This window comes from Protopterus annectens, chromosome 3.part1 (genome assembly GCF_019279795.1).
Source record: "Protopterus annectens isolate FY-2018-M chromosome 3.part1, PAN1.0, whole genome shotgun sequence".
Taxonomy (NCBI): Eukaryota; Metazoa; Chordata; order Ceratodontiformes; family Protopteridae; genus Protopterus; species Protopterus annectens.
Genome location: NC_056732.1, coordinates 1,660,367,351 through 1,660,439,439, shown reverse-complemented (window position 1 = coordinate 1,660,439,439; position 72,089 = coordinate 1,660,367,351). Strand labels below are relative to the sequence as shown.

At 42.9% G+C, this 72,089-nt stretch overlaps 1 protein-coding gene across 1 annotated transcript in view; it reads right to left on the bottom strand.

Annotated features, from left to right (window-relative positions):
- Positions 1–779, bottom strand: part of LOC122798605 (polyubiquitin-like) — a 1,101-nt gene extending 322 nt beyond the window's left edge. The window contains exons 1-2 of the mRNA XM_044067683.1: positions 565–779; positions 1–45 (exon numbers count right to left, since the gene is read on the bottom strand). The exon at positions 1–45 is cut by the window's left edge and continues 322 nt beyond it. Coding sequence (XP_043923618.1) covers positions 1–45; positions 565–700 — 181 coding nt within the window. The 5' untranslated portion in view covers positions 701–779. The remainder of the gene's footprint in view (positions 46–564) is intronic.
- Positions 780–72,089: the final 71,310 nt, after the last annotated feature.

Sequence of the window (72,089 nt, the reverse complement as noted above, 5' to 3'; positions counted from 1 at the left end):
CCTCCAGCTGAGTGTCAGCAAACAGAAGTCGGCATTCTGCAAATCCTGCGGAGGAAAAATAAAGTACACGTACAATTAGTTCCAGGACAGAAACAGAAACAAACAGATTATAAGGAACACCACAGTTAAGGGAGTGTACTTGGCTGTAACTTCTCCAGCAGCGTAGGTGTTACGTACCTTACATTTTCATTCCAAATAACAGAATTTAACCAGATTTTTTTGTTTAATTCCCTGCCGGTAGATAAAGTTTGAACAGGTAATTGTGCCCAGGATCTTAGTTTGCTTTTGGGCGAGAAAGGTTTTAAATACTAAACAAAGAACCTGCTTACGTCGGTATTATGAGGGATATGTCCTTCACGAATTAAACTAAGATTTATGCCACAGCTCACACTGCTGAAGTAGGAAGCGCTCTTCAATAGTTGAGCACAAGTGGTAAAAAAAAAAAAAAAGCAGCCAGCTACAGGGGTCTGGCTCTCACAGACATCGCACCTGTCATGAGTGATGCTAATCCGAGCTCTAACCCCCCACTCCCCGACCCCACCATGCGCGCGCGCACTTACTCACCTGGGATCCGATCTCGCAACTTCTTCTTCACATTTTCCACAGTTGTACTTTTGAATTGTGTTTCTGATTCGGCCACATCAAGGGTAATCTTTTCATTCTTGATTCCGATGACAAACACTTGAAATATTTTGCCCATTTTTAGTTCAGTAAGTTAACACTTGCACTAAGCAAAGCTGATCTGAACCTTCTCCCTGGAACGAAAGGGCTTAAATAAAAACATAAGTTTCGATGTACTTATACATTCGGTTTCAGTTTCCCAATCGCAGCAGCACTTCTCAGCTGTCACTAGCGTGTTTTTTTCCGAGTGTTTGTCACTGCAACATTTTATTCTTTAGATCTATGCTGCATAGCAAATCAACAAACGCATTTTCTAAGAACATAAACTGCTTCTACTAGTAGTCAAAAGAAATGTAGCAAGAAAATCTCTTCTTGTACTCGATGCCTCCCATGGGTGCACTCCTACTCCCATTTACCTCCATTTAAAGAAATTCATAAATTAACTGTTCCCACTGCAACCATTGCAACTGGTACTTAACCCTGGACCAGGCATATAACGGTTTTAGTTACAGTACAGCACAATTTACTGCTCTGAAGACTTTTAAACGTTTAGCAATGCATACAGCAAGAATAGATGGAGAAAAAACGTGTAACTCATACCTCTCAAGTGTACCTCATTACGAGGAACGTACCTCTTTTGGGGTCTTAAAAAGTTCATGTTCCTCAAAGTTCCTCAATGTTCCACATTGAAAGACTCTGTCACACATTCAGTGTTAGGATTTTTTTAAGTGAAATCCATAGTAAATAGAAATAAATCATATTAATTCATAAAAAGATTTTCCTTATAAGCAAAAACAGCATATTTTAACCATCCTATGGCCTTCCTAGTTGAAGTTAGTAAGCCATTAGTATGTGTTCCACATTTTGCCCATTTGTTCCACATTATGAGGGCTAGTGTTCCTCATTTTGGAGATGGAAGGTTTAGAGCTATGGTGTAAATTATTGTTTGCTTTTTATCTTTGTGTGTCTTTGTATATAAAATTTCAATAAAAATATTTTATGTTAGAAAAATATGTATTAATGTGTGTATGCTTAATGCTAAATTAATAATCAAAGTATTTAATACACTTTTCATTCTATTTTTCATGCACTGTGTTTTATACAAATTGAGTTTCATATGAGACTGGAAAAGATGCTTTTTGAAAACTGCAGTATGCTTTCTGAAACTTGCAAGTTGCCCTCTGACCTAGTAACTGCTAGCACAGCAATATTCTTGTTTATGCCTTGTGGAAATGTGAGAAGCAGGTGTTTAATCTGCTAGGTCAGAAGTAAATGAATGAGCAATGCCTTATGTTATAAATGTAATGATTTCAAACAAACAGCTATGTCCAGAGGATGGGAACCTCTGCAGCTGTAGTAATTTAGAGATAAAATAGACAAAGGATTATCAGAGAAATGAACTGCTAGCATTGTGCTTGATTTAGCCGTAGTATCTTGAATGTAACATAACATGTATCTAACTGAGAGTAACCAAGGCCATGTTGTTTTCCTCAGGAAGTTTCACATAAAAATTGATAAATCAGCAGAAATTCATGGAAAAGATGGTCAGCAGATGATGATGAAAAAGGTGGTAATCTGTTAAGTCAGCATGGTAGGACTTGATTAATTTGAGAATGTATAAAAATGAAAGTATTTCCTGTTTCTGGTTAGACAAACTCTGTATTAGCACATTTTTGTCTCCTTGCTGCAAGATTAAAGTGCCTTAACCTGAACCTGCCGTGTTTTGATCATTTTTAAAGTATATTTTTCCTTTGACAGATTGGTCCTTCGGACCGGAAAGTACCTCTCGCTCTAGGCCTAGGTCAGAATTGGGCCCGGTGGCATGCATCCGTACGGAGAAGATGCCAAATCGGCTCTTCTGTTTTGAAAGACCTCCGACTGAATTGTCGTTCGAAAGAGGCCAGCCACTGTTTCTGATCTGGGATTGGAGGACGAGTCAACGATCCGGTGGATCAACTCACGGAGGGTCAGCTAAGGAGGAATTACCTTATTTCTGTTTTAAGATCAGGGACTAAGTACAGAACTGTTTTTTGTCAGGAAGATTTGCATGTGCAGATCAGGGACAGAAAAAGGAGTTACTGTTTTTGTCATAGATCAGGGAAACAGAATAGGTAGGCATTTATTCTAGATAAACTGTGAAAAGGTATAGAACTGTGGCGCCATGTGATAAAAAGGGTTACGTAACAATTTACAGCTTAGCTAAGACATCAATGGGAAATCAGTGCACAAAAAGTTCCCGGGACACGCCCCTAACTGAAGACGCGAAGTATATGCAATTACAGCGTGCCGATAATGTTAAGTACTACACCAAATGGGCTGATAAGTATAAATTCAAGGGTAATTTAGATAAACTTGCACTTATGAAACTTGTAAAACAGTTAAAAATAGACGCGAAAGGTCAATTAAAAAAGCAAAGACAATTAGGAGTCCCTCAGGCGCATAGGTGGCTTGAGGAAGCAAATCGCAGGGAGCAGAGAATTAAAAATTCAAAGACAATGTTCTTAGACAAAGAAGACAATAACTTGGTAATAGCAACAGCCCCTCCTTCGCCCCCTCCGCTTCTGTTACCAGAATATGAAGCGAGTGGACGAGCTGATCCACCTCCGCTATATCCAGCTGTCCCTGCAAAAGCACAACCGTTTGTCAGGGATCCTATCGAGACCAGGTCTCGAACACGCGACTTGAGGAGGGAGATTGAATTAAATAGAAGATCACAGGCTATGAGTGAAGAGAAGATATGGCCGCTCATAGAAGTACCGAATCCTCAGGCAGGACAGGCAGGACAAGATCCAACTCTTTTAGTTTATAGACCGTGGACACCGGAAGATATCCGGAAAGCCACGGAGGGGATTCCCCACCCAAAAGTGAATTTTAGAAGACTTACAGGGTATGAGATTAAGTTACCATTTAAATGGAGAAGAAGTAGAAAAAGTAGTTAGACAGATTGTGGGTCCAGATTGGCACATGATCAGTGGCGACTAGAATCCTTGTGACGCACAACTTAGACCACTCCCACATACTAATGCAGAACTGGATGGCAGAGTGAAAGGTCTGACAGACCGAATCTCTGAAAAGTGGAAGCCTAGGGCTGATTGGACTTGCATTAATCAATGCATTCAACAGGAAGGTAAAACAGTTGATAGATGTTATGCTAGACTGTTAGAGTGTTTTAATAATCACTGCGGAATGCAGATACCAGAAAACCAGACACACGATTCCTCATATGAACAACAGTTAAAGAACGCATTCTTGAAGGGTAGTATAACTCCCATTAGTAGCTTTATTACAAAGCATATGGTAGATCATCGAACAAGTGGACTACAGCCACTACTTGAATATGCTAGACATGCAGAAAGACATTTTAATAGTAAAAAGAAAAAGAAAACTCAAGTATTTTCGGCAGAAGATGGGTCAGAAGTATTTGTAGTACAAACTGGGAAAAAGGGTAAGAAAAATACCCAAGGCAATAAACAATCTGACAAATGATCAGAAGATTTTGAAGAAAGAAAGAAAAAGGGTGAATGTTTTAAGTGCGGGAAAAAAGGACATTTAGTGAGGGATTGCAGGTTAAACAAGAAGGCGACTACAGAAGATAAGGAGGATGAGGAATGACTATATGATAGTCAGGAATCATTGGAAGAGAGTAAGCAGGGAAAAGTAAGTACAAATATGATAGGAGGAGTAGAGGATGTGACACAAGGAGTAGAGGATGTATATGAATTCACAGACATAGAAGAAAATGAAATTTTAGACCTAGCTCTTTTGAGCTTAGAGCTTTTCTTAGCAGACATGAAACCAGAAGTGACGCTTCTGGTAGAGGGGAGGGAAGTTAAATTTTTGTGTGACTCAGGGGCTTCACGAACCCTGATACACCCTTCCAAGTTACCAGAAGATACAGAATCACCAGATTATATACTAGTGAAAGCAGCTAGTGGACAGCTGTATCAGGAGCCACTCTCCCATGATATAACAATAACAGGCCCCGTTTCAGGAATGACCCAGAAAAGTAAGATTGTAGTTTCTGCAAAATGCCCAGTAAATCTTTTGGGCAGAGATTTGATGCAGATATTTGGCATAGCCGTAGTTCCAACCATGCAGGGTATGGAAGCACAGCAACAAATGGATACTTTTGTAGTGCGACCGGAGGGTGAAACATATTATTGGTACAGCCAGGACCTAGTTACAACTGGTCCAGGGGCAGTAACCGAAGAACTGATGAACGTAGCCATCAGCAAGTCCCCCTCCCTCGACATTGACAAACAGCATTTGTTGCATTGTACTCTATATTACTGTAATAGACCAGGACCTGATAAAGATTATGAACAGGAATTGTTTCAGAACCATGCAAACAGGCTGATATTGCGAAATTTGTACTGGGATACAGAGGGAAACAGTGTAGCAAGCTGTTCATTGCCCCAGGAATTTTTAGCACTTTACAAATCTAATCGACTGCCACATGTTAGTTTAACTAAAATAAATCTTTAAATTGGGCAGACTTAGGTGAAAAAATCACAAGGTGGGAAAAGCAGACAGAATTAGAGCTCTCCGAACAAGGAGTACAGAAACAGAAATTGAATTGGATTACAGACACACCCAGCTGTGCACTCACAGGCTAGTGAGAATAGCTGAGTATTACTCTTATTGGAAGAAGAGGAAAAAGCCTTGCGGGACATACCAGATATTCTCTGGTCAGCAGGGAAATCAGATGTAGGACTTATACGAACAGCAGGACCAGTTACCATAACGCCAAAGTCAGCATTTAGACCCCAAAAAGACAGTAACCCTTGAGAAAGGATGCAGAGGTAGGACTTAAGCCTATCATAGCAGCCTTACTTAAGGAAGGAGTCTTAATAGAATCTCCTGATTCACCATGTAATACACCTTTATTTCCTGTCAGGAAAGCAAACGGGGAATGGCATATGGTCCAAGACTTACAAGCTATAAATAACGCAGTTATACCTAGGGCACCAACGGTGCCAGATCCACACACCTTACTGAATGATTTAAAGCCAGAGCAAAAATATTTTTTAGTGGTAGACATTAGTAATGCATTTTTCTCGATACCGATACACCCTGACAGCCAATATTGGTTTGCATTTACATTTCATATACAAGATTACCACAGGGATAGTGTGAAAGTCCAACAATATTTGCACAGGAAATGGCAAGCAACCTGGCGGGATTTATCCCACCAAAAGGTAGTCAGATTTTACTTTATGTAGACGACATTCTGCTGGCAGCCCCCACCCAGCAAGAATGCAAAGAGGACACGATAGCTTTATTACAATTTTTAGCTACTCAAGGTCACAAAGTAAACAAAGACAAGCTACAGCTTTGGAGAAAACAAGTTAAGTACTTGGGATATATAGTATCCAAAGAAGGTAGAATATTAGATGAAGATAGAAAAACAGCAATTTTACAAGCACCTAGACCAACTACCAAGAAGGAAATGATGTCCTTCCTGGGAACTACTAATTTCTGTCGGAGTTGGATACCGAACTATGCTTTGGAATCTGCTCCACTGGCTGATTTAATATTTAAAAAGCCAATGGCAGCACAGGATTTATGACAATGGACACCTGAAGCAGAAGCAGCTTTCTGTAAGCTGAAACAACTGATAGCATCATCCTTAGTTCTAGAATTACCAAACTATCACAAGTAGTTTATTCAAACTGTAGATTGTAAGCAAGGTTATATGACATCAGTATTGACACAGCAACATGGGGACAAACAACGCCCCATAGCTTACTATTCATCACAGTTAGACCCAGTGGCGCGATCCCTGCCCCACTGTGTACAAGCAGTAGTTGCAGCTGCAATGGCAGTGCAGGCTTCGGCCTCAGTAGTGCTATTCCACCCTCTCACATTGAGAGTGCCTCATGTAGTCGCAATTATCTTACTGCAAGAAAAAGTAGCATATCTTTCTCCAGCTAGGCATCTTTCCTGTATGACCATACTGTTGAGCCAACCTCATATGACAATTGAACGATGCACAACTTTGAATCCGTCAACTTTGCTTCCAACCCCTGCAGATGGCAAACCACACTGCTGCCTGCAGGAGATTGAGCAAAAGACATTACCTAGACAAGACCTTACGTATGTTCCCTTGGATGATGCCGAGGTGACATACTACATGGACGGCTCGTGCAGGAGGGTTCCTACAGGACAGAACCTAGTGGGGTATGCAGTCGTTTCTGATACTGAAACTTTGGAGGTGAAATCTTTACCACACAACTTATCTGCACAAGCGGCAGAATTGATTGCTTTGACAAGGGCATGTACCTTAGTGAAAAGTAAGAAAGTGAACATTTATACTGACAGTATGCTTTTTCTACTGTACATGTTTTTGCGCAACAGTGGAAAAATAGAGGAATGATAACATCGACTGGTAAACCGATCAATCATGTGCAATTTATTTTAGACTTGTTAGATTCAATTCAGTTACCTAAAAAAGTAGCTATTTGCAAATGCGTAGCTCATACAAAACAACAGGACAGGATTTCAAAAGGTAATGCACGGGCTGATACAGCTGCGAAGCAGGCAGCTTCAGCCACAGAAACTTCTCTTTTGAGTGAGGAATTACAACCCTCAGAGACTTTAGATTTAGAAATGTTAAAAACAATGCAAACACTTACTACAAATATAGAAAAACAAAAGTGGATAAAATGAGGAGCAATCCTCGAAAAGGGACTGTTCATCTCCAAGGAAAAGAAACTGATTTTGCCATCTAATTTGTTTAGATATGCAGCGTTGTTGAGCCATGGGCAGAGCCATGTCTCAACAGGGGGGATGGTACAGTTAGTGAATCGAGTATTTACAACCTATGGATTTACCAATTATACAAAAAATTTTTGTGCAGCATGCCATGTTTGTAACAAGCATCATGCACAAGGGGCGTTGAAGCCTAAGCAAGGGAATTTTCCTACACCACCGTATCTGTTCCATACTATTTGTATGGATTTCATAGAATTGAATAAATGTGAAAATAAGAAGTATTGCCTTGTTATTATAGACATGTTTTCCAAATGGGTAGAAGCGTTTCCAACTAAAAATCCAGATGCAACTACTGTTGCAAAGGTCCTTGTTAAAGAAATCATACCCAGATTTGGTATACTGGAAAAGATTTATAGTGATAATGGGACACATTTTGTGAACCAAACGATTCAGCAACTTAGTCGCTATTTTGGGATTTCATTAAAGAACCACTGTGCTTATCACCCCCAGTCTGCAGGGTTAGTAGAGAGGCATAATGGGGTGTTGAAGAACAAACTTAGGAAGTTGATAGCAGAGACACAGAAAAACTGGGTGCACTGTTTGCCTTTAGCACTGTTGAGTATGAGAACTGTTCCAAATGCGAAGGGATTAACTCCTTTTGAAACTTTGTTTGGGAGGGCATATTATACACCTCAGTGGAAACCTCTCATGTCTACAGAGCAGGAGGCTGACAGTTCACTTGCAGGGTATATGAGGCGATTTTTGAATAACAAACTGTTTCAGTTAAATTCTGTTTCAGATAAAGAGCAACTGAAATCGGAAGCACCAGTAGCCCCAGGCACCTGGGTCTGGGTGAAGATTGTGAAGCGAAAGAATTGGAGTTCTCCGAAGTGGGAAGGTCCGTACCAGGTACTACTGTCGACACCCACTGCAGTCAAGATCGCAGAGCGAGCTTCCTGGATTCATTTGACGCACTGTAAACTGGTTAAAAACTTTGAACTGGACAACAACTTTGTTACTGTTGCACAACAAGAACAAAATGGCCAGGTACAGAGTGAGTAGAGACATTGAACAACCTCAGAAAACTTGTATGATCGTTTTTATTGCAATATTAATCACACTGTTCTTTTTGTTGTGGCCACTCCTTTTTCCTGCCACAAAGGTTGAACTGATTAGACGTAATGAACCAAACATAGACTGGCATCCGAACTTTAACACTTATCAGGCAATTACACGTGTGTACGCAGAGACTTTTAATGTTTCGAACTGCTGGGTCTGTACGGCCATACCAACAGCATACGGGGGTTTATTAATGACTGTTATCCCCCTAGGGGTCAATGAGACCTGGGAAAATCTGTTTTTGACACAGTTGCTATTAAAGCACATGATAAAGTAGCACTGTATTTGCCTGTGACACAAAAAGGAATTGTATGTTTCTATAAAAAATATACCATCCAAGTGGGATGGAGCAAATGTAATGCTACAGTACAGTATAAATGTTATAGAAAACCAAATTATTTCAGTGGACCTTGTAGTACAGATTATGACTCATTTTTGAAATCTATGCATAAGACTCTTGATCAGGTACAACGCAATCCTGTACTTTTTAAACAGTTATCTGTAATCAATAGGAAAATGTTTCATGCAGGGCAGTCATTTCGTAACAAAGTAATAACGGAGGTAGAAGACTGTTATTTTGTGTGTGATGGTTACCTGAGAATTGGTCTAGCAGTTGTTTTTTGGGGTACCTGGTTCCGGCCATCCGACACACTGCAGTTTTGCCTCAGGGAAGTATTTGAAATACCCGAGACGTAACCAAAAAGACTGTTAAGAAACCTGAGAATCCAGTGGGACGAATTGAAGCAGGGTGGAAAGACCATCGTGATGTGGGAACCAAACTTGTGCACATGGACTTGAGTGATGCTGTTATATCCTGGGCAGGTATATCACCTATGTATGGTGGAGTTAAATCAATATGGGAGCTGCGAAAACTGTCCAAACTTCTTGAAGTAATGAGTAATGCAACTTTTTCTGCTCTTGAACTGATAACTGATGAACTGAATGCCATGAGAACTGTAGTGCTCCAAAACCGAATGGCTCTTGACTTCACCCTAGCGGCGAGAGGTGGAACTTGCGCTTTAATAGATTCATAGATTCATAGATTAGTACCAAGCTAACTGCCCTTGTGAGCCATTTTAAGCCTAGCCAATTATCCCTTGTGAGACTCAAACCCTGCACCTTGTGTTTGTAAGGTAAACACATTAACCATTAGGCCACCCTCCCACCCTAAATCAAAGAAGAATGCTGTGCGTTTATTCCTGACCATCAGCATGAGATTAACAATCATCTCGAGGTGATTCAGCAAGTGTCGGCCATGACCAAGCCAGGCCCAAACCCTCTGACAGACTTTTTCCAGAATGCCTTTGGGGGGGTGGGGCTCCATTTTTATGAACATATTGATTGCTATTGAGGTAGGATTACTCCTAATAGGAGTTTGTATTTGTTGTGGAATCCCCTGCATGAAAAGACTAATTAAAGAATTCATAGATATATCCGTATCTGAAACTATGTATCAAAGTACTGAATTTGAAGAGCTGCTAGAATGCGAAACACTTTCATAAAAGTTTAAACTGAATGACTTTCTTAACTGCAAATCCTGAATGGAAGAGGTTATGAAAAGAAGCAAGCTGTTTATTCTTTTTTGAAAATAGAATAAAAGGTAAACAGGAGGGAAATGTTAGAAAAATATGTATTAATGTGTGTATGCTTAATGCTAAATTAATAATCAAAGTATTTTAATACACTTTTCATTCTATTTTTCATGCACTGTGTTTTATACAAATTGAGTTTCATATGAGACTGGAAAAGATGCTTTTTGAAAACTGCAGTATGCTTTCTGAAACTTGCAAGTTGCCCTCTGACCTAGTAACTGCTAGCACAGCAATATTCTTGTTTATGCCTTGTGGAAATATACTTGAGAAGCAGGTGTTTAATCTGCTAGGTCAGAAGTAAATGAATGAACAATGCCTTATGTTATAAATGTAATGATTTCAAACAAACAGCTCTGTCCAGAGGATGGGAACCTCTGCAGCTGTAGTAATATAGAGATAAAGTAGACAAAGGATTATTAGAGAAATGAACTGCTAGCATTGTGCTTGATTTAGCCGTAGTATCTTGAATGTAACATAACATGTATCTAACTGAGAGTAACCAAGGCCATGTTGTTTTCCTCAGGAAGTTTCACATAAAAATTGATAAATCAGCAGAAATTCATGGGAAAGATGGTCAGCAGATGATGATGAAAAAGGTGGTAATCTGTTACGTCAGCATGGTAGGACTTGATTAATTTGAGAATGTATAAAAATGAAAGTATTTCCTGTTTCTGGTTAGACAAACTCTGTACTAGCACATTTTTGTCTCCTTGCTGCAAGATTAAAGTGCCTTAACCTGAACCTGCCGTGTTTTGATCATTTTTAAAGTATATTTTTCCTTTGACATTTTATAAAGATGTTTTTAAATAAACAGACTGACAATGATAATGCAATTGCTTTTAAATAAGTGCATCACATGCTGCAAGTGTACATATTAGAATTGGTGTTCCTATCAGAAATTCACTGTAATGCCATTAACATGCCCCCTCCCCCCACAAGCCATACCTGCAGACTGACTTGCTGCTTGTACACACTATCTCTGAAATCGATGTATCTCAGTGTCAGTAGGGGAAATAACAAGTTGAGGTAATGGTGCTGAGTTACACTAATCATACAACTCAACTTCTTTGCTCAAGAATTCTGGACAAAACCAAAAATAATGGGGGGAGGGCAAAGGTTCTAAATCAAGGAAAAATTTTAAATATAACTCTAATTCACTTAAAAGGTTAATAGAACAAGCGATTTTTGCAGCATCATGCATTTTCTGAACAGTTAGAAATGGCTTGCGGCACACTTGCTTGCTGCCACTGACTTGAAAAGTCAAGTGTTAACTCCCACTAACTCGATCTTACTTAATTATTTAGCTCTCCCAACACCTGACCCTATCAAATTGTATAGCTCTGGTAAAGTTCTACCTGTAACCCTAAATCCCCAGAGTTCTTAACCTGATTCTTCCCTAACCCTAAAACTCTACTGCCCCTTCCAAAACCTTAATCTTCAATTACTCAAAAATTTAAATTTCCAACCACCCTCCCTAAATCTAAATTCCTTGCTCTATCCTTAATCCTAAATTCCAACTTTCCTCCTAAACCCAAAACACTCCTTCCCCTCTGTAACTTTAAAACTGATCTCCTGCTCTGTAACCCTAAAACTTATTTCCCGCTCCCTAAACCTAAAATCTCCCTCCTGCTCCCTAATCCTAAAATCCCCCCCGACTTCCTCCCTAAAGCTGCTGCACTTTTCTCACTTAAACTGTGTGTGGATAGTGTGGCAGCTACTTGCTCATATAGGGAAGGAGTTTATAATCATTAAAAGATTTGGGGGGTGATATAATGGTTAAACTGTTTACCTCATGGACACCAGGTACAGGGTTTGATTCTCGCCTTTGAAAGAAAATTGGCTAGACTTAAAATGGCTCACAAAAGCAGCTAGTCTAGCACTTACCTAAGAGTCCCTAGCTTTAAGACAATAGTCTTGACTGCTTGTAGGAAAACCTTGAAACTATGCCACCAGCTTTAGGGACAGACTGTAATTGCTAGTGATTTACACAGAAATCAACAATTTTATGAGAGGCAAGGCAAAATCAGAGGCATTCTGCAAAATCAAGAAAACTTGAAAAATATGACTCCAATGCTTACTACTACATAGGTGTGTGATGGGTTCAGTACAAATAGTCTCTATATTACTGACCATATTCAAAAAGCTATCCACAGACTACTGACTTTTTGGCTATTTTTGCTCCTCCATGTATAAAAAAAATGTTATTCTCATGAACATTTCAAGGAATGATAACTGTGGCATTTATCCATAAAGACTTCTTAGACTTTGCTACCACTGTTAAAGACCAATGAACAGACATCTTAAAAGTTAATGAAAAAAATAATTGCTGTAAATTTTAGTCACCATATTTTTAATAATGCAATATTTCTTTTATCCAGGAATGCATATTCTTTTCATTTCCAAATGACCAAAGCTATATATTTATTTTTTGACACCTTCCTATATTTGTTAGTGAGAACTGATAGCTGAATTTTAATTTTAAACTGAATGAAAGTGGGTCAAGAATCAATGACAGGTTAGTTAGAGTTAGCGATCAGTTTCTTCCTGCAGAAGAAAAGCAGGCGAAACAAAGAAGCAACTAAGGAATGTGCAGCAATAAGAGCGAAATGAACAGCAAAGAACATGAAGCACTCAGTTCATGAAAAGAGTTGAGAAGCTTCTAATGTATTTGGAAGTTGTAGTACGGTGCAGTGATAAAGCAGTGCATAAACTGGGACACAACACCTGGAATTTGTGTACTTAGTGCAAATGAAATAATATTTGATTAATTATTGAAAAAGTGCATCGGAACTGTTTAGTTGACACTTTTAAGTAAATAAACCTTGTTATAATTGTAGATCAGTGTGTGATTCACCTTTAAGAAGCTTTCCAGTGAGTCAGCACATGCATATAAGTACTGAGCACATGCAAGCAAAAGTGCCATTTTGAGTGAGCAGCCAGAGTCTGAACCTGCAAGTATGTAGTTCATAGGTTCATAAGACGGTACTAAGCTATTGGCCTGGAGGCTCTTATAAGCTTAGCCCAGAATTTCACCCATGTTCCCACAAAGTCAGCACCTGTTTTCCCTGTCCAGCAGGGACACAGGTGGGATCTCAGGGGTATATTTTCTGTTTCCCATCCAGTCGTCCAGATTTCTCTTAATGAGGGCTAGTGAAGTACTCTGCTGGACATGGAGAGGAAGTCTATCCCACTGATGGGGGAATCGTTGGGACACAAATCTATCCCGCCAACAAGTTCCATTAATGTCACAGACCAGATTGAGACCTTGCATGCAGGTTGTGCGAGTGGAGTTTGACCTATGGATATGAGCAACTCCATCAAGACTGAGTCTGAGACTGCATTGTATGCCAGATGCAGGTCACCTTTGAGCAGTCTGTACGTGACTGAGTAGAGGGACAGGGCTTTTAGCCTATCTGTATAGGATAGGTGTTTGAGACCCTGGATTTCCTTGGTCAGGAACCTCTGTGGTCTCTCCAACTTCTGCATGTGCTTGACAAGGTACATAACAAAGGAAGCATTGTACTCGATAATGGGTCCGATAAGAGTGGAGTACAGGAATGTTATGACCTTCCTGTTCCTGCATGAAATACCCTTACTTATGAAGTGGGTCATGTAGAAAGCCTTCTGTACAACGGAGGCAACATGGTGGTCAAAAGTCAGGTTGCTATCAACCTGGGTGCCCAAGTCCTTCATGACTGACTGTATGCTTAGTATGTTGTTATTAATGTGATAATTAGTGGGGACACCATTTTCCTCAAATGGGATAATGATGCATTTCTTGTCATTCAGTTTGAGGCCATGCTTCTGGCACCAGTCATTAGTTTGGTTAAGGCTGTCTTGGAGGATGTTCACATCACTAGGGGAATTTATGACAGTGCCCAGCTTGCAGTCTTCTGCAAACTGGGTCAGCCACATACCACTGGTTTGGCTTGCACCTCAGAAAAGTATATCCCAAACAGTAGAGGCCCCAAGACTGAATCTTGGGGTATGCCACTTGTTATGGGTCTACAACTAGAGGTGGTTTCTCCTATTTTGACTGAGTGGGTTCTATCAGTGAGCCATTTAGCTACCCATCTGGTAACATATGGGTTGATGCCTAGCTGGGAGAGTTTATCTATTATGCCCATGTGGGGAATAGTGTCAAAGGCTTTGGCTAGGTCAAGGTAGGTGGTGTGCACTGTCTTGCCCTCATCCATGGCTTTGATGGCTGTTTCAAAGATGGAGACCAAGTTTAACAGGCATGATCACCCTTTGACAAAACCAAACTGTGTGGGATCAAGCATTTAGAGGTTGCCAACGTCCTTGTTTATAAGGTCCATGATAATGCGTTCCATGGCCTTGCAGATCAGGCTAGTTAGGTTGATGGACCTATAATTGCCTGGGTTGGTGGATGCTCCACCTTTGTGCAGATGGATGAAAGTGGCTGGCCTCCATTCTGCTGGGATGAAGCCAGTGCACAGGCTTTGGCTGAATAGGGTTCCCAGTGCTCTTGCCTGAGTTCATGGAGGACACAGCCAGGGATGTTGCCAGGTCCCATGCAGGCTATATTTTCCATGCAGGCTGTATTTTCTGCCTTTGAGAGGGCATTAATAACCTGCTCCCTGGTGATTAGGGGAGGGGGGCAGGTGCTGTGGATGTCCTGGTTTACTGATGAGGGGATGGCTGGGGTTAAGCTTTCACTGAACTTGTCTGCCAGCAGGTTGGCTATATCTGTGGCATTTGTCTATGTGGTATTCTTGACCACCAATTCAGAGCAGATTTGGAAGTTACCTTTGAAATTGCAGACATATGCGAAGAAGGCCTTGTGATTGTCCTTAGTGGATGTGGCCAATTTGGACTCGAAGTTAGCCTTAGAGGATTTCACCAGTGACCTTACTTGATTGTTCAGACAAAGGACAGATTGCTTCTAACCTGGCACTTGCTTCTTCTTGGTCCTGGACAGCAATACTTTCCTTTTATTATAGAGTCTATTTATTGCTGCTGTTCATCAGACAGGTTTACTTTTCCTTGAGTAAGATGATTTAGTCCTGTCAGGTATTGCTGAGTCCATGCAGCTATATAGGTGCTCATATAGTTTCTTTAGTGTAAGCTTGGACATTACTGCTTGACTCAACTGAAGGGATGGTGGCTGTGAAGCTGCTTATACCTGCTCTCAGGAGGTTGTAGTCCCCTGGCGGGGGGTGTCAGGGGAGATGGTGACTTTGAAAGTGGTTGCTTTATGGTTGGGTCTCACCAAGGAGGATGACACTGTAGGGGTGCTACAGTGGCTACTCATGTTGGCTAGTACCAAGTCCAGGATATTTTCACCTCTTGTAGGGGTGTCGACCAGCTGATCAAATGCATTGGCATTGATGAAGTCAAGGAATCTCTGGACATTCGTGTTTGAACTAGAATAGGTCTTCCACTTTATGGTTGGGTAGTTAGTCACCCAGGATCAGGGTAGGAGGTTGAATCTTGATGGCTTCAAGTAAGTCCAGATAGGTAGAGAGGGCCTCCTAAGTCATGGTTGGGGGTCTGTAGCTAGCTATGATTTGAATAGGTGTTCTGTCAATAGTTAACTGCACCAGGAGTGTCTCCTGTGCATCATACTGTTTGACCAGCCTGGAAGTGTGTATGTCTTTGATAAATATTGAAACTCCACCTCCTTTGGTTTTCTAGCCCTCAGTTTGAGGTCTGAAAGTATGGTAGGGCAAGTAACCTGGTAAAGCTGGTGTGCTCTGAGCAGCTTTGAACCAGGTTTCAGTGACTGCACAAATGTCAGCATCTTCTAGGTCGAGGAATGCTTGCAATGAGTGCAGTTTCATGTTAAGACTTTTAGAATTTAGCAGCATGACCTTTAAATTTCATTTAGAAAATTTTTTCATGTTGGTAATTTTGTCCTCATGACTTTAGCTAAAAAAGGCACTATGGGGGAGCCAAGAGCTTTTGCCAGAAGCCTGAAGCCCAGGGGAGATGAAAAGATGAAAGCCATCTCTGGCAAAGCATTGTGGTCTCTCAGTTATATCCTCCCAGGCTGTCAGGTACTGGATCCCCTTGGAATGACAGCAGAAACTAAGCCAATTGTTAAAGTCAATTATTTTCTGTTTGTACTGAGGCATCATTCTGGGTAATGGTAGGATGCTGCTTAAGGCTAGGGACATACCTGTCTGGGACACATAATCAGTGAGCTCAATCATTACTCTCTTCATATAGTCCAGAGAGGTATGTCTCAAGTTATTCACACCAACATGGACTATTAGAGTCATAACAGTACCTGTTGTTGAGAGACTTGAGTGAGTGAGTGAGTGAGTGATATGGTGGATTCTAGCACCTGACAAGCAACATGACTTTCCTCTCATCTAGCCTGGTGAGGGGCATATCTGTGTGTCTCACAATAGCCTCCTATGACTAGTATGTTGGGTTTGTGGCTGGGCCTTAGAGGCTGTGAAACACAGGCATGGTACTATGAGATATGCTTGGTGCGGTGGGTTGTGATGTGCGTGTGTACCTTTGCCTTGGAGGTGTCTTTTGTTTGGGCATGTTTTTGTTGAGAACCTCCACATATGTAGGAATGTACTATACATGTGTGGGTGGTGTTAGAGGTGTGATGTTTGTGGTGTTTTTACAGACAGCCTTCTCAGTGTCAGATGTACTGGCTTTTGACTGAGACAGCAAGGATTCTAAGTTCTTACTGTAATTGCCTCTCTCACATACTGTATTCCTAGGTGGTGGAAGAAGAGGGTTGTCCGTGTACATGAGGCAGTTGCTACACTGTCTCAGGATGCCCCTATCAACAAGGCTAGCAGGAGAAACCACAGGAAATTTTCTGTCCACAGTTCTCAGAATCTGCGGAAGAAAGGTAAAGGATGGTAGAGTGGGTACTATCAGAATAGAGTACCTATACATGTGAGTAGGGCTGGATAAAATCAAAGTAGTTGCATGGGAAGGCATCAGTTACATAGGAGTGCTGGTAAGGGAAAAAATGCAACTGAGATACCTCGCAATGGGTTAAAACAGAGCAGCATCAGTGCGCAATAAGCAAACAAGCGCAACACCCTGCAAACACAGGGTATAAATACCAGAAAAGATGGAAGAATCTAGAAGCTGAAATTACTACACAATCCTGCTAGCCCCTGCTCTTTCAACTAATCAGTCATACTAGATAAGCTCAGGCAACCCTGTTACTCTCACTAACAGCGAAGACAAGACACTACCAGCAGAAGATGGTTGCCAGAAACACAGGAAACTCAACAAGCAAAACAACCAAGCCTGGATAACAGCATGCCTCTATCCAGACTATGCTACCTGACTAGAACACAGAAACCTCACAAAAAGGCACAGAAAAGCACAGATAAAGCACTCACAAACAGAAAATACAACTATCAGTATGAAAAAAGCAGTTTACAGTTAAGTAATTCAATAAAAATGCAATTACAGTAATGTAGTCAGTCAGATAGTTCATTTAAGTTTAATGTTCCTACCATCCATCCTGATGTATTTGTATTTGGTGTACTATCATTTCACCAAATTAAACAACGGCAATTTGCTGTTAATTAAAAAAAATGTGAAGTTTACAATGTTGAAGACAAAGTCGAATTCAAATTTTAAAAATGTCAAATTCAACCTTTTCGAACTGGACAGCGATAAACGTTACATCCTGCAGTTAAATAACTGGATAATTCAATATTTCTATTGCTGATGTCATTTATTGCACTGCCACTATATTTTCACAGCATAGCGACGTAAATGCGTACTCTTGTGATATTCGCTGTGTATCTAGTATGAAAACAGATGAAATTACAGCATATCCAATGCCTGCCAATCCATTTTATTAGGAGAATTCACACACCATATTCCACTGTACTGTAGGAAACACCCATGAATACTAAAGAAATCCAGTAAGTGAACAGTACACTCTGCAGCATAGATACTATAGTTTAATGCCATCTTCATATAAGTGTTGAACACCAGTAAAGCAAATATATACATATATATATATATATATATATATATATATATATATATTCCAGTTCCCATATGCTGAAAATCACCTAAAATGAACAGTGTTGGCAACAAGTTCAATAAATCCCCTGCATGTGACTGTATCCCTTTTATCCAACAGCTTTCTAAATGCCTCTTCCCTTTCTTGCAGAAGCCTATGTTTTGGTGATGCAGGTGCACACATTAAAATCCTTGAGACCAGGTCTTCAACATGATTCTGCTGTAGCTGAATGGCATGCAATATGTCTGAGATGTACAATTTTTTTTCTACCAAGAAGGCTACATAGATGTAGGTGCCACCCCTCAACAGCATTTTGAGACCTTGGAAATCCTCCATACAAGTATCATAATGATTCCAAAATGCCATCTCAAAAAGTGGTGGAATTCTTTCAGATGTACAGCCACTCATCCCATATCTCCTAGGTTTACCTAGCAAATAAATAATTTTCCATGAAAAATGTACATAATGGTTGTGCAATGTCAGGCATGTCATGTTCAGTGCTGTTGAAAGTGGGTATAACATCTTCTGGATTAAAAATGGCTAAACCAGGTATCTGCTTACACAGGGAGGAAAAAGACATAGGGCTGGATTTACGAAAGCTTGCATGGAGTTGTAGAGTAGAGTAAGACGTCAGACAGCCAATATGTCTGCCGAGCGATCCAGCAACAGCCGGGAGGGGCGTGCATGAGAGCTTCTAAAGCTACTCTTGCACGGACAGTGTCATGGCATGCAAATTACCTCATTTGCTGCTGATAGCTATGCAAATGAGGTAAGTTTGCAATCCAAGAAACACTAACCTGTCCATGGAAGAGTAGTGTTATCTGCAGAAATGTACTCCGTTGGTAACGGAGTACTGTTCTGCAAATAGCTAAACGGAGCTATGACAGCTCCAAATAAAGGATGCATCCAGTTGAGGAAGCATGCTAATGGCCAAATATAAGGCCATTGGCATTTTTAAATGTTTAAAATTATTAAAATCTAATTTTTTCCCCCTATCTCTTATGTTTAAGCATAGCGCAGCGCTGCGCAAATGTGCAGCACTTAAAAAAACAAGTAAATCATTTTAAAATAGCCAAAAATAGGCATTTTCACTAAAAAGCTTATCTTGTCATGCAGGTGAATGGCAGGCTGAAGACAACATGGCCACTGAGTACTGGTTGCTAAGGGGGGCAGCTCAGTGTGAGAGATGTAACCAAGCATTAGTAGGCAATCCTATGCAAATGAGGATAAGGATAGTGAATCCCAATTTCCCCAGCATGTGAGCCATGTCCCAAGAGTGTAAGTGTAGGAGTAGGTGAGTAGTAGAGTAGATGATTGGTGACATCATGAGGGGGTATGTCAGAAAGGCTGTAAGCTAATTGGAGCACAGTGGCTTGTGTTTGCCCTGAGTTGCTCAGGATTGCAAGAAGCATGTCTACAGTTGTCCTATTTGAAAACCAGAAACCAAAGGTGCACACCGTGAAAATATCTGAAATTTCTTGCAAGTGGGCACACAGCATGTGTGTACGTGTGAGCCTGTGTGCCCGTGTGCTTGCGCGGCGCTGCCCCGGGCAGAAACAGAAAGGGAAAAGGAAGGAAAAGAAGTAGTAGGAAGTTAACCAAGGAGAACTAGCAGAGCTGCCAGGTGAAATATATCAGAATCAGACAATTACACAGGCAGCAGACTAGCCCAGCCCAGCACTTTAAACTCTGCAAACAGCAGTTTCTCTTGGTTTTTCCCAGGAACTCTGCAACACTGTAGTATACAAAGAGTGAAAACTTAAAAAGCTTAAGTCAGACAAAATGTTAGGGGCTGCTCTTACTATCATAAACCAACATGTGCAAGGTGCTGAGGGTGGTGATGTTGTGAATGCTGCTGAGCAACCCACAGTGAGGAGACGGAGAAGAGTGTACAGACCCAGGGTAACCTACCAGGGGCTACATGAGCTGGAGATAGTGAAGTGCTGTAGGGTGGACAGAGACCTCCTGCAGCAAATTGTTGAGCTGGGCCGACCACGCCTCACACACAGAACCAACAGAGGGGAACCCATCCCAGTAGATACCAAGGTATGTGTTGGCCTAAGAATACTAGCTACAGGTAACGTCCAGAGACCAACTGGTGATATGATGGGGATTTCACAGGCATCAGCATCTAGGGTACTGCACCAGTTCCTGGATGCCATGTCAGCACATGTCGGTGAGCACGTATATTTCCCCAATGTCCATGAGGCATTGGCCAGCAATATGTGTCTTTTCCACCAAATAGCAAAATACCCTGAGGTAGTGGGTGCAATAGACTGCACGCACATACACAACAAAGCACCACCCGGTGAGCGGGGTAGGGTCTACATCAACTGCAAGGGCTTCCCGTCCATCAACTGCCAGGTCGCGTGCAATGCCCAGGGCATAATAATGAATGTGTGTGCTGGCTGCCCTGGAAGCTATCACGATTCCCACATCTGGCATCTGACACAGCTGTATGAGAGATTTGCCAATTGGGACATCCCTGACGGTCACCTAGTGGGGGATGCTGCGTATGCACTGGAGCCATGGCTGATGACACCCATCAGAAATGCACACACACCCGAACAAGAACTCCATAATGAGGCACACGCACAAACAAGAAACATTATTGAGCATGTGTTTGGGATGCTCAAGTCATGGTTCCAGTGCCTGGACACATCTGGTGGAGCCTTGCATTACTCACCAACTACATGTACCCAAATTGTCATGGTATGTGCCATGCTACACAATATGATCCTGCGAAAACAGCTGCAGCAGGAACAGCATGGGGCAGGGCCAAACAGCCCCCCATCATTGCCAAGGCCTGCACAGGCACAGCGTGACTCAGAGGAGGAACAACCTGAGCCTGCCCCAGTAGGCAGAAGGAGGCGTGCTCAGTATGCCCTGGCCTTGGCAAAGAGGCAATGCATAGCACATACACTGACTCAGTAGGAGCCCTGGAAATTACACCTCTCTCTGACTCGCACATACAGTAAAAGGGATGCCTAGGTTGACACTGTTTTCAAACATGTATAGGGAGTGTACTATGTGCATCCAACATAGGCAGCTCTGCAGCACCACCTGAAGCATGAGTGCCCTATTTTAAGCAATATAAAGCACTGCTATGCACATTTTACCAGTATTGAGCATATTTAAATACAATTGCGTGTAGCTGTGCACCGTGCTAACCAGCGCAACATTGGGCAGCGTTGGGCAATGTTGGGCAAAGTCGGGCAAGGTCGGGCAAAGTTGGGCAAACATGCTCACACCTGCTTTACTGTTCCTTAAGCAGTCTGGTCTGCCCAGCAGGAAAATAAAAAGCAGTGACAGGGCTCGAACTCAGGATACTGTGCACTATAGTCACAGTACTGAACCACTAAGCCATGACAGCATTTCATTGGCACAGACACAACTTAACTCACTCACACATACCAGTTGGGGAGGGGGGTCACATACCTAACAGTCACAGCCAGCAGGACAAATGTAGACAAATGCAAACACAAACAAATGCTGTATCATGCCCTCTGAAGAGGCATATGAGTAACCTCCCCCCAGGCCTATGCAGACAGATAACAGCAGGCCAGGCAGTGTGATGTGGGTTGGGTAGGCTATGAAGTCACAAACTAATATGCGTGTAATTAGAAGCTAAAGTCTGTATTACAGTGGTATGCCTCAAGCCAGTACGATAGGCAACAGTACAGACTGAAATGGAGTACCTGATATAGCAGTGCAGGCCTAGCAAATGTGTATAAGTGTCAGGTGAACCCCTCATCCTATGAACATCCACAGTAACAATCAGGTGTCCCCCCCCTGGGTAGAAATGTACAAATAATAGCTGTTCCCACTGTAAGTAGAGATGTTGATAAGTCTAAGCAAAGTGACTCATGGAAGCCCTGCAGTCACAGCGTGCTTTCTGTCGATGTACAACACAAAGGTGAGCCCTGAAGTAAAAACCAACTTGATTTTCACACACATATAATATATATGCTCATACTAGGCATGCTCACACACTTAAACAAATTTAGCAAATTTCAGTCAGCAACATACTGAAAGGTCATACAGGGCATGCTCACACACGTAAACAAATTTAGCAAATTTCAGTCAGCATCATACTGAAAGGTCATACTGGGCATGCTCACACACTTAGTCCCTGTCTGAGTACAGCAGTGGGCCACACATATCTGGCAGTTGCAGTTCTTACTCCAGACACTTGTCACGATTCACCAATCCTGCCTTGTGCACACACTGATATGAAAACAGACCCATGTAATATATTGGACTCCTGTCATAATCAAACTATGTACTCCAAGTACTTAAGTTGTTCAAAGAAAGTGAAAAACCAAAGAAGATCAATAAATCTCCAATCGGTATCATCAAGAAACAATGAGCACTCCTAACATTATCCAAGCCATGATCAAAGAGTCCATAGAGAACCATGAAGCTTTCTTTCGCTATGTCATAAATATCAATGTAAACCCATATATGTTCTAAGTTAGTGCAAACTGTAAATGAATACATGTACATGGCTGACATTGCCAACATCTTGTCAGACAGTTCATACATATTTATCCCCTTCTCATTGACAACAGGGCCCATTATCATACCTGGAGATTGTGAAAACCCAGACGTCACATATACAATGGGTAAACAGCTCTTTCCAAACCCAAAAACATGGCGGGTATGGGATAACATGGTTTCCCTGGCTGTGTCATATGTGAAATCCAAAACATACAGACCCTGCACCTGAACAGTCTGTTGAGACTCACTGTCTGTACAGGATATGAAACTGTTGAATGGGTTACAGCAACGTTTGGCACACTCCACGAGTGTTGGTGCACAACAGACTATGGGAACTGTTGTCTTATAAGCCTAATAAGCCTGATGTGCAAGGCCATGGAGTCCATCATTATGGAACTCATAAACAGAGCTATTGAAAGCCTACAAACACCCAACCCTACCCATTTTGGTTTGGTCAGGGGCAGATCATGGTTCCTAAACCTGCTAGACAGTTTTCAAGGCAGTCACCCACGACATACATCAATGAAATGAGCTACACACAGCCTACACAGACCTTGGAAAGCCCTTTTCCAACATCCGACACACATGTCATATCCACAAATTCAACAACCTGTGCATAAACACGTATGTCATCTGATGGATTGCCAACCGGCTCACAGATAGATCCCACAAGGTAAGAATTGTGGTCTCCTGTTCAAGCTGGTAACAACTGCTGTCCCCCATGGGTCAGTCCTTGGACCCCTCCTGTCTAGTGTATACCTTTCAGAAATACAGTCAAACACATGAGGGCTATGTTTAGCAATGTTTGTGGATGACTGCAAAAAGGTTGTCATAATCGATGTTTGGGACAACAGAGACATCTTTAAAAAGGGTCTCAGTCAGACAGATGTGGTGTCAAACTTATGGCCTCGAGCTACAGTCATACAAATACCACATAGGTGCCAACACCCTAAATATGGAGGTAATAATAAGGGATCTATAGACACATGTGGACAGTCATCACTACTTCCAGAAACACATTCAAAAACTGGTTAGAAAATCATGCTATATGTTCCCACAAACTGCCAAGGTCTTTGCATGTAGGTCAAAGGAGGTTCCCTCTACTCATCAGTCATCTGACCCATCAGAGAGTACCACAACACACTTGCGATGAATCTGACTAGGCACCTTCAGCAGCTTGAAAGCCCATTGACGTACCTCAACAAGAGCATTACTGGCCTCAAACAGTTGTCCCATGCAACAAGACTGAATTTAACTCAATCTGTACTCTGTTGCATACTGTCTACTCAGGTGATCTCTGCCCAACAGACAGGTCCATGTCCAATGCAGAACTGATGTACATGTGCTATCTGAAGTAAACCAAAGCTCACTGTACTACATGCTCTAGGGATATCATCATCACAACAATAAATAGAACATGTTGGAGGGATACATTACTAACTTACATACTTCCCTTTCTTTGGAACAGGCTCCTTCCCAACCTACATTAAGCTGAGTCCCTCACTGACACTCTTCCAGATGAGCCTTGATGAGTGTATGTGAAACTGAACTGTCACACCATGGATCACTTCATCAGCTCTGCTACACAGAGACTTAGGGAACTAACTCCATGGGTGGTGATAGCTGCACACTCTGGCCATACTAATATATGCTTTCAGGCAGATAGCCTATTACCTACCTATGTACCTATATATATATATATATATATATATATATATATATATATATATATATATATATATATATATATATGGAGCCATGCAGGACTGTCCCACCCAGCACACATCCCAATGGCACAAAAGACATGAGGTGCACATCTCACCCAGTGTACATAACAGCCACCAGTATCTGTAAGCATTACAGTTTATGTGGTCCATGTTCCTGCTGTACAATATGATGGTACAATGAAGTACACATCTACTATCTGTATACATGTACCTGTCACATAGTGTACTACATACCTATTAACCTATCTTCACAAAGGCATATGTTAACCTAGGTAGGCTGCGCAGCTTTCACCACCCCATTGGGTAGTCTCCCAAGCCCTCGTTCTAATAGTTAGTACCCTAAGCCCCTTTCTAGTGGGGCTGCTGATGTGATGCCTGGTGTGAATTGTCTGTTTCCCATCCACTCATCAAGGTTCCTATTGAAACGTGTCAGCAAGGGGCTCTGTCTGATGTACATTGGGACTCTGTTCCACAGTATGACAAGTGTCTGGGAAGGTACTCTATCCCACCAGCATGTTGTATTCATTGTTGTGATGAGGTTCATATCCCTGAAGTGTGTAGGGTGACTCAGTTTTGTTATCTGTAGATGGAGCATGCTCAGCAGTTATGTGTTGGACATGGCTCTGTATGTTAGGCAGAGTGTACCTCTGAGAAGTCGGTATGCAATGAAGAACAGATTTAGTTTTACCAGTTGTGTTGCATAATATAACTGTTTGAGGCCAATAATCCTCTTGGTGAGGTACCTCTGTGGTCTCTACAGCTGCTGGATATGCGTAGTCGAGTACATCCAAAATGGTGTATTGTACTCAATGATGGGTCTGATGACTTAATAGAGGGCCACCACTACCTCTTCGGATCCTGATGCAAACCCTTTGTTGATTAGGTGGGCCACAGGATTTCCCAATCACTTTGTCAACATGGTTGTCAAAGGAAAGATGACTATCTACTTGTGTCCTCAGATCCCTTATTACCTTGTCAGTTTTAAGGGGGTAACACCTATGTGGTAGTTTGTGTGTACTTTGTTTTCACCAAAGGGGATCACTATGCATTCCTCCACATTGAACTTGAGGCCATGATTCTGACAACACACATCTGTCTCATAGAGTCCCTTCTGGAGAATATTTGTGTCATCCGGGGAATCTGTTATGGCAAACACTTTACAGTTCCCAGCAAACTTAGTCAACCACAACCCTCCTGTGATGGCATGTACATTTGAGAAGTCTATACCAAACAGGAGGGACCCCAGGACTGAACCCTGGGGGACACCAGTTACCGGTGTAGAGTCTGACATGTAACCAGCAACTCTTAATTTGTGGGATCTGTGAGCCAGTTTGCAATCCATCTTGTGATGTATGGATTCTTGCCCAGGTTGGTGAGTTTGTCTATGATACCTGACTGGGGAATGGTGTCAAAGGCTATAGTGAGGTATAGGTAGGCTGTGTTGAGCTCATTTCAATCATCTGTAGCCTGGGTAATGGTCTCAAAGAAATCCACCCAGTTCAGGAGGCGTGATCTGCATATGATGAAGTCAAACTGGTTGTGCTCAACTGTGTGAAGGTTCACAATCCCTTTATTGTTGACTTCCATTATGATTGGCTCCATTGCCATAAAGATCAGACTCATCAGGCTCATAGAGCATGAATGACAAGAGTGTTTTGTGGCCCCATCCCTGTGGAGTGTGAAGAACATTGCTGTGCAACATTCTATGGATACATATCCTGTACAGAGCATGTAGAGAGAGGTGTAGGTATCCTTGATGAACATGGATACATCCCCACCCTATGTGCTATGATCCAGGTCCTGATGCTGGAAGGTATGGAATGAGTAGTATCCTGGTAGTGCTGGTGTGCTCTCTGGAGCCTTGCATTAGGTTTCTGTTACTACACAGATATCAATATTCTCCATACTGAGATGTTCCGTAAGTGTGTGCATCTGGAGGCTGAGACTTCTGGCAATGAGTAGCATTTAGCTAACTTTGTGGTTATTTGTGTTGGTTATGGGGTTTGGTTTGTCCTCAGTGACCGATGTTCCACATCTGAAGTCAACGCCTCATTGGTCCCATCTGACCATAAGCTAATTACCCTACATATCCACATTCTGGACCCACTCCTCCATTAAGAAAACCATGTTAAAAGGGTCTCCAAAGCTAACTTCATGCTTCTTAAGACAGATGTGCTGAACTTCAGGACACCCAAGCAGATGGACAATACTGTTACGACTACTGAATCCTTCACAATTGCACTTTATAAGCACTTACATGAGTGCATGTATTGTGCTATCCCAAACAGAACCAAGACGCTTTCCTCTAAGAAAAGGAAGCCAATCTGGTGGTCCCCTGCCATAAACAAACTGCACAATAGAAGGAAGAAACTGTTGCAAAAGAAGGTAAAATCCCATGAGTGGAGGAGCTCCCTGGTTGGCCTCAGGAAGAAGCTGCGATCCCTGATAAAATCCTCTAAAGCTAGTTATGAAAACAAAGCCGACACTGATTCTAAAGACAACCACAAAACATTCTATAGCTATGTCAAGAATCTCAATGGCAACACTCAGATCTGCTCTGAGTTACAGCACAATGGCACTAAATATACAGACCCAATGATATTGCCAACAGCCTGGCACATAGGATCATTGCAAACATTACTCCCCATCTCACCCATGAAAGAGTACATCTCTATACCAGAAGAATGCAAAGTTCCTGTCATCATGGCTGCACAGGTAAAAACCACTCTCCAAAGCCAGGAACACAGCATCCATGGGACCAGATTACATCCCAGGCTGCGTTCTACATGAACTGCAGAACGAACTGGCACCACACCTACGTACCATGTTCAGTCATAGCCTCACCTCAGGCTTTATGCCTGCTGAATGGCGCACAGCGACAGTTATCCCACTACACAAGGGGGGAGCCACCACAGACCCCAGGAACTAGCACCCCATTAGCCTGATGAGCATGGTCTGCAAGGCCATGGAATGTATCATCATGGAACTTATAAACAAAGACATTGGTAATCTCCAAACTCTGGACCACAACCATTTTGGGTTTGTAAAAGGCAGATCATGTCTCCTAAACCTGATAGACTTCTTTGAAGCAGTCACCAAAGCCATAGACAAGGATAAGGTGGTTCACACAGCCTATCTAGATCTTGCCATGGCTTTTAACACCATCCTCCACTCTGGAATTATGGATAAACCCACTAAACTAGGTATAAATCCCTATTTCACAAGACGGGTTGCCAACTGGCTCACTGACAGAACCCACACTGTGAAAGTAGCAGACTCCAAGTCTGACTTCGGACCAGTGACAAGTGGAGTACCACAGGGTTCAGTCCTGGATCCTGTCCTGTTTGGTATCTATTTCCCTGAAGTACAGGTTAACATGGAAGGTCTCTGGCTAATGAAGTTCCCAGGTGACTGCAAACTAGGAGCCATAATCGTGACTACTAACAACGTGGACATCTTACAAAAGGACCTCACTGAGACAGATGCCTGGTGTCAAGGTCATGGCCTCAAGCTCAATGCCAAAAAGTGTATTGTCATCCCCTTTGGTAAAAACACTGTACCCACGAACTACAACATAGGCGGTAGTATACTTAACACCGAAAGTGTGATAAGAGACCTTGGAACACAGGTGGACTGTAGACTCTCCTTTGATAATCACATCACCACAGTACTCAGGAAATCCTTCTACGTGGCACACCTCATCAAAAAGGTGTCTCATGCAGAATAAAAGAGGTCATTGTTCCCCTCTACTCATCACTCATTAGATCCATTATAGAGTACAATGCCCCTTTTGCTATGTACCTCACAAGTCATCTACAACAGCTGGAAAGCCTGCAGAAATACCTCACAAAGAGGATTAGCAGCCTCAAATACATGCCATACACAGACCGTCTCAAAACACTCCAGCTTTACTCTGTTGCATATTGCCTACGCAGAGGTGATCTCTGCCCAACATACAAAGCTATGTCAAACACAGAGCTGTTGGACATGCTCCACTTAAAGAAATCCCAATCCCTCCAAGCGTCGGCCCCAAAACCCAGACTGAAATATAAAAGGAGGGGGTGTATCCATTTTCATAAAGGATACCCACACCTCCAGGTTAGTGGTACAGCACGAGGCCTTGGAGACCATGCAAGTGCAACTAACATTGGGCAAAGCTGCTTATCAGATTGTAGCCTGCTACAGATCACATACCTTGTCTCAGGACCCTCACTCAGTATTCCTGAGAACACTGGGAAATATAAAGGTCCTACCATATACCATGATATGAGGAGATTTCAACTACCCAAACATTGACTGAGAGAATTACTCGAGTACAAAGTCCTTTGCACAATGCTTCCTAGAGTTTATAAACTCAAATGGCCTGGAACAGCTGGTCACCATGCCCACTAGAGGTGACAACATACTGGACCTGATCATCACCAACAAGGGGGATCAGTGTTCCACACCAGAGGTAAACCCCTCGCTGATAATATCTGATCATGAAGTAATCACACTGGACATCCACATCCCGACCCCCCCCCCAGTCAACGAAACCACTGTGAAAAACTTTTCAAAAGCAAACTTTCCACTTCTCAAGACCGAAGTGGAAAGTTTCAAAGCCCCCTTGCTACAGGATAATGCTATCCAATCTGCAAAATCCTATACAAGTGCATTCTATGAGCATCTACAGGGATGTATGGATTGAGCCATCCCAATTAAAACCAAGACTCACTCCTCCAAAAAGAAGAAACCAATCTGGTGGTCTTTGCCCATAAATAAGCTATACAACAGAAGGAGGAAACTAACACATGATAGAGCAAAATTCCAAAAAGGAAAGGCATCACTGATCATTATTAGCAAGAAACTACGATCACTCATAAAATAATCCAAGTCCAGTTTCTAAAGAAAAATTGCCAAGGAATCTAAAGATAACCACAAAGCCTTCTTTAGCTATATCAAACATTTAGGTGGCAACTCTCAGATATGCTTTCAGCTACTGCAAAATGGCAAAAAATACACTGAACCAACTGACATTGCTACCATCCTGGTGGACAAGTTCAGTGCAAACTTCACCCCCCCTCACCCCCAAAAGGGCTCGTGTCCATCCCAGAAGAATGCAGAGCCCCAGACTTCATGGACATGCAGATAAAAACAGCCCTCTCCAAAGCTAAGAACACAGCATCAATGGGACTGGATGGTGTCCCAGGCTGCATCTTACATGAGCTCCAAAAGGAACTAAACCCTAACCTACATTCAGTGTTCAGACTCAACCTTACCACAGACTATGTACCCAAAGAATGGCGTACAGCAACAAAGGTGGTGCCACAACAGAACCTGGGAACTATTGCTCTATAAGCCTACCCAGCCTGGTTTGTAAAGCTATGGAGGAAATTATCATGGAACTCATAAACAGAGACATTGGGAACCTCCAGACACTGGACTCTACCCAATTCGGCTTTGTTAAAGGCAGATCCTGCCTCCTAAACCTAGTTGACTTCTTTGAAACAGTTGCCAAGGCCATAGATGAAAGGAAAGTAGTCCACACAGCCTACCTGGACCTCACTAAGGCCTTCGACACCATTCCCTACTCTGGCATCATAGAGAAGCTTACCAGCTTGAACATTAACCCCTATGTCACCAGATGGGTGGCCAACTGGCTCACAGATAGGACACACATGGTCAGAGTTGCAGGTGCCATGTCCGACTCTAAACCAGTCACAAGTGGCATCCCACAGGTCTTGGTCCTGGGACCCCTCCTGTTCAGTATATACGTCTCTGAAGTACAGGCAAGCACGGGAGGACTATGGCTGACCAAGTTCATAGATGACTGCAAACTGGGGGCCATAATCGACTCTCTGGCTGACACAGACATCCTCCAGAAGGGTCTTACAGAGACAGATACCTGGTATCAAAACAATGGCCTCAAGCTTAATGCCAAAAAATGCATAGTCATCCCCTTTGAATAAAACAAAGTGCTCACAAATTACCACATAGGTGGTAATCCATTAGGTACGGAAAATGTAATTAGGGACCTGGGGACCCAGGTAGATAGTAAACTCTCCTTTGATAATCACATTGCCAAAGTGTTTAGAAATTCCTTCTATGTAGGCCACCTAATGTAACTCACTTTGTCAAGTCTGATGATATCACCATCCTACAAATATAACTGTGGAAAAGAAAACTTCCAGTCATGTTTATAGTATGTTGTGTAAATGCGTACTGCTGTAGTATCATAACTTAGTTTAATAGGGGTTTGAATCCTGCATTGGCCAACTTGTGAGAGTGTGTGTGTTTCCCTGGAAAGGAGCAACCTTTTTGGAGACTACCCACACACCTTGAAAGTGGTATAGTCATCTTTGTCAAGTCTGATGATGTCACCATCCTACAAATATACCTGTGGAAAGTTGCATACCTAGTAATGTGTATAGCATGTTGTGTAAATGCGTACTGTTGTAATATCCTAATGTAGTTAGATAGGGGTTTGAATCTTGCACTTGTCACGAGTGTGTGTCTCTCTGAAGAAGAACAACCTTTTTGGAGACTACCCACCCACCTTGAAAGTGGTATAGTCATCTTTGTTAAGTCTGATGATGTCACCATTGTACAAATATACCTGTGGAAAGGAGAACTCCCAGTAATGTGTATTGTGTGTTGTGTAAATGCATACTGCTATAATATCATAACCTAGTTAGGCAGGGGTTTAAGTCCTACACTTGCCAACTGTGTGAGAGTATGTGCCTCCCTGGAGAGGAGCAGCCTTTTTGTGTTTGAATCCTGCACTTGCCAACTGTGTGTTTTCCTGGGGAGGAGCAACCTTTTTGAGACTACCCACACGCCTTGAAAGTGGTATAGTCATCTTTGTCAAGTCTGATGATGTCACCATCCTACAAATATACCTGTGGAAAGAAGGATTCCCAGTAATGTATATAGTGTGTTGTGTAAATGTGTACTGTTGTAGTATCATAATGTAATGAAGTAGGGGCTTGAATCCTGCACTTGCCAACTGTGTGAGAGTGTCTGTGTCTCCCTGGAGAACCGCAACCTTTTTGGAGACTACCCGCACACGTTGAAAGTGGTGTAGTCATCTTTGTCAAGTCTGATGATGTCACCATCCTACATATATACCTGTGAAAGAAATGCTTCTAGTAATGAGTATAGTGCGTTGCGTAAATGCATACTGCTATTGTATTGTAATTTAGTTAGGTAGGGGTTTGAATCCTGTACTTATCAAGTTTGTGTCGCCCTGGAGAGGAGCAACCTTTTTGGGACTACCCACACACCTTGAAAGTGGTATAGTCATCTTTGTCAAGTCTGATGATGTTACCATCCTACAAATATACCTGTGGAAAGGAGAACTCCCAGTAATGTATATAGTGTGTTGTGTAAATGCATACTGCTGTAGTATCATAATCTAGTTAAATAGGTGTTTGAATCTTACACTTGCCAACTGTGTGTGTGTGACTCCCTAAAGAAGAACAACCTTTTTGGAGACTACCCACCCACCTTGAAAGTGGTATGGTCATCTTTGTCAAGTCTGATGATGTCACCATCGTACAAATTAACCTGTGGAAATGAGCACTCCCAGTAATGTGTATCGTGCATTGTGTAAATGTGTACTGCTGTAGTATCATAATCTAGTTAGGTAGGAGTTTGAATCCAGCACATGCCAACTGTGTGAGAGTGTGTGTCTCCCTGGAGAGGAGCAACCTTTTTGGGTTTGAATCCTGCACTTGCCAACTGTGTGAGAGTGTGTCTCCCTGGAGAGTAGCAACCTTTTTGGAGACTACCCACACACCTTGAAAGTGGTATTGTCATCTTTGTCAAGTCTGGCGATGTCACCATCCTACAAATATACCTATGGAAAGGATAGCTCCCAGTGATGTGTATAGTGTGTCATGTAAGTGTGTACTGCTGTAGTATCATAATGTAATTAGGCGGGGGTTTGAATCTGCACTTGCCAACTGTGTAAGAGTGTGTGCCTCCCTGGAGAGGCGCAACCTTTTTGGAGACTACCCACACTTTGAAAGTGGTATAATAATCTTTGTCAAGTCTGATGATGTCACCATCCTACAAATATAACTGTGGAAAGAAGAGCTCACAGTAATGTGTGTAGTGCATCGTGTAAATACATACTGTTGTAGTATCATAATGTAGTTAGGAAGGAGTTTGAATCTCGCAGTTGCTGACTGTGTGTGTGGGTACTCCAGCTGTGTGACACTGTTGGTCAATGTGGAGTGGGTTTTGCTTTTTCTAGTGTATGACATATCACAATGACAACTGTATGTGCATTATACATGTAAGGTAGCTGTGGGGCAAATACATATACATACATGTGACCTTAATTATTTCATAGGTGGGTACTCTGCTTTCTTCATGAACACATCTGTTATCTTTGCCAGAGCATGCTGGTGCTTTCCAGACCTTAGGTTACTTCTGTATGCTTGTGACAAGCTTAGCCACTGCAGTGATCCCTGGGCTACGTCATCCGTTTCACATCCACTCATTACAGTTTCTATTGAATAGTGTGAGTGAGGGTTTATGCTTGAGGTATATTTGAAACCTGTTCAAAAGCAAGCAAAGTCTGGCAAAGATGACTAATCATTATAGGTGTGCAACAACCTCTGTGGATCTGCATGCAAACCCTTTATTGCTTATGTGCTCCACAGAGGGATTTCCAAAACCCTTTGGTAATGTGATTATCAAAGGAGAGATGACTTAACACATGGCTGTATGTATACATTAGTACCTGTTCCACATTTTGGGGATTACTACCTATGTGGTACTCTGGGGATACTTTGTTTTGTAAAAGTGGATAACTATGCTTTCTTTGGCTTATAGCTTTACAGCATGAGTTTGACACCAGGTATCTGTTTGTATGATACCCTTTTGGAGGATGTGTGTGTCATCTGGAGAATGAAGTATAGCCCACAGTATGCATTGTCATCAAACGTGGGCAGACATATCCCTACTGTGTTTGCTTGTACCTAAGAAAACTATATGCCAAACAGGAGTGGTCCCAGGACTGAGTGCAGGTGAATACCAGTTGTTACTGGCATAGAATAGTACATGGAGGCTGCAAATGTTACTGTGTGTCCTACATCTGTGCGTCAGTTGTCAAGCCATCATCTAACAATCATTTATGGGCAGGCTGTTGAGGTTATGTATAATACCAGAACGTGGGATGGGTATGAATTGCTGGTGAGCTATAGCTTGGCTGTGTTGACCTCCCCTCCCTCACCTATAGCCTTGTTGACTGGCTTGAAGTCTACTAGGTGTAGGAGCCATGATCTGGCCTTTAGAGAACCTAAGTGGGTATGGTACAGTGTTTGCAAGTTCATAATGTCTCTGTTAATGAGTTCCATAATGCTGTGCTCCTTAGCCTTCCAGATAACATTTGTCTGGGTTATAGGGGTGAGAGTTTCCAGGACCTGTTGTAGTGCTACCCTTAATCAATGTATGTTAACATTTGCACTGGGTGTGATGAGGGTGGACAGGTTTAAGAATAAAGTATATTAGAGTGTCAGACCAGGTTTGAAGGTTAGTAGACCAAGCTAGATAGGCAGGATTAAGTTGGTTTGTACATGTGCTGAGGAGGGATGCAGAGTATATTGTGAAATAGATGCTAAGGATGAAGCCGCCAGGTAACAGGAAAAGAGGAATGCCTAAGATAAGATTTATGGCTGTGGTGAGAGAGGACATGCAGGTGGATGGTGTGACAGCGCAAGATGCAGAGGGCAGGAAAACATGGAAACAGATGCTGTACTGTGGCGACCCCCAATGGGAGCATCTGAAAGGAGAAGAAGATGTTGTAGCTCAACCCTTGTGGACTGTGAACACCATTACCGTACGTCATTCCATATGTATGTAACCTGTACAGAGGCTCCATCTGGACAGAGCATTTAGGTGAGTGGTGACTTCATATGTCAGCTTGTGTATGACACAGCCAGGGACACTGTCCAGTACCATTGCCACTGTGGTGTGGACCTTGTTAAAGAGATGTTTTAACTAGAGTGTCTGTGAATCATCAGGTATTACATTCTGCAGGTCTGGAAATGTGGCCCTTGTATAGCGACAGGGTGGTGAAATCCGCTTTCAAACTGTCTGACAAGGAATTGGTAATGTCAGTCAGATAAGTGTACTTTGTGACCATTTACATTAACTGTGACCCAATCTGAGATTTCCCCTGTAGATTATGAACAACAGTAAAGAAAGCTTTAGTGTTGTCTTTGGAATTGTTGCCATTTTGTATTTTGAAGCGTGCCTTGTATTTTTATTGAGGGATTGAATTTTCCCAATGATACTGACCAGTGAGGTTATCCCTTGTTGGTATGTAACTCTTTTTTGGTATAACATCACACCTTCTATTATATATTTAGTTTATGGCAGGGGTCCATGAGACAAATGCACTTTTACTGTATAAGTGATAATTTCTTGTGTTTGTGATAGCACAGTCCATGCAATCCAGTAGGTGAACAGTGTGCATTAATAGAGGATTATGCAGCTGGGACAGTGTTAACCTTAGTAATGCAAACCAATGACAGATAGTAACAACAGCATCACCCACAGCACAGTGTCAACTTGTGTCATACACACACATGCATACTCAAGTTCCAAAATGTGTGTAGTACAATGCATACTGGCCACCAATAGAAACTATGGAGTGTTAACACTGGCCAATACAGGGCATGTCACCTTGTCCATGTGTCCAATATGCACGTACATGCAGACAGTGCACCTCCACCATGCTCACAAATGTACACTTGCAAACCTGTGCTGCTCACACCCCACACTTACTGCCCACTGTATAACACATGTTGACACAACTACACATATCAGCCAAGTGGCACATGGGCAAACAAAACACAACTGGAATAAACACTGGTGTAAACAATACAACATTGCTAATTACAGCTTTAATGCATCATGCCTGCTCAGCTACACCTTCAAGGATATAATTACAATTTACTGCTGACAACATGCTACACATTCAACCATTGCTATACTTTATCAAAGTCACCCTGTACATCAGCACCATGTTAGCCTGTTCCTGCATCAATGTTACAGATGACAGGGGGTGGCACAGGTTTCATCATATGCACAGGGTGTCTTGTTGGTTTGCCAGAGGCCTACACTGAGCCATACAATTGACATGTGTGTGTGAGTGTGTTTGTGAGGGCCTTGAGTACTGTTATGGGCCAATGTTGATGTATGGTGTGCGGGCATGTGTTTGCCCTAGGTTTCTGGTTTATGTATGTGTGTCTGCATGCACACAGTTCCACCATGTGGCTGCCATATACGGGGATTTGTGGGACAGCTACAGACTGTACCTGGCAGGCTTTACAGATCACCATCTCTGGCCACGGATACGGAACCTGTGCCTGGCAGGGGTGTTACAGACAGTATCCGGTACTAATCCAGACTGGGTACTATCCGAAGAGGTTGACATATGTCCACTAGATCCAGGTCCCTGCTGGGACTGGCCAGAGCCACTTTCACGTGGTCTTCTAGGACGGTCTATGGACAGCCCCCCCAACATTTCTGGGGCTGGTACTGGCACTACAGGAGCGGCTGTGACTTGCTGGACATCCACGGCAACCTCCAGCTGCTGATGTTGCTGGAATACATCCACATCGAAGTCTCAACCGTCCCGCACTGTCCTGACACATGGACAAGACATTGTGGAGGACATCCAATGTCTCACCCCAACGTCTATCAATGACCTCAGTGTAATTACATATGGCACCTGCTAGGTCACAGATACTGTCATTTACAGAGGTGTTATGAGCCCTCTGTGCCCTTAGTCCCTGTCTGGTGTACTGCTCCATTCGTGCCTGTGCCTCCATGACAGCCTGGAACATGCTTGTGGTTGAAAGAGTTGTGGCACATCTGCCAGGGGCATGATGACCAGCAGTGCTCTGATGAAAACCCCTGGGTATCTGTCTATGTGGTACTGTTCCAGACATCTGGCTATGGCTGCTGTGTCCTGATACATGTGCCATAGATACCACACTGTCCTGGCCAGTGCCAACTGTACACTATCCCTCAGCTAAGGACAATGGTGATGATGGATGTACAGGCAGTATGACTGTGTGCATGGAGTGGAGACTTGTGTACTGTCAAATGGTGGCCCAACAACAGACCCAGACAAACCTGCCTGTGCCTCAACACACTTATCCTCATGATCACTGTCTGTCTCAGTGACATCTGGTTCCCTGCTGAACTGAACCAGCCCCACCTCAGCACCTATGAGAGGAAAACAGGAAACACACTTTAAGACCTGAACATGATGTCAGACCACATGCACACACGCACATATGCACATGCGCACATGCACACATACACACACACAAATACACTCCTCCCTAAAGCAGGCACACACACAACACCAGCAATCTCAGAACATACACAATAGCAGGTGATGGTGGGGTACAGTATCACAAGCAAAACAGTCATATCACACATGTCAGCATGCAGGACATGTGTTGCTCAACAGCATGCAGTGCAAGTGTAGACGGTCCTTGTTACTAACAGTATACATGACTTTGATGCATGTGTTTTGTTATTAGGTGATTGGCCTCCCTCTGGAACACAATGCATACATGGACACAACATTGCTGTACAAGTATTCAAAACTCTGTAATGTACTGTGCACCATAATTCACAGGTCTACATACCATGGCTGGATGTGTATCTATTTGTCAGATAGGTATCCAATGCTGATTACAGCCTCTGAGTCTTTAGCAAATAATTGTGGACACAGTTTTAGCACATGCATGATGAGTATTCACACAACATCATCAGTGGTGCATGTATAATTGATGGAATACCATTCGTCCACATACCCAATGTACAGTAGTTATGGTGAGTGTAGATCATATTGTGGACATGCCAGTGTCATCCATGACATGGCATGCTAAAACACAAATGCATATTTAGACATCACACATACCCAATGTGTGTCATATGACCTAGCCACTCAATAGCATCACAAGACATATATGCAAATGGTGATTGGTATGCATATTGTTTAGAGGTGCATGTGTTTGCACACACACAACACTGAGGTGTATAACAATGAAAGCTATGTGTAGTACTGTGGTTACAATAACTGGATAGGGTATAGTACCATAGGCCATCATCATGAAGCATCATGTGGTCACTCAAGGCTACAAATGTTTCCCAAACCAGCACTAATCATGCTGTACTGGAACTATACTACCTTGGCTACATTCACCATTTCACAACCAGTTGTTACATGGGTTTGTAAGGAGGCCAATAAGGAGCATTCCCTGACATGAATGTGTAGTGTGTTGCAGAGTGTTTAAATGCCCCATGATAGGCCTCTACCCCTCAGATATATTATGTGTAATGTGTGGATGAGATTTTGGATACTGGAGTGTGTCCTTACATAGGGTTTGTGAATCCTTTATGTGTAGCATGTTAAAATGCTCTGTGTATGACATAGTTGTGTATGTTATGTGCATGTTGAGTATCAACTTTGCCTATCCAATGGTCACTACTGTGTAACCACATTTGTTTGAGATGGTCTAGTTATTGCATGTGTTTGAGGCAGCTAATCACATTAGTGAGATGTGTGTGGTCTTACAACAAACATGCACAGCATGCATTATGGGTAGGTGTGTTACATGTGTACATGGCCTACACCTTAACTATGACATGCACTTTTTATTTACAATAACAAATGTAGAACACACTCACCAGCATCTGTCCACTGCCTTGATATCACCCCAGAGGGACCTACATAGAGATGAGACAGTTTGTCCGTGGCCACGACTGTGGCTTTGCTACTGTGTGTTTGCAATCTTGCAGTAGAACAACAGTTTACATTGACAGGCCTACAGATTATGTTCCAAATGATCAGTATTGCACAACAACAGGCTCCACATCTTCTAACTACACACTCCACATCTCACATATGCATGATCTACCAATACAGATAACAGTAGTCTACAGATATGTCATGTTACCTGCATGCTCCAATTGTGCTTGCTGGGTGGCTCCAACCTCCATCATGGTGTATGTCTGCTGCTGTTGTTGGGCAGGTGCCACGAGGCTCAGGAGCAGCTATTCCACTCTGCTGAGGGGGGGGGGGTGGATATTAATACCACCTCCTGTTGCAAGCTGTTGTCTCCGCACATCAGAAGCACGCTGACAGACATGTCTGAGTAGATCACTGCAGTGGTGGCGTACCTGCTCATATTTCTGGTTATGCAGGCTACCTCATTTACCCTCCAGTTAACATCTTGCCACATTGCAGTACGCTCCTGCTGGTCCTGGCTGGTTCGTGAGAACATTAGGCTGTAGTGCTGAATCATACAGCTAGTAATGATCTCATCTTCAGCACTACTATAGTTGGGATTTCTGCGATGTGTCATGATCCCTGGAAGACATAAAGAAAAAATATGTCTCAGCAAGTCATATGGCACATTTAACATTATACAGTACAGATATTACTGAACTGCCATATATAGCAACCTATTAGTTAACTGAGAGTGAAACACTTTAACTACCACTTATCACTGCTCACCCCACAACTGCTTGAAAGTGCCTAGCTCATTCTATCTAATGAACCATGTTCTGCACAGCAACAACATAAAATAACTATGTAAGACTATACAAGAGTACCTGGCACACTGTATGCAACACAATGCACCACCTAGCCACAGCAGGTATACATCAAGCTGATGTGTAAAGAAGTATGTCATCCATCACAATGAGTATAAGGTCCAGTAAATGTATTACTATTATACCACACAACTTGTTAATGACAAACCCATGGCCAAAATATGTGCACAATTGGGAATATAGGTCACATACTGCTGTAGTACACTATAAATGTTGCTAGATATGCAATTATATGTTTTACCACACATATGGCAGAGGACATGTTAAAGACATACCCACACACACACATCAGACATAATTACAGGACACAAAGGTATGGCAACCCAGATAAGCTTAACATGTGTACTATACAGTACTGTGTGTCAGTACTTACAAAAGCTTAATCTTGAAGAATGTAATGTGTGATGAATACAGGGACCACACAAAACAGGGGATGCAAGCAATGTGGACATACACCATACTTTGCTGTACAGGCCCAGAGCTTCAAGTAGTACTACAGTACAAACAGGATTTGGATTCAACATCAGTACCAATCAATAATCATAGATGTAGTGCTTTAGCATCCAATGACACACCCCAGTTAAAATCAAGGGACTTAATCACACTGTATGCCATAGCACTTTTTCTGCCTAGCAACAGAATACACAGCTTTTGCTGGGATCAATGCAAGGACCCATAATACCATGACATAAACAGTTTCCCACTAAGCTATCCCACAAATACATATCTTTAACGTATTCACAAACACATTGACCATCACAGTCAGTCAACAGTACAGAGAATCTATTGCAACAAGTATATGTAGGTGTGTATGAGTATATATGACTCTCTCTCTCTCTCTCTCTATATATATATATATATGTATGTATATATACATGTACACATCCATTGGTGTACATATACATATATATATATATATATATATATATATATATATATATATATATATATATATATATATATATATATATATATAGGTTCATAGGTTCATACTAGGCTATCTGCCCTAGGGCATTTATAAGCCTAGCCAGAGTGTGTGTGGCTTTCACCACCCCTTAGGATGAGAATACTATACCCATTAGTTTGCTGTGCCTCTATCCAGCAGTGACACAGAGATGATTCCCGGGGTAAACCTATGATCTCCCATCCACTCATCAAGATTTCTCTTGAACAGTCAGTGAGGGGCTCTGCCTCACATGGACTGGGATTCTGTTCCATAGTGTAGGGAGTCTCTGGGTGATGAATCTGTCCCTCCAGCACGTCCTATTTATATCCGTGTTGAGGTTTAAGTCTCTTGCTCTCGTGGCTCTGGTGGATTTGGATTTTTTGAGGTGGAGCATGTCCATTAATTCCGGGTTGGACATGGCCTTGTATGTCAGGCACAGATCACCTCTGAGCAGATGGTATGCGACTGAATAGAGCTGGAGTTTCTTCAGCCGGGCAACGTATGACATATGTTTGAGCCCCTTTATCCTTTTGGTGAGGAACTTTTGGGGTCTTTCCAACTGCTGCAGGTGTCGGGTAAGGTACATTCCGAATGGGGCGTTGTGCTCAATCATTGGTCTGATAAGTGAAGAGTACAGGGGTACAATGACCTCTCCTGATCTGGATGTGAATCCCTTCATGATCAGGTGGGCAATGTAGAAGGTCTTCCTAACCACTTTGGCAATGTGAGTGTCAAAAGAGAGGTTACTGTCAACTTGGGTCCCCAGGTCCCTGATAACTTCTTCCGTGTTTAATGGATTACCACCTATGTGGTAATTAGGGGTTACCTTGTTTTTCCCAAAGGGTATGACTATACATTTTTTGGCATTTAGCTTAAGGCCATGGCTCTGGCACCAGTTATCCATTTCTATGAGACCTCTCTGGAGGATGTCTGTGTCTGATGGAGTGTCAATTATGGTGCCCAGTTTGCAGTCATCTGCAAATTTTGTCAGCCACAATCCCCCTATGTTTGCCTGCACTTCAGAAAAATAAATGCCGAACAAGAGGGGGCCCAGGTCTGAGCCCTGTGGGACACCGCTCGTGACCGACTTAGAGTCTGACATGGCACCAGCAACTCTAACCCTGTGGGTTCTGTCCTTGAGCCAGTTTGCAACCCATCTTGTGACATATGGGTTTGCATCTAAGCTGGTGAGCTTTTCTATGATGCCCGAGTGGGGTATTGTGTCGAACGCTTTTGTTAGGTCAAGGTAGGCTGTGTGAACTGCCTTACCCTCATCAATGGCCTTAGTGACTGTTTCGAAAAAGTCAACCAAGTTCAAGAGGCAGGATCTGCCCTTGACAAAGCCAAATTGGGTAGGATCCAGTGTCTGTAGGTCCCCAATGTCTTTATTTATGAGTTCCATTATGATCCTCTCCATAGCTTTGCAGACAAGGCTCGTCAAGCTTATGGGGTAATTTCCAGGGTCCATAGAAGCACCGCCTTTGTGGAGTGGGACCACAGTTGCCATGCCATTCTTTGGTGCATTATCCTGTAGTAAGGCTAAGATTAAACAGCAGCCTTATGTGTGGGTTTAGTTCCTCATTGAGTTCATGTAGCACACAGCCGGGGACACTGTCCGGTCCCATTGATGCTGTGTTTTTTGCTTTAGAGAGAGCAGCTCTCACCTGGGCATCTGAGATGTTTGGAGGCTAGACTCTGGTGGGATAGATATTTCTCCTTTTGGGGGGGGGGGGTTTGCACTCAACCTGTCTGCCAGTATGTTGGCAATGTCTGTGGGTTCAGTGATTTTTGTATAATTTTGGACTAATTCTGAGCATATCTGGGAGTTTCCACCCAGGTTTCTAACATAGCTAAAGAAGGCCTTATGATTGTCTTTTGTGTCTTTAGCGATTTTTCTCTCAAAGTTGGCCTTGGATGATTTTATGAGTGATCGTAGTTTTCTGCTAGTATTGATCAGAGATGCCTTCCCTTTTAGGGATTTTGCTCTGTCATGTAGTAGCTTTCTCCTCTTGTTGTAGAGTTTTTTATGGCTGGGGTCCACCAGACCGGGCACCTGCCTTTGGTGGAAAGGGTCTTGATTTTATTAGGGATTGCTTGATCCATACATTCCTGGAGGTGCTCATAGAAGGCATTTGTAAGGGTTTCAGCAGCGTGGGTTGTGGTTTCCACTGGCTCGGGGCCTTGAAGGATACCACTCCAGTCTTAAGAAGTGTGAAGTTTGCTTTTGAGAAGTTCTTCACTGTGGTCTTTTTTGCTGGGGTTGGGGGTGGGATGTGGATCTCCAGTGAGATTAATTTATGGTCTGATCTCACCAATGAGGGATATACTTCCGGTGTGGAGCATTTTGTCCCCATGTTTGTGATGATCAGGTCTAGTATATTTTCTCCTCTTGTGGGAATGGTGACTAGTTGTTCCATAGCATTTGAGTTTATGAACTTCAGGAACCTTTGGGCTAGGGTGTTGGGGCTTGAGTAATGTTCCCAGTCTATGTTTGAGTAGTTGAAGTCACCCAATATGATGGTGTTTGGAGAGACATTCATACTCTCCAGTGTCTTCAGGAAGGCTGTGTGGGTTTCCTGAGTTTGAGAGGGTGGTCTGTAGCATGCTACAAACTGTAGGGCAGTTTTACCTATGGTTAATTGCACCTGGATGGTCTCCAATGCTTCGTGCCTTGCCACTAACCTGGAGGTGTGGGTATCCTTTATGAATATGGATACTCCCCCTCCTTTTGTGGTTCGATCCGGATTTTGGGGCGGAGCATGATATGAGGTATAACCTGATAGTGCTGGGGTGCTCTCAGGAGCCTTGAACCAGGTTTCAGTCACAGCACAGACATCGATGTTCTCCATACTGAGGAGGGCTTCGAGGCTGTGCATCTTGAGGTTTAGACTTCTGGCATTGAGCAGTATTACCCTTAGTTTTTTTCCATTTTTGTTTTCTAGGGCGGTAGGTTTATCATTTGAGCCTTGCCTAAAAAAGGCACTATGGGGGTGGCAAGAACCTTTGCCAATATCCGGAAGCCCAGGGGTGACAGGTGCAAGCTGTCCCTTGTGAAGCAGCATGGCTTGTCAAGCATGTCATCCCAGGCAGACAGACATTGGATCCCCATAGAATGACACCAGTAATTAAGCCAATTATTAAAGCTGATCATTTTGTCTCTGTATTGTGGCATCATTCTTGGTGAAGGTAGGATACTGCTCAGGGTCAGGGTCATACCAGCCTGGGCTACATAATCTGAGAGCTCCTCTATGTCTCTTTTCATGTAGTCCAGGGAGGTACATCTCAGGTCGGTCACACCGGCATGGACAATGACTGAGTCATACTTGTACTTGCTGTGGAGTGACCTGAGTGCTTGTGTTATTTGGTGGATTCTAGCGCCCGACAGGCAGCTTACTGTGATCTTTTCCTTGTTCAGTCTGGTGAGTGGGACATCAGTGTGTCTGACTATGGAGTCACCTATAACAAGTGTGTCTGGCATTGTGTTTGGCCTTAAGGGCTGTGACTGTTTAGCACACTGACTTTGAGAGCTATGTGTTGCATGTCTTATGTCTTGAGGTGGCAGTTGCTTGGGTGTCTGCTTTGGAGGCCTCTGTAGTTTTGGTAGATTTTTGATCAGTGCCTCCGAGTATGTCTTTGTGTGTTTATGTGTTTGTTTTGCAATTGTGATAGTTCTATGTGAGACTGGGTTTGTCGTGTGCGTTGTTTCCTTCTCCTCAGTCCTGAGTTGAGAGAGCTCAGCCTCCAGTTTGGCTATATAGTTGCATCTCTCACATGTATTTGTGTTTTGTGGGAGAAGGAGTGGGTTGTCTGTGTACATGAGCAATTGTAACATTGCCTCAAGATGCCAAGATTCACCAGCTGAACAGGAGAGGACACTAGCAACTGACCCTTCGACATGCTATACATATATATGTAGGCACATATACATTTCATCTTTCATAGTAGGAATATCAATTATAGAAGGGATGTGAGGTGTACAGTAATGTAATGATATCGCACAGTCTTGTGGTAAATGCATTGAAAGTGTTCACAGCCCAGGTATCTTTAGTAGGCCTCACTGGCTTCAACATTGCAAACTGAACAAACCACCCACACTGTTTAACCACCACATGTCATATACCAGCACTGTATGCTGTCTTGTTTATCACACACTAAAACCTACATACAAATATGCGCATACTAACCTTCACCAACATATATATCTCCTCCCTTTACAAACAGTTGCAATATGTCCCCTGTTCTATGCACATATACAGATGTGAATATATATGACCCATATATATTTCTCCGTATGTGTGTGGCATACACACACAAGGTTCACACTGTTGTAAGTCCCTGGACCTCACAGCTGAACTGTTGGGCCTTGCTGCAACACAAACAGGTGTCACATGTGGACACACACTAACATTAGTGGGGGTATATATAGCTACAAATGCTAGATAAGCATACTAGACTGCTACAGCAGTTGCCAATGACAAGCTACACTTTAATATGACTATCATGCATGTGTTGCTCTGTCACACCCATGTTTATATAAAGGCAGCACTAATCCCCCCAACAGCCATTGGCCACACTACTGTACAGAACACAGATAACATGGATCAGATCTTTAACATTTAATGCTGAACTACACATTTCACAGGTATGTCCCACTGCCCACAGGTACACACTGTATTGTCCCTAGCAGTAGTTAAGCAGGACATCTGTGCATAGATAAGTACTGCTGCCACATATGAATGGTTCACATTATGTAGACTACTCTTCAAAAACATCTACTACATGCCAGTAAATACATATGTGCCACATACCTTTCCTTTGTATTATTTGGTATTATTTCTTTTTCTTTTTCCTTTTCTCTGTCTCTCTCTTTCTCTCTCTCTCTCTCTCTGTCAGTCTCTGAAATAGAGTGATTGAGTTTGTTGGCAGCAATTGCAGCCTGCTTTTGTAGGTATTTGCACATGAGCATGTGATGGCCTCTGCACCAATTAGTGGCCGCCATTTGCTAATTGCATGCAGCCTGCTGTGTAGTAATTGCAGTAATCACTGTCATAGCAGCCCAGTACTATAAATTGCTAACTCAGGTAGGCATGGCCCTTTCAGCTTTCCAAGATGGAGATCATCCTTGTTTGCTGTGGACATCATTGTTTAAGACAGAAGTTGGTATAGTTCTTATATCAGAAGCCAGGGGTGTAGCCAGTGATTTACATTTTGTACTCAGACCTAAATGTTGCTGCTTCCAGTACACACTTGACAGTGTAGAAATGTACTCACCCCTCAAAATGCTAACCCAAGATACATGGGAGGATGTACTTTCTTTTCAAATTTTATAATTAACTGCCATACAAAGCTAGTTATTGAGATGTATTCCTTTGTCACAAGAATTTTTTGTGAACTGCTATACTGTGAATATTCATTTACTCAGTTCTAAACAGTTTGTGCTTTTTCAGTGTTGACATTAGCACAAGCTGCTCAAGAAAACTGGACACATTTCAGTACTGTGAGTATACTTACCTACATCCTTGGTAGACCCTGCACACACAGGTATATTCTACATTTGGGTACAGAGAGCGTACGTATTATTGTGTGAATTTTATCTTGCTGGACCTACAGGGTTGCTGTGTACATGTTAATTTATCAAGGCAAGTAGTCTGTCTGCGTAACTCCCAACTGTGGACCTATCCACATGGTAGACAGAGATTAGCCTGTTATTCTTTGTCTGTGCACCACCCAGGTCTTTTCAGCACTAGAGCAATGGCATTGTTACAGTTGGTTGCTACCAGTACATGGCTACATCTTTTTGTATTACAGTGTTGTAGTCCTACATAAGGGTATGCTTCCGGAACTCCTTCCAAAGCTATTTGCACAGTGGGTAACAGCAGAAAGGCTGATATGCCTCTGTGTTTCTGCCTCTGCCAGACCTCTCAAACACTCAGGTACATATTTGAACAGACTCAGGGAAAAGTAGAGAAAAAGTCAGGGACACCTTTAAAATATTAGTGCCATTAAGTTGAGACTTTGAGAGAACCAGAGCATATGGATTAATACACCTTTTCTGAAGTAAAAGAAGTATCTATCTCTTAATTATTGTCTTTACTCATTACGTGTAACTCACCACCTTTCTGGCCAAAGTCAATAGTTTTTGGAGGGATTCAGAGGGACAGAGCTAAATTTTGTTTCAAAATCAGGGACATCCCTGAAAATTAGGGACAGTTGGGAGGTACGGCCTCTGCCCTAAACAGATATGCCAGTGTTTGTCCTGCTATGATACTGTGTGGGGGGGTTGTAAAGTGATGGTGTAACATTATTTCCTGCTAGAATGGCTGCTTCTCTTATCACAGCCATGTAATGTAATCCCACAACAACTGTTGGTAAAGATCCACAGAACAAGTTGTGTGGTATGGAATTCCTATTTTTCCTTTACATTCACTCAATCTGATGCATGATATATTTATTTCAGCACCAACTTGTTGTATATCTACCGTGGTTTAGTGGTACTTTGTGTAGTGTGTACAGGGTTCGAGACTGACAGAGGTGTTTTATTTTGCTGCTGAGCAGAACAAGGGCCCTCACATACAGAGTAACTAAGGCACTTTTAAGCAGTTGTAAGTTGGTTTGTGTGGGTTTGTGCGATGCTTAGCAATGCTTAGCTAAGCACAAACAAGTGCACACTTGCGCAAACCCACTAACTACTGCTTAATAGTGCTTACTCCCGCTAACCCCCACTCTCATTTCTTTGAAAGAAAAGAAAAATGGGGAGATAAGAAAGTGGTGAAAAAGGGGCACAAAGAAGGAAAGACAGTAGGGAAAATAGCTCGGGATGTGCAGGATGGGTGTATGGAAGGTTCATAGCTGCCCATTTCTTTAACAGTAACAACTGTGCATATGGAATAAATTTGGAGGTAAATATGAAACCTTCAACCCCTGAGAGAGGAGTGAGGACAACAAAGTATGTTGTAATGCCAATTAAATTACATTTTATGTGTCCAGGGGACATTTGTGCAAAATGGGCAGCTATGTATGGGGCGTAATTTTTTTTTGGGAGCAGATTGCCCTTTTTTTTCAGGTAAGAGTGGAATGTGGGGTAGGGGAAGTAGGTATATTTGGGGAGGTAGGTTGGGGAGGTAAACAGACAAGACAAACAAGACACATACAGGGGCAGAATATGACACGTGGTGGGTGAACACCATTGACGGGGAGGGATGTTTGGAAATCGCAAGCCCATGAGCCCACAGATGGCAACAGTGGAACTGAGATCCCCACCCATGGGCAGTCACCACTGCACCTTCACAGCCCAGAGGGTGGCTGTGCTTGGGGCTGTGTAGGAGGGGCAAGCTGACCCAGGAGTTGTGCCACTCATGCCTCAAGCTGACGTAGAGGTTCTGCAACAGAACGCTCGATCTCTCTACGCACCACAGCCCGGACCGTTCGAAGGGTGATAGGTGGCCCTCCTCCACCCATGCTTGCATGGGGGGGCTGAGCTCCATCCCCTGCAGTGCTTCCACCTGAAGGTGGCACAGGGCCAATAGAGGAGGAGGTCCCATGCTGGGCACCGTACCTGCTGGTGCCAGTTGCCATGGCCAGCTGAGGTGGGACAGGTGGGTCCGCTGGGACCGGCCTTCCCATACGAACTATGTTTTGGAGAATTTATTAAAGATATGGGTTAGAAACAGTCAACAGCATTCCCAGTTAGTTATAACAGCATGCAGAAGTATTCCCATTAACCTAACACACCAGAGTTTCAACAGTTGAAAAGCAAGCAGAACACATGCATATATAGAACAATAGTGGACATTACAACAGCATGCAGGTTTAATTGATGGCAACAGACCACCAATATTGTGGTATTTGAACAGGGCACATGCATAGAAATAAATGCAAATATTTATAAACCAATAGGACATATGTCCCAACAAATGTTTTGAGATTAGACATACCCATTAAGGTGTGGAATTGCATTTTTTATGCACATACAGTAGGGTGGAAAAAGATAGCTCAATTAACAACTTATACATCCTTCTAGTTTACACTACATTCCTATTAACTGCAGTTATATGTCCCTTACTTGTATTATTACACTACCCAATGTCCTTCTATTGTGCAATTGGATTTTGCTAGATCATTATATACATGAGCTGTATCTGACATACAAACTGTCCAGGATGCAGATGTTACTGCTACATATTTTGAGAGTTGCTCACACACACTACTGCTGAGATGGTATATTGACAGCTCTACTTTCATATAATTATCTAGATATGTTCAGGTGAAATTATCAGTTATATGTTAACAGCTCTCTACATTTCTGGCAGCACACTGACATTTCTGGGGAACACAATACCAAGCTACTCATGTGCCAGATTAACCTTACATGCTGGGCATGAACCAACAGTTGAGGGCTGTAAATATGCATAAAAGCTACTGGCACACCCTTCATTCACTTTATATGGGCCTACCCAAGTGTGGGTTAACACTGCTTAATACAACAGTACTATTTCTAAAATGCAACAGTACAACAACATATCAAAGAAAATTACACAGACGTACTCCAGGAATTATACCTTTATTAAAGAATTATTACACATTTATTTATTGGGTTAAAACACTTTTTTGAAGGTTCTGTCATTTATTTTATATAACAGTACATGCAGAATAATTATTAAAGAATTATTATACCTTTACTGGGTTAAAACAATTTTTGAAGGCTCTCTCATTTATTTTATATAACAATACATGCAGAATAATTACTAACCTGCCTGGTGATGCAGCCTTTGCAGCCTATCTTCATGGGCTTGCTGGTTCATAGCCCAGATACCTGCAGCTGTGAAGTAAATGCAGTGACAATGAGACATACCTATCCATAGTATAGACAAGAATAGCAATTCTTAAATACTTAATACAATGGCTACTTAGTAGTGGGGCATTTGCCATCCCACGGGCCTCCTGGATCCACTGGTCCAGTTGATCCTCCTTATGTCGCTTCAGGTCAAAATAATGGTGCCTGACCTGCTCAGCAGTCCGAGGAACACCAGTGGCATTGGTGAGATTATGAGCTAGACAGTTCCAGGCCTCCACTTTGTATTGGGTGCCCTGGTACTGGCCCTGCAGGAGTCTTTCCTCATGATTGTGGACAAGGAGCCACACCATTACTTTTGACTCCTCAATGCCCCAACGTTGTGTTTGAAATTGAGTGCCTTCTCCAACACTGGCCATGCTGACTGCAGAAGGGAGCTACAACCAGTTATGGCAAGTATTCCCAGCTGTGGAGCTTAAATATGCCTCATTTCCTGCACTTATTTGTGATTGGCCAGTTTTGAAAAAAAACTCAGCTGTAGGCACACCTGCTTAGCTGATGTTGGCAATGTTTAAAATTCCTTTGATAGATATGTGTCTGTTGAAAGTGCATAGTTATGAAATGCTATCATGGCGTAGTGGTTCAGTACTGTGACTATGGTGCACAGTATCCTGAGTTTGAGCCCTATCACCACTTTTTATTTTCCTACCGGCCAGACCTGAATGGTTAGGGTACAGTAAAGGAGGTGTGGCCGTGTTTAGCCAACTTTGGTCAACTTTGCCTGACTTTGCTCTGAGTTGCTCGACATTGCCTGATGTTGCCCGATGTTGCTTGACGTTGCCCGGCGTTGCTCGACATTGCCCGACGTTGCACTGATTAGCATGGTGCACAGCTATACGCAAACATGTTCTGGTTGCGCTAGTTGGTGCGATGTGAAGCTCCACGCAAAGACATTGCGCTAGTTAACGCAGTGCTCAGCTATGAGCAATTAAATATAAATATGCTCAATACTGGTAAAATATGCTTAGCAGTGCTTTACATTGCTTAAAATAAGTTACTCATGCATCAGTATGCATAACCATTTCACCTTCCTAAATATATATATATATATATATATATATATATATATATATATATATATATATATATATATAAAATTCGTTCACTACTACATATAACATTTCAATGCTTTTTATAAAACTTTAAATAATAAATGTCAGGAAATATTTTTGTATACAGATTTCCAACAGAAAATGGAACGTGTAGTGGTGGGACTCAAACCGGGAATGCCTCCTCTTTGTGCAAAAGCTCTAACCACTACGCTATTGCTATTTCGCTTAACTTGCATACATTTTTCTTATTATCCTCTTCTGTGTCTAAACTGCTAACTGTAGCTAAGCAATGGGAAAACCCACGTAAATATGGGCAGCTATATTGGAAATGAAAAAAAAACATTTCCTTTACTTTTTATATTTGTACGGGGTTTACTATATGGGGGAGTTTAGTGTTAGAATGTACACATGTGAGCAGACTCGCTCATGTGACTAGACATTTCCTGAGTTTCAAACTTGCAGGGGCGTGGATTTTTGGACTGATCGGCAGTCCAACATGCCCCCTGCACTCGTCCAAGCTCCGTGTTAGTTTTAGAGTTGAGGCAACTTTTGGTCATATTACAAGTACTCCTGAATACCCTCAGTCAAATGGCTTGGCTGAACATGCAGTTCAGTGCAAAAAAAGAAGTTATGTACTCACCATATCATTCCATGTCTGTTGTCCATCTTGCCTTCATTCTTAGCAGGTTGGGTTTAGATCCGATCTTCGGATCTGACTCAGCTTTATACACCAGCTCGAGGTCTTCCACTAGCTCGTGGCTATCCCCTATCCCATCATGCACTAAGAGAGCTCCCCAGATCGTGTTTGCTGCTATATAAATGGATTCTAAACTAAAGATAGCTTTAATACTTAATAGAGCATACAAGAAGGTAGAGAACACTAGTAGCCAATTGTATCAACTCGGTCTTCCAGGAGCAAAAGGCTGAGGGAAGGAGGGTGGGATGTAAGAATAAAGGCGAGATGGACAATACACTTGGAATGTAATGGTGAGTATATAACTTCTTTATGTGATGTTGTCCTATCTCACCTTCATTCTTAGCAGATTGGGACAGCGTCCCCCCAGCACCATTTTTTTGAGTGGCTCAAGGGAGAATATTCTTCAGAACTGTGGAACCAAAGGAGGCCCTGTTCCTGGAGGCCAAATCGACTTTGTAATGAGTGATAAAGGTATGTGGTCTGGCCCATGTTCTGCAGCACAAATGGTATCAATGGCAGTCTAGCCCTAAAGGAAGAAGAGGTTGCAGTGGCTGTTGTAGAATGACCTTTTCTTTTATGGGAAAGATCTTTGTTTTGAGATTTGTAAACAAAGGTTATACAATCTGAGAACTACTTTTGAAATGTCACTTTAGAAACTGCAGCACCTTTCCTTGAATCTGAAAAGGATACAAATAGTGGGTCAGTTTTTCTGAAGTCCTTTGTCCTATGTAAGTAGAAGCATTATTTTCTATGTATATCTAATTGGTGCAGCATGTATTCTGCCTTATTCTCATAGCTAGAAAACTGTACAGTCCAGCACCGATCTGTTGTTGCGGCTGGAGGAGCTATTAAGTTTCCCAGTGGATCCGAGATCTCCAGGGCACTGGGTAAAACCTCAGTGTAAATTACAAGAAAGGCTCAAGTCCCAGCTACTTAAAAGCAAGCAAAGCAAATATTCTATTTTAATTAGTAAAATCAATCAGTGGAAATCAGGCAATTTTCTTTAAGAATTTCAGTAAAATAGATCAATCCAAATGACTTTGAACAGGAAGAGAACTTCAATAAAAACACTGTCTTCTTTTCCTTTATTATCTTTATTTGAATTGCAAGTGGAGTTGGAGGCAAGTGAGCACTGTGTCTGATAACATACAACTGAGAGAGCAGTGGTTATATAACACAAGGCTCCATTCATATTAAAATTCCAGCTAAAATTACACAGATCTCATTGGATGATGTACATTGTGATGTCACCTAGTGGGAAGGTGTGTTTCAAGTGTCAGTCATTCAAAATATTGCAGAGTCACTGTGATGTCACATTTGGGGAGGTACATTTTCATTTATCCATCAGTCAAACAAGTTTGAGAGAAAAAAAGAAGTTATGTACTCACCATAACGTTCCATGTGAGCTGTTCCATCTCGCCTTCATTCTCACTGATGGGTTCAGAGCTGATCCTTGGCTCCGACACGGCCGTTTAACAAAGCTCAAAGATTACCAGTAGTTGGAGACCAAGCCCCTTATCCCAAGATGCACTGCTGGAATTACCTCAGATCTTGTTTGCTGCGAGTACCATACCCTAGAAAGAGGACTAATCTCCCCAGACAGGAAGAACATTGAATAACCAGGATGAAGTCAGTCTCCAGGTCAACTGTCAGCCAGGTGGGGGAAGGAGGGAGTGATGTGAGAATGAAGGTGAGATGGAACAACTCACATGGAACGTTATGGTGAGTACATACCTTCTTTATGTGAAGTTGTTCAATCTCGCCATTCATTCATCACTGATGGGTACCATCCCTAGCACCCTAAATCCTGGGTGGCGCACAGGAGTTCATTTTTCAGGACTGTAGAACCAAAGGAAGCCCTGTCCCTGGAGGCCTTGTCCACTTTGTAATGAGTGATAAAAATGCAAGGCTTAGACCAAGTGGCTGCAGCACAGATATTATCAAGGGGTAACTTGGCTTGAAAGGCTGAAGAAGTAGAGACTGCTCTGGTTGACTGCACCTTCACTTTATGCAACAAAGACCTATTAACAGATGAGTAAGTGGAGTAAGTGTAGGTGATACAATCTGAAAGCCACCTAGAAAGGGTTATTTTAGCCACTGGTCTACCTTTTCTCACTTCAGAGAATGAAACAAAATGCTGGTATGACTTTCTAAAGTCTTTTGTTCTGTCCAGATAATATCTAATCTGTCTGTGAACATCAAGTTTGTGCAGCATGTATTCTAATTTATTGGTATGGTTGGGGAAGAACACGGGCAACTCAATAACTTGGTTGATGTTTGTCTTAGAACATACTTTAGGCAAAAAGGAAGGATTAGTCCTAAGGGATACTCTGTCAGGATGAAAAATCATATAGGGGGGCTTGATAGATAATGCCTGAAGCTCTGACACCCTGCAGGCAGAAGTAATGGCCACTAGAAAAATAGTTTTCCAAGACAGAAACTTGAGCTCACTAGATGATGCTGGTTCAAAGGGAGGAAGAATAATATGGGATAGCATGAAATTCAAGCTCCAGGGAGAATAAGGAGTCTTCACTGGAAGACTCATGTGAAAGGTACCTTTGAGGAAGGCCTTGGATAACTGGTGTTGCATAATATTTAGGCCATCAATACCTAGATGAAAATTAGATATGGCTGCTAACTGGACCCTAATGATTGCAGCTGCTGCTTCTTCATGAAAAATCTCAGTAAAGAATTCTAGTATGGATGACAGTGGAGCTTTGTAAGGATCAAGGTTCTTGTTAGAAGCCCAAATGGAAAATCTCTTCCACTTACTGTGATACAATTTTCTGGTGGAAGGTTTGTGGGAGGCCAACAAAATTTGACTTGTGTCATATGAAAGATTATGAAACCTGGCTATACGGGGAACTGGAGCAGCCAAGTGTTTAGCTTCAGTGACTGCAGAGAAGGATGGAGGTCCCCTGACGGCTGAATCAGAAGGTCTGGAACTGGGTCCAGGATCCATGGATCCTCCAAGAGATGATGGTAAAGAAATAGAAACCAAATCTACCGAGGCCAATGAGGGGCTATAAAAATGACAACCCTTCCCAGCGACTTTGATTTCTGTAAAAATCTGGGTATCAGTGGAATTGGGGGAAATGCATAGAGGAGACCTGGGGCCAATCTTGTATGAGTGCATCCCTTGGGGGTTCTCCCAGAGTGGGTATCAGGGAAAAGTAGCTTCTGCATTTGGTATTGATGTGGCTGGCAAAATGATTGCAGCAAGGCTGGCCCCATTTGCGAAAAATCCTGTCCATAATCTCCTGTTTGAGGGACCACTTGTGTGGCAACAAAATTGCCCTGCTAGGCTTGTCCGCTATCACATTGGATCTCCCCAGGATGTGCATTGCCAACAGAAAGCACTGGGATGACACAGCCCACTGCCAAATTCTGAGGGCTTCAAGGCAAAGGGTGTAAGATTTGGTCCCACCCTGTTTGTTCAAATACCAGACCACTAACATGTTGTCTGTCTGTATGGCAATTGTCCCTAGAGGGAGGGAGTCCTGAAAGTACTGCAATGCCAGAAGTACCACTCTAATCTCTCGAACATTGATATGCAAATGTGACTCTTGAGCCGTTCATGTGCCTTGGGCAGTCCTTCCATGAAAATGCCCCCCACCCTATCAGAGAAGTGCCCGTGGTCACAGTGGCTACTGGAGGGGGGAGTACAAAGGGGCATCCTATTGTGACATGTAGAGACATCAACCACCACTGAAGATCCCTCTTGCAAGAGTTTGTAATCAGAATCAGCATGTTCATTGGCAATTCCTGGCAAGACCATTGTGTGAAAAGGAGCCATTGAAGAATCTGCATATGCATCCTCGCCACTGGAATGGCTAATATTGCTGCCGCCATCAAACCTAGTACTTTCAAGACCTCTGTGGCTGGAGCTCTGTTCTTTGAAACCAGTGATGTGATGTGTTAGTGAAGAATTGATACCCTTTCGACTGGAAGTCGTAGAGTGGTGGTTGAAGTGTCTAACTCTGCCCCTATAAAGATGATATGCTGCGATGGCGACAAGGCAGACTTTTCAAAGCTGACCATAATATCTAAGTGGTTGCAGAGTTCCAGAGTGAATTCTGTTGCCTGAATCAGTTGATGCCTGGTGGTGGAGGTAAGGAGCCAATCGTCTAGGTACAGAAACACCTGGAATATTAGATGCCTCAAGTGAGCCGTGACCACTGCCATACATTTGGTAAACACTCTGTGGGCTGTAGTGAGACCAAAGGGCAGGGCTCAAAACTGGTAGTGACTGGCTCCCAGCCAGAAACGCAGATGATCTCTGGATGGTCTGGCCATTTTTATATGGTAGTATGCATCCTTGAGATCGATTGTGCTCATCCAATTGTCCTTCCCTAAAAAGGGAAGTATGGACTGAAGCGTGACCATCTGAAACTTCTCTTTTTTTTACAAATTGGTTCAATCTGTTGAGGTCCAAAATGGGTCTCCAGTCTCCTGTTTTCTTTGGAACCAAAAAAAAAATCCTGAGTAAGTTCTGGATCATGTTTGGTCTGCTGGGATTGGCTGGAAAACTCCTTTTTCTAGCAACTTGAGGACCTCTGTGGTTGTTTGTTCCCTGTAACTGGGTGGAACGTCTGGGATTCTCTTGACAGGAATGGGTGGAGCAGAGAATGGTATGAAATACCCTCTGGAAATGATGCTTTGTACCCATCTGTCATTTGTAATATCTAGCCAGGCTTCTGGGTACAAAGATAAGCAACCCCCGACCACCTCCAGAGCAGGCAGTCGAGCCTCCTCTTAGGAGCGCTGGTAGAGCTGACCATAGAAATGATCTCTGTCACCCTAGTGTTGCGGACCTCCTCTGCCACAAGGGTGCCGTCTTTCATTATTACCTCCTCCTCTGCCCCTAGAGGAAGGTTGTCCACACGTGTCCTGAAAGGCTCCTTGGGCTTTACGGAACCAAATCTTTCCTCTCCTTTGGCGTTTGGAGTAAGGCCGAGTAGGGGTAGAAAAATGGACTCCGACGGCAGACAGAGTCTTTCGTTCCCATTCACACCTGGTAAATGTTTCCATTACCTTAGGCCCAAACAAGGATGAGCCATCAAATGGGGTATTTACGAATGAAGACTTGAAGGGCTCCACAAAGGAGCAGAGGTGCATCCAGGCATGCCTACGAAGAGCAATCCCTGATCCTGAAGCCCTACTTGAACCATCTGCTGCATATGATACGAGACGCATGGATGAGTACACAAGGGTAGCAAGCTGGGCAGAAACTTTGTCAGTGACACCTGCAGCTACAGCACCCTGAAGAGTATCTCCCAATTCCTTAAGGAGATCTCTTTGCAGTCTGGTGAAATGGGTCAGATAGTTCAGTGATTGAAGAGTGAAAGTCGCTGAACTGAACATGTGTTTCCCACATCTATCCATGATCCTAGAATCCCTGTTAGGAGGATGGATAGATGCAAAAGTTTCAGACAATTCCTTCTTGGTGGCTGCCGCCACCACCATGCCATCAACAAGGACTCTTTTAGACAAGAAGGTTTTATCCGCTGGGGCAGAGAAAAACTTATTCGGCCTCCGAGGGACAGGCTCCATGGACTCCAGAGACTCCCATGCCCTATGAGAGACCAGTTGCATAAGCTCATCATAGGGTGGAGACACCCAGGAGGTGGAAGGTTAAGACCCAAAAGCCTTCAGAAGATCTGACTCATCCTCAGTAGGGTTTTTGGACTGCCACTCACCCCTCTGCCTAAGGATCTCAAGGATCTCTGCAAAGGAGATGTCCTCAGAGGGGGATCGAGGGGACCCTTCTGACTCATCCATGTCAGTGTCAGATGTCATTGACTCCTGTGGGGAGTCCAAGTGCCTCCTCTTGCACACTCTCTTTCTGGGAACTTCCTCAGTGGGAGCCTCTGGGGAAGTCTCAGAAGAGCAGGGGGCACCCAGTGGGGCTACCTGAGGCTCTGGGTCTCTACTCTTGGGGTGGCCGATTGAAGCAGAAGCAGACAGTGGCACTTTGGGGGAAGAAGAGGCCAGACCTGGTGATGAGGAAGTCTTAGGAGACAATACTTGCCTCATGGCTTCAAAGGCATCATGGCTCAAATGAGAAGGAGTTGACTGACCTGAAGGAACCGTGATCCCCTCCTGCATCGATGCTGTGGGCTTCGAGCACAAGGTAGGAGCCGAGCTCACCCACGCCGAGGCCCCAAGAGGAAGAGTCGGCACTGACAGGTCAGTGCGACTATCCTCCCTGGCCTCAACCGGAGAGTGTCGGCTCCTAGAGTCCCCAGTCGGTGCTGAGGACGTCCGAGTAGATGGAGCCTATGATACTGGGACAGGTGTCAGCTCCAAGGGTTCTACAACCATCAGGTCAGTCTCTTTCAGCTCTGAAGAACCGATATTGCATGGAGGAGGAGCAGTCAATTTCTGGGTAGCAGTCTTCAGTTCCGACGCGTGGGTCAGAACCGACAGCAATTTAACTAGGCCTGGTGCCTTTAAGAGCTCCTGTAATGGTTGGTCCATGTCCGAATCCAAAAGACTAAGAGAGGACCTGGAGGAATGCACCAATGGTGCCAACTGGAGTAATGGAGAAGAAGGAGATTCGGAGACCGGTTCCAAGGCAGTGTCCTGGGTTCAAAAGGAAAACACTGTTGGCTCCGAAGGCTGTGAAACCAAAGTCACAGCAAGTTCCACTTTCTTAGACTTTTTTGACTTGGAGTCTGAAGAGGATTTGGAGGACTTCGATGACTTGCTGGCTCCATCCTGGTCAGTCAAAGCTTCCACAAAGGCGTGCTTAAGAAGACCCCGATCCATGAGCTTTCTCTTCCTCTCAGCAAGCACCCTAGTGGAAAAGGAGTAGCAGATACTGCAGGACTCCTGAAGGTGCACCTCACCCAGACAATAAACACATTGAATGTGTCTGTCTGTGACAGACATCTTTTGTTCACAGTCTGGACATTTTTTGAAACCAGACTTTGGATGTCTGTCTTTATCTTCCGACATAATAATAAACAAATTCTATCACCCTTTAAACAAGTATAACAACTAAGCAACTATTAGAGAAAGACACACAGAATATTAAACAAAGCCCAAAAGCCACACTATATATATATATCTATATATATCTATATCTATATATATATATATATATATATATATATATATATATATATATATATATATATATATATATATATATATATATATATATATATATATATATATATATATATATATATATCGAACACAAGAAACTAACTGTAAATTTAGTTAATAATACCTAACTACAAAACAGCACTAAAGCTACACTACTAAAGGCCAAAGCCAACACTAGCAAAGAAAGGCCACGAAAACTAATGAGGCCCACAAAGATAGTACTATGCTGGATAAGGGAAACACTAAGCAACAGTCTAGATATGAAAATATGAGAAAAGTTTAAGAAAAACTTGTTAATTCGTTGAATAAGTCTCGAGCAGAACTGGAAACCAAGAGATCAGTGCTGCGGCAAACTAGATCTGGGGTAATTCCAGCAGTGCATCTTGGGATAAGGGGCTTGGTCTCGAGCTACTGGTAATCTTTGAGCTTTGCTAAACATCCGTGTCGGAGCCGAGGATCGGCTCCGAACCCATCAGTAATGAATGAACGGTGAGACTGAACAACTTCACATTTCAGTGTTCTATATATTTATATTTATACAGGTCAATTCATTGTGATTTAATAAAAACTTTAAAGATGTGTAAAGCTGTGTAAGAGAAATGTATTTGAAACACAATTAATATTATATAATGTATAGTTAATTATTTTTTAGACATCAATGCAGTTTTGTTCATAATCATTTTAATTAAGATACTGTGTCTCCGGGGTTCATATACTCATTGCAGTCAATCCCAACATGTGAGCGAAACAGGCATAGTATAAAAAGTGACAACACCAGAAATAAAAGATCATAGTGACTTAAAAATTAAATAAATAAAACCATAGCGACTTAAGAAATAAGACTATAGCGAATTAAGAAATAGTGAGAGGAAGGGTACGGCTATCGAATTTGTAGTTAATGTAATACATACCCCCAGTCATTTAAATCGGCTCCCAGTAAGTGATTAGGCCATGGAACAAGTTGAGCTAGTTAAAAATAGGTAATGAAAAGAAGAACCAGGTGATCATTAGTCTGGGTGATGTACTAATGGGGTAGTTAGCCTACAAATGAGAGCAAGGGGAGTGGGAAGCCAGGCGTCATTGCTCCTGGTACAGTGCTATCGCTAATGCTTCATCAGACTTGCTCAAAAAATAAATAAATAAATAAATAAAATAATCTAATAAAAATGTGAATTGTGTCCGAGAAAATTCATAAAGTAGCTAGAAGATAGGAAAATAATCTAAGCTAAGACGGGTGTATAAAAAATATACACAATTTCTAAAATAAACATACTTTTGAAATTATTGTGTATATCATTTTTATTTTTTATATTTATTTATATATATATATATATATATATATATATATATATATATATATATATATTATATATTTATATATATATTTTATATATATATATATATATATATATATATATATATATTATATATATATATTATATATATATATATATATATATATATATATATATATATATATATATATATATATTCTCTGCAGTTCCAAACCCCACACTCCACAACCTGCACCAATCCCCCCTTCCCCTCTGTCTTAGCTTAGATTATTTTCCTACCTTTTAGCTACTTTAGGAATTTTCTCTGATACAATTCACATTTTTATTAGTCTATTTAATTATTTTTTTTGTTTTTTTTTTAAATGTTTTATTTACTTTTTTTTTTGAGGCAAGTCTGATGAAGCATTAGCAAAAGCGCTGTACCAGGAGCAATGACTCCTGCCTTCCCACTCCCCTTGGACTCATTTATAGGCTAACTACCCCATTAGTACATCACCCAGACTAATGATCACCTGGTTCTTCTCTTCATTACCTATTTTTAACTAGATGAACTTGTTCCATATCCTAGTCACTTACTGGGAGCTGATTTAAATGCCTGGGAGTATGTATTACATTAACTACAAATTCGATAGCTGTACCCTTCCTCGCACTGTTTCGTAATTCGCTATAGTCTTATTTCTCAATTCGCTATGGTTTTATTAATTTAATTTTTTATGGTGTTGTCACTTTTTATACTATGCTTGTTTCGTTCACATGTTGGGACTGGCTGCAGTGAGTATATGAGCCCCGGAGACACAGTATCTTAATTAAAATGATTATGAACAAAATTGCATTGATGTGTAAAAAATACCAAATTATAAATGATATAATATTAATTGTATTTCAACTACATCTCTCGTACACAGCTTTAAAGTTTCTATTAAATCACAATGAATTGACCTGTATAAATATAAATATATAGTCTCCTTATGAAGAGATGAAAGCGCTAAATATGTTTTTATGTGTTGTCGTTTTAGTGTTTATTAAACCCCGGGATTCATGAAGCTTGTGCCAGGTGCAGGCGTAGTGTAGGTGGTATAACGCCAAATATGGCCGCTGAGCGATTCAGGTACGATCCAATTCCACATGCACTACCAGCATATGCCAGATCTGCGCAGCTCTCCACTCATGTATGCTAATCACCCCATGCGCAGTAGTGCAACATGCAAATGAAGGTACATAGCAATTCATGAAGTGGTGCAGGTGTAGCATAAGCATATAGAAATGTAAACCAAAAAAAAACAGTTTACATTTTTCCAAACAGAACATCGGAGCCATGAAAGCGGACCAAACTTAAGTATTACAAAGTTAACATATGCCAATGGCTAAATATACAGCCAATGGCATAAAAAAACATACACAACACATAAAAAATAACATTTAATGTCATGTCCACACTAACGCAAAGTACAACTGCAGGGCATGTGTGCGCAAATGGGAACACAAGGAAAATATATACAGATGTCATACAATTGCAATGTAACACAAATCATGATTTCACCATAATAGTCAATGGTATGCATGCTACACCACAACCAAGCTGCAAGGGTTGCTAAGGGTCTGTGACAGTGTTCGACACGGTAACTATGAATTAGTAGTCAATGCCATGCAAATGAGGCAAGTTATACTGAATCGCAAACGTCCCACCGGCCTAAGGATGTACCATACGGTGTAGCGGTACAACACCGAGGAGTGGTCTGGAGGTATACATGACATCAGCAGTGGGGTGTGCCACTGTAGCTGTAAGCACATTGGAGCATTGCAAATCCGGGTTGCCCATTGCTAAGCAAAGCTGCAGGATAGGGGTGTGGATGTAGTCATTGCTTTGCTTAGCTGAGAGCACACATGGTGCCCGAAAGCGCATGTGTACGTGGATGACAACACGCTTGAAACCTGGTAAATGGCTGCATGCGGCGTGCACTACAGCTGAAACAGGAAGATTATGGGAAGACAATAAGGAAATGCCGAAGTAGAGTAATTGAAGTACAACGGAGTAATTAACACCTATTAACTCACAGTGGGCCATTGACGGCAGCTAACAAGGCTGCTAGTAGCAACCTGCAGAACAGGAAAGGGGAGGTGTCGGATTGCAAAGAAAAGAGAATTGTCACCACAGAGCAAATCAAACCTGCAGTAGATCGGCTATAGAACACATTTCGCAACACAATCCTGGTTTGGGAAAGTACAAAATAAGAAAGCAGGCTGCTGGATGCATGCCCAACAATGGGAGGGGAATCATTAAGAAAAGTGAAGGCAAGGGCAAGAGGTGATCCACGGCAGCTAAATGTAATTCAACACCAAAGGTACCACAATAGCAGTGCCTGTGGTAAAACACATAAGTAAGATACCCTGCAGCTCTGATTGTACATACACACCCTATGACATCATCAGTGTTCAAAGCACAATAGTATAAAGTGTGAAGGCACCTCACACACACATATGTGTATTCCCAAACACTGCAACATTGGTGTAAACAGACAGGGAACTTTTACAATGTACTTGGGAGCTGTCATAACTGTGATTCATCACCATGTTTTGGTGACTGAAGGTGGTGTGAAGGATGATGCTGACAACCACCTCAGGCCCCGGAGGAGGAGAAGAATGTTCAAACCAAGGGTAACCTCCCAGGGGCTACATGATCTGGAGATAGTAGAGCGTTACAGGGTGGACAGGGACATCATACAGCAAATTGTTGAGCTGTGCCGGCCACACCTCAGATCCAGAAACAACAGAGGGGAACCCATCCCAGTGGACACGAAGGTATGTGAAAGCTTGAGAATACTAGCCACAGGTACCTTTCAAAGGCCAACTGGAGATATCATGGGGCTCTCACAGGCATCAGCATCCAGGGTATTCCAGCATTTCCTGGATGCCATGTTACCACATGCCAATGAGCATATATACTTCCCCCAGACTCAGGAGGAGTTGGCCAACAATAATCATCTCTTCCACCATGTGGCAGACTACCCAGAGGTAGTGGGTGCAATAGACTGCATGCACATACATATCAAGTCACCACCCAGTGAGCATGGTAGGTGCTACATAAAACGCAAGGGATACCACTCCATCAACTGCCAGGTCATGTGTAATGCCCAGGGCATTATCACAGATGTGTGTGCTGGCAGCCCTGGTAGCTACCATGACTCCCATATCTGGCCTGCCTCACAGCTGTATCGGGTATTTGTCAGGGGGGGCATCCCATATGGCCACCTTTTGGGGGATGCTGGCTATGGACTGGAGCCGTGGATGATGACTCCCATCAGAAATGCACACACATCCATGCAAGAACGCCATAATGAGGCACACGCACAAACCAGAATCATCATAGAGCATGTGTTTGGGATGCTGAAATCATGGTTCCATTGCTTGGACATATCCGGTGGAGCCTTGCAGTACTCTCCAGGCACATGTGTCCACATCTTCATAGTATGTGCCATGCTACATAATATGATCCTGCGGAAACAGCTGCAGCAGGGACATAATGGTGAAGGCCCTCACAGCTCACCGCACTTGCCAAGGGCATCACAGGCACAGAGGGATTCAGACCATGAACACCCTGTGCCAGCCATAGTAGGCAGATGGAGGCATGCCCAATATGCCCATGCCTTGGCAAAGAGGGAACGTATAGCACATACACTGACAGTGTAAGCCACTACGGACTGACACACTTCTCCACCTGCACACACAGTAAAATGGATGGCACACACACATGACCACCTGTAAATTGTTATGTATAGGTGGTCTACTGAGTGAATCCTACATGGGCAGCCCTCAACTATTGCACACACAACAGCTATTGGTACAAGGTAAGTCAACACCTGAACAGTAAATGAAGCTAACAGCATGTGTTGATACTGTATGTATAGGTTCCTAGGTACATTGGTAGGTACATGCCTGATTGTCAGAGGCCATTTATCAGCTTAGGCAAAATGTGTCTGCTGTCAGCACCCCATCGATTAACTAACTGTCCCTCTGTGGAGCAGAGCCAATTGCGGGATCCCTGGGGTGTAACCACTGTTCCCACCCACTCTGCAAGGATTCCCTGATGTGTTAATGAGGGGCTCCATATAATGCAATCAGGGATGTAGTTCCAAAGCATGGGGAGTACCCATGACAGGTATCTGTCACCCCAGCATTCTCCAGTTATGGTTGTGGCAAGGTGTAGCACATTACAGTGTGTGGCTCACTGTGACATGGATTCCCATAGCTGGATCACATCCATTAAACATCACTTGGACATACCATTAATAGGTATCATCCATATGTAAACTAACTGAGTTACACATTTGTTTGCAGTATGGAAGAACAGCCGTAGTACAGTCCACATACAAAACACCATAACACTTGTACATATCCCAGATGCCCCAGTGGTAAAGCCACTGACTGTGTCATGCATGTTCCCGGTTCCACGACCTGCAAGGGCTGTTACGTAATTCCGATGGCATGAATAATGGATGTTGGCTGCAGGTCATTAGAGCATGTTTAAGCACATGTTAGCGGGTTTATGTGCTGGCAAGTGATGGTAAGCATCGTTTAAACATGACTACATGGATATGCACAAAACAGGTCTAAGCTTTGCTGAATATTGCACAGAGCATGGTCAGAGATGGCCAGAACAGCTGAAATCTGCGTTATTCACCCTTGTACTAATAGTGCCTGCTCTGAGAGGTAAAACGACCACTGCCAGGAGTAGAACATGCAACCATGTACACAATCACCTACCACTAAGCTACCTGAGATGTACCAACGACAGGTGTGTATTGTAACAGGTTAAAACACAAAAGGGCGGAGTTCAGGAAATAGTATACACCGCCATGTACCCAACAAAAGGTGTGTTCTCTCTCCCTCTCTCTCTCTATATATATATATGGGTAATGCTGGATTTACCCACGGTTTTCTTTGTTTGGCCACTCGGGCTTCGTCCTTGTGAACAAACCACACCAACCGCGGGTAAATTCACCATTACCCACACCCAGGCATGGGTTATTGCTATAATACACTATTACAAATATGTGCTATGGACATGAGCTAAATATGGGGTTAACACCTGTCCCACCTTGCGAGGGGCAGTCCCTCTATGTGTGGTAGTGTCCTGACCAAACTGAGTAAAAATACCAATGTCCTACAATCTCGAGACATTCTGCATGTTCCATAGTGAATGTAATGGTTGCATAAAATAGTCATCTGTATCTAACATACCTACATGTAAGAAGAAACAGGATAAGCAAGTAAACAGCTACAAGAATATAAGCTTTTATATAGACATATATGTAAAGTTCTATACTTTCTACTGACCGTGGGTATGTGTCAGCCTTTAAAATCTGATGTGTGTCCTGCAAATGTCCCACTATGACCATTTGAAAAGGTGGCAACCCAAGCCAAAGAGGTTCAGTCACCAACACAACTCCAATGAGTGCAAATATCTGTGACAGAAATGCATGAGACAGCTTTCATGTAGCAACATTTCATTACATACCAATGTATTTCCAGAGGGATTGAAGGATCAACATCACCTGCATGCTATATAGGAACCAATTAAGAATGGCTTAATGAATAAGCCGGCAATAACCATAGTATTAGCCTACTAAATGATAGGTCTTCAATTAGGGAAGGAGCCCTCACACACATATGGAATATGTATAAATGCAGTCCCCCAAAACTTTATCTGCTATGTACACCCACCTACATCTCCCCCACACCCGAAACAATTGCAATACAGACTGTAATAACATCACAAACATCCACTCACTCAATGAAATCTGCAGAAGCCTTAACATACCTTGTGAGAGACACACTATAATGGCGCTATGTGAAATTGTTGCTGTTGTACAATGGAACAGACGCCGATGTTACAGGTTTTTTTTGCAATAGTCTCGTATCATACGGTTGAGATAACAACTGCACTCACATGTAGAACTACATCCTCTCGCCGTTACACACAATCCACGGGGGACATGAAGTTAAAATATCTCTGTGTCTCTCCATATAGCAGTTGCAGTTCATCACAAACAACACATCCAGGCCGTCTTCCTCGAAGGTAGGGCAAAGGGACAACGCCCAAGTGGAGTATTCAATTATACCCCACTGTTGCCATGTAATTGGCTAATGGAGTAGCTGCACAGCTGATGTGCATGTAATCATCTACTATGGAACACCAATTAGTGGCAGGATACCACATGTTACTGGTATCTACGTATAAAAGGATGGCTTGCCATACATTCAAACCGTATGCACATACGAGAAAACCATTAAAACAGAAAAGGAATAAGACTGATATTTTCATAAACTCAGACTACTAAGAGGGTATGTAGAACACTCAGTATGTAGTGCCTGTTCTGTATTAATGAAATTGTACGCAATGCATATAGTGGGAAAATATATTATGTAGTGATGTATTGTTGAGCATAGTAATGCTTGTAGAAATTGTGTGCACTGCTGTGGGCCACAAGGTAAACACCTCATACACCACAAGGGATGCTACATAAGGGCTTTAAACACAACAATTCCACTCCAGCCGCTGTCAGTGGCAGGGTTTGTCCAACAAGTACGTGCCATAACAGGGGATAGTATATGTTGATATACTGTAACAGTAGGCATATGTATGCGTGTATAACTGAGAATAACATGTCTAAAGTGGTCCTGCTGTGCAATTATAATTTGCATTATGGGTTATTGTTGCAAAAATGTGAAATGTACAGTATTGTAAGTAGATATGTCTAACATTTTACATAGCATTACCGTTAATATTATGCAAACATCAGGTATGTCTACTGGCATGTACAATACACAATAACAGAATACATATGACTTGTAGTCACCAGACAGTGTAACAGCATGATAGCTAATTGAAATGGAAGAGCTACTCAATTATCCATGCACAAAGGACATGTAATAGCTTCATAGGTTCATAGTTAGGTATTATGCTGTCTGGCCAAGTCCATTTGTAAGCCAGACTACAGTGTTTTCACTTGCGGCACCTCCCTAGGTTAGTGTCCTGTGGCTGTGAGCCATTTTTTCCCTGCACTTGTGTACAGTAGAGCCACTGCAGTGATCCCTGGCGTACATGTCTGTCTCCCATCCACCCATCGAGGTATCTCTTGAAGAGTGCTAGTGAGGGTACCTGCCTGATGTACATAGGAATCATGTTCCAAAGCATGGTGAGTGTCCAGTTCAGGAATGCATCCCTCCAGCATGTCCTAGTCATCATTGCATTTGGGAACATATCCCAGAGCATGTGGCTCTCAGTGGCTTTTGCTTATGTGGAGCATATCCATCAATATTGTTTTGGACATGGGCCTTGTTTGTTCAGCAGAGATCACCTCTGAGTATGCAGTATGCAAATGAGTACAGTTGGGGTTTCTGTAGTTGGGCTGCATACGTCATCCTTTGGAGGTCAGTAATCCTCTTGGTGTGTTAATGTTGTGGTATTTAAAGACGTTGCTTTTGTCTCGTAAGGTACTTCCCAAATGGGGTGTTTTACCCTTTAATGTGTTTCATAAGTCAGGAGTAGAGAGGTACAATGGCTGCCTTTGTTCCGGCTACAAATCCATTACAGATTAGGGTGGCCACGTAGAAGGATATCCACGCCACCTTGGCAATATGGTTATCAAAGGAGTGGGTGCTATCTACTTGTGTTCTAAGATCTCTTATAATGTCTTATGTATGTAGGGGACTACCACTTATGTGATAGTCAGCGGGTGATTGGTGTAATCCAAAGGGGATGTCTATGCACCTTGTGGCATGCAGCTTGAGGCCATGTTATTGACATCAGGTATCCGTCACAGTGACACCCTTATGGAGGGTGTCTGTATCAGCTGGTGAATCAGTCATGGCCCCTAGTTTGCAGTCGTCTGCAAACCTATTCAGGGTAAGTCCTTCTGTGCTGGCCTGTACCTCAGAGAAGCATATACCGAACATGAGGGGCCCTATGACTGAGGACTGGGGTACGCCAATTGTAACTGATTTACAGTAGGAACTAGGGTATGCTACCCTCACTGTGTGGGTCCTGTCCATGAGCCACTTTTCATAACATCTTGTGACATTGGGGTTGATGTGTAGGTGGATGTGTATATTGACAATACCAGAATGGGGAACGGTGTTGAAAGCCATTGAGAGGACAAGGTAGGCTGTGTGGACCTCCCTACCCTCATCTACTACCTTGGTAACTGCTTCAAAGGACTCCACCAGGTTTAGGAGTCATGGTCTGGCGCTAACAAATCCAAACTGGGTGGTATCAAAGGTTTGGAGGCCACCAATGTCTCTGTGAATGAGATCCATGATGATGTGCTCCATAGCCTTGCAGAACAGTCTAGTCAGGTGTATAGGGCAATAGTTCCTCTGGTCCATTGTGGCGCCACCTTTGTGGAGTGTGATAACTGTTGCTTTGTGCCATTCAGGGGCCACAATGCCTGATAAAAGGCTATTAGTGAATTTGGTGCCCAAGTGGGGAGCCATTTCATTCTGAAGTTTGTGTAAATCGCAGCCTGGGATGTTGTATGGTCACATGGATTCTGTGTTCCTGGCTTTAGAGAGTGCAGCTTGGAACTGCATAGTTGTGACCACAGGGACTCTGCATTGTTCCTGTATAGATTTGGGCCCTTTAGGGTGTGAGGGGGTGTAAAGTTAGCACTGAACCTATCTGCCAGGATGTTGCCAATATCAGTCGGTTCTGTAATGTTCGTGCCTAACCACTGCATGTCAGAGCAGATGTGGGTATCGCCATCGAGAGTAGTGACATACCTCCAGAACGCTTTGTGGTAGTCCTTGGAATGCATCACAGTAATGCTTACGTAGCTAGCTTTGGAGGATGTGATAAGGGATCTCTGATTTCTACTGAGGCTGACCAGGGAGCTACCCCACCCATGGGATTGTACTCTACTTTGCAACAGTCTTCTCCTTCTGTTGTACATTATGTCCATGGCAGTGGACCCCCAGAGTAGCGTCCATTATCTGGTGGGTACCATCATGGCTCTGTTTGGGATAGCATGATCCATGCAGTCGTGTAAGTGCTAATTAAGTGCAGTTGTGTATGATTCAGCATTTGTAACTATGTTGTCCATCTGCTAGGGTGTCATGATGTTTACTACTGCTGTCATAAGTAGCCTGAAGTTGGCTTTGTAGAAATATTGTACTGTGTTTTCCGTGAAGGGTGTGGTACCGGGATGTGGATAACAAGGGTGATTAGCATACGTTCGGATCTGACCAACGAGGGGATAACCACAGGTGTGGAACACCAGTCACACATGTTGGTAATGTCCAGGTCTAGGATATTGTTGGCCCTGGTGGTGGTGTGGATAGGTTGATCCAGCCGATTGGATGTTATGAATCCCAGAAAGAGGTGGCCTAATGTGTCGGTACATGAGTAGGTATCCCAGTTAAGTATGGGGTAGTGTCAGTCGCACATCAGTAGTTCCTGTTTGAACCCTACTTTCCAGTACACCAAGAAGTGACGACCGTTAACCATGGGGTATGGTGTGGAATCCGTAGCAATCTACAATTTGTATAGCAGTTATGGCCACAGTTAGTTGCACTTGGATTACTTCTGATGCATTGTGCTAAGCAACTAGCCTGGAGGTGTGTACATCCTTGGGAAATATGGACACACCTCCACCGTGGGTGTTCCGGTCCTGGTTACATGACTGAAAGGTGTGGTCTGAGTAATAGCCTCTTAGTGCAGGGGTGCTCTCAGGAGCCTAGAAGCAGGTCCCAATCACTGCAGAGATATCAAAGTGGTCCATTACAAGGTGTGCCTCGGGTGAGTGCATTTGAGATGAAGATGTCAAGCATTGAGTAACATTACCCACAGGTTTTGCTTGCCTGTTCCTGTTATGGTGGTGAATATGTTATTTGAACCGTACCTAAAACAGGCACTATAGGAGCAGCAAGAGCCTTAGACATTATCCATAATCCTAGGGCCGATAGGTGAGGGTCATCTGTGCCAAAGCATCGTGTTCTGTCGACCATGTCATTCAAAGCAGACAGATACTGGATACCCTTGGAATGACACCAGAAGCATATCCAACTGTTGAAGTGAATAATTCAGTCGTTGTACTGCGTTATCAGTCTGGACAAATGCAGAATGCTTCTCAGGGCTAGGGCGATACCTGCCTGGGCTACAAAATCAGAGAGCTATTGCATGTCTCTGTACATGTAGTCCAGGAAGTTACATCTCAGGGTATTCACACTAACATGGAGAATGACAGTCATATTGTACCTGTTGAGGAGTGACCTCAGTGCATAGGTTACCCGACAGCCAGCTGAAAGTGACCATCACCTTGTGTAGCCTGCTCAGTGGGACAACAGTGTGACCGCATATAGGTCACCTATGACTAGTGTGTTGGGTATGTTATATCACCCTATTGGCTGTAGTTGATGGGCACACTTGAGTCTGTGGGCTATAAGTAATTGGTGTTGTGTTTGGTGATGGGGCTGCCTGCGTTTCTGCTTTGGAGTCCTCTGTTGCCTACACAGAGTAGTATTGAGAGGCTCCGCAAATGTTGTAGTCTTACTATGTGTGGCCTGTGGTGGTGGAGATCTAGTGAGACTATGTGATGAGTGTGGTGTGGTGCAAACATTTAACATCCCCACATGATTGTCAGGTTCAGTCTGGGTTGGAGAGAGTATTACCTCCAGCATGGCTACATATGTGCATCTCTCACAGGTTGTAGTGTTGTATGTTAGGAGGTTAGCATTGACCGTGTACATGAGGCAATTTCTATATTGCCTCATGATGCCCATATTCATCATATAGACAGGCGATAACACTGGGAATTGACACTTGGACATGCCTGAATATTCAACTATTTCTCACTATATATGTGAGGTAAGTGTGTACAACAGCTGTTTTACTCTAAGCAAGCTGGAAATGTACGTACAAATAGTGTTTACCTGTAGGAAATGAGTAGGATTGAGTGTTATAGTAATTAGTAGCTCATGAAGTGCTTACATGTTCAGAACAAGTGCTGAGCATGAATAAGCAATACAGATAGGGTGTCGGATAACATAAACTCACTGCCCCCAACAGGTACACAATCACATATCCATGAACACTACAGAGCCATTGTAACCATAACTATGATGGTACAAGGTGCACTCAGGCTGCATGTGACCTGTCCACATCCCTGATTGTATCATACACATATGGCAAAACAGTTTGCTCTACACATACACATTATGTAAAACATAGCTTCATGTCAGTCTGTGAAAACACTGAATGGTGCACACCAACAGTTATCACAGCCCACAAAGTGGAGACACCACTCATAATGGGAGGCATTGCACTATTACCCTGCTGAGTCTGGCCTTAAAGTCCATGAACCTTAATCAACGTATATGTTGTTAGCAGTACAGATGTAGATGACAGTATGGATGATTTCACACTGCATATCATACCCGTGACATGTCAAAGGACATCATCACCCATACTGTGTTCCACCTACACTCAGTATACTAGATGTACCTTTGTATGTCACACGAGTGTTCTGCCAGTGGCCTGTTGACAGAACCAACACTACAAAAGGTGTCTGAGTGACATGTGCATATCACACCAGTGGCAACTACAGTAAAAAAGGGTTAATGTTTTGTACTCCCCCTCATTGTAGCCCATACCACACAGACAAATGGGAGGCATCTGTGTATGTAAGTATGTGAATGGCCATGACCTAGGAGCAATAGCTGACTCAGTGTTGTGGACAATATACAGAATGGGCTTTGTGGGTGAGGTGTGTGACATATGTGCACAATCTGACAGCTGCATATTGCGTTGTCACCGCTAGGTTAATAACCCTGTACCCATGAACTACCACCTAGGCAGCGGTCAACATAATGGACACTGTGTGTAAGGGATGGTGCAGTGCAGTTTACCTCCCTGAGCTAGTGACGTCACCAAGCCTATTAGGTAGTCATAAGAGGCAACCCTAGTCATGACAGGGTGCCATCCATGAGCATGGAGATCATTGTACAGCCATACTCATCACTCAAGTGACCAATATTGGATCACATATCACCTTTAAGGGGTATTGCCCATGCTTGGATGGGCAACACCAGCCTTCACAATCCTCATCTCTACTATGCAGCATGCTGCCTACCCTGCATAAAGACATGTCCAACACTGTGATGTTGGACATGCTACACATACATATCCTGATCTGAAATACATACATCATGGACAGCCACCTTCCTAGTACAAGGATCGCCACATGCTGGACAGATCCTTGTGCCATACACATTACATACTCCTGCCATACTATGCAACCCTGTCCAGCAAAGCTGCACATTTCATCTCTGTCAGACATGGTCTGATGACCGCATGGTAGATGTATCATTAACCGTCTGGATCAGTCATGTGGCACTGATTCACCTGGCAGCGGGAACATGGCTGTCGGATACAGCTAGAAAACCTTACATCCTATGCTCATACATGGCCCAGGGCATACAGACTACTACATGACCTTGGCCGTACATGCTATAGTTGATTACCATCCCTGCAAATACCATCCAGCTAGCCATTGTCCCATGTGTATCATATGTGCAACACAGGCGATATGTGGCAGGATGTTGAACTGCTGTACAGTGCCATGTAGATGTATATGGCAAAACACATGCATGTAAAGGTTTCCGTGTGCATGTCTGCATTGTCACAGGTCATGTCTGTTAAGGCAGTGTATGCGTTGATATGTGACATATACACAACATCAAGGTCAACAGCATTAATGTGGACACATCCAGGCATGTGCTGATATGTAAGAACACCAGTACAGGCAAACAGACATGCCCACATATGTGCAGCTGTATCTCTGTGCATCTCTGAGATACTGTGACGTGTCTCCATCATTATGTCTTCTAGATATGCCTCGATCAAGACTGCCAGCTTTTTGCCACTTGGAGGATGAGGCCCTCATACCTTACCTCCAAGATAACTATGAGGTATTGTTCAGCCATGTGCCACAGCATGCCCAGCAGCATGATGACCTGTGGCAGGAACTTCGTAGGAGGGTTAATGATGTGGGTGGCCACAACCGCACCTACCAGCAGATGTGCAGACACTGCACGGACCTGATCAGACATGCGAAACAGTGTGCAAATGCAATCGCCAGGGAACAAGGTACAACAGGTGGTGGGCCACCAACCCATCCCCCACTTCCATGTACTGAGGAGCTACTGGCCAACCTGGGGACACCATCAGAGCAGCATCCACAAACCTTAGCTGCCATCGT